Raw genomic sequence first — 72,089 nt, 5'->3', positions numbered from 1 at the left:
TCTCCCTTCAACCTAAATATCCTTTTCCTCTCTCTCTCTCTCTCTCTCTATCCCTTTATTTCTTTCTTAGCACTCATACACAGCACACACGCACATTTCCCTCTATTTCTCGTCATTCTCCGTTAGTTTCTTTGGGATCAAGAATACCCTTCTTCATGATTTCATTCCCTCCTTTTTCTTTCTTCCTTTAATTCTTTTCTGTAATCTATTCTTTTTGCTGAATGCCTAAGTTTGTCTACGATATACATAAACCAGGCGGAGGTTTCAAATATTATAAATAAATAAAGAATAGGGTTACAGAAGGTTATGCACCTCTTTGGAAAGGGGAGACCTTGTAAGATAATCAAGTGTGAGCAAGGCCTTGACAATAATCTTACTTTAAGTCAGAAATTTGCACCTCAGCCTGGAAGCTAAATAACACATTATCATTTCTCTTGGAAATAGCATGGGCATAAATATGTGTAGTTCTACTTTTCAGTTGATATCTCCCATCAGTTCTTTGCTGTAAAAATGAAAAGATAAGAAAAAACCCACTTCTGATGAACCTTACATGCAGACTTAAACAGTAAAATTTAATTAAACGCAAAATAACAACACGAATGTATACGACATTCCAAACCACATTCAGATAGGTAATATATCATTCATTTTCTTGTTATATCCTAGCTCCCGAACTAGATTCTCCCACATGATTTTTTTTCCATATTTATCTTTTGACCATCGAAAATACGGTTTGTTCTTACTGAGGAAGAGCCTTACAAGATAAGGTAAACGCCCATCAGGAATGTCTTCCTTGAATATCAAAATTACCTTTTCTAGCTCGACCTCATTCATTTGGTCAACCGCGAGACGGAGTTTGCTGATGAACGAGTGATTTTCTACGGCTCTATTGCTCACGATCAAGATGCTTTTATAACTTTGCTCGACGACTTCGGTGATGGCCTCAATGTAGTACATTCCAAGCGGAAGGTCGTCATCTCCGCACACGATCCTGTTGAAATCAGGTAGTCGTTCTTCGAGTCCTGGTTTCAATATTCCCCTTACCCACTGTTCATCATCGTCGTCGAAAGCAAGGTTGATGTCGTACTCGTAATCGAGCCTCTCTCGTCCGTCGTGGTCGTCCCGTCTGCCAAGAAATACTAATTTCAGATGGAATAATTTGTAATTGATCAACCATCTCCTTTGATAAGCAACAACACAGACCATGATACAGGTGACAATGACAAAGATCGTGATGATGTAGACCCAGACTTTAGGTCCACAGACCTCGGTGGGATCAAATGCAAGAATGGGCTGATTCTTAAAGGGTGCTAGAGAAACAGATGAACAGTTCGTTTGGTCAGGATGGATGATAGATACTTCGGCTTTGTTAATCCAATTTATAAACCATGTTAACTCACAGTTACAACTGAAAGGATTGTTAGAGACATCCAGTGTTTGTCTAGGTAGAACTGTACCCTCTTTGACAGTGGTCAGATGGTTGTGGGATATATACAAATATGACAGGTGTGGGTTATTTGAGAAAACGTCTGAAGCTAAGCCTTTGATCTCGTTGCTTTTTATATGCACTCCGACTAACGAGCTGAGATCGGTCAGGTGTCGAGATGTCAGTTCTGCGATGTGATTTTCATCAATGAAAAGGTACTCTAACGATGTCAGATTCAGGAAAACGTCCTCATTTAGGGACGTGATATCAGAATTATCCATTTCAAGATTATGTAGGTTTTGGAGACCTTGAAATGTTCCCGGTTTTAGCCTGTCCAGTTTGTTCCCTTTGAGATAGAGACGTTCTAACGTTGGAAGAGCAGACAGCACCGGAAGATCTTCCGTATGGGAGTCCCAGAAGCTGGAAGCTGTTAGCCCTGATCCCCGCATACTCAATCTCCTAAGATTGGACAACCCTGTAAAGAGTTCATACGACAATGCGACTGACGTATAGGACATGTCCAGTATTGTAAGCTCATTCAGATTCGTGAACGGACTATGCAACTGACCCAAATAAGACAAATGTGACAAACTCAGACTCTGAAGACGGCCAATTGATGCAAAAGCTCCATTTTCAATTGTTGTTAATAATCGGTTGTTGGATATATCGAGAGTTGTGAGGTTGGGCATTCCATAAAAGGAGTTCTTGTCAATACGCACAAGTCGGTTATACGATATATCCAGGGATTTTAAATTTCGCAGATTCCATCCCCTGCTCTGTGTTCTGAAATCAGTTATTCCGCACCTTGCTAAATTAAGAGAGGTTAGTGATGCTATATCACCAATCTGCTTTGGACTCAGCTCCGTGAACCAATTACTCGATAGTATCAAGGATTGAAGTCGCGGGCTAAATACAAACATATCTTTGGTGACATAGGAGAGATGGTTTCCCGTCAAGTCAAGAATTTCCAGTGACTCGAGTCCTTGAAATGTATCATTTTGCAAAGTTTTTATGCGACTCTGGTGTATATCAAGTCTGATAAGATTGCCCAAACCCCAGAAAGCACGAGGGGGAATTGAAGGGATACGATTGCCCTGTAAGTCCAGATAGGTCAAGTTAGGCATCACATTTGTCTGATTTAGTAGAGGGGCTAGCGGTTTAATTGCTAATATCACGTTTGTATCCACATATAGAGTTTCTAAAGAGGACATTCCCAGAAATGAATGGAGGCTAAAATTATGGATATGATTGCTCGTTAGGCTCATCTCTCGCACGCCCTCAAGATGTTGGAACAAACCATTCTGTAGTGAGGTGAGGTTGTTCTTGGTGAATGATATCTGGTCAATTCTTGTCTCCTTGAGGGGAAGGAAATCGTCTTCATGAAAGGAAGAGAAACGATTGTCATTTAATACAAACGAAGTCATGTTTCTGCTTCTCCATCCTGTAAAGTTTAGTCTTGACAAAAAGTTCTCATCAAAGCGCAGTTGAGTCAACGAAGACACAGAATCCAATGCGTTTCCAGGGAAACTAACAAATTGATTTGCTGTGAGATCAACAATTTGCAGCTTTTGATTCTTGGAGAAAATATTAGTTGGCAGAGATGTGAAATTGTTATTTAAAAGCGATATCAAATAAAGCTCAGGCAAAGATTGGAACGCACCCGACTCGATGGTACTCATATTGTTCGACTGAAGATATAGGTACCTCAAATGTGGAAGGCTCGTGAAAGATGTGTTGTCCAATTTGTTCAGTTGGTTTTGAGTGAGATCTAACACGGTGATATCATGAGTGAGGTTAGTAGGTACCGCTGTCAGATAGCGGTGTGAACAAGTGGCTTTCAATCCTTCGCTGGTAATATCATAATGACACGGTACCCCTCTTAAATCTGCAGCATCGACTCCAGTGTGTCCAATGGAATCCATCGTTAATGAAGATGCTAGCATACAGCAGATCCACAATATTACAATGCTCTCCATTGCAATCATCCACTGTGTCATCAGATGGGTGAACGCGTCAAAGCTCAGGCTGTTTTTTTTTAAATTGATATTACCTTTCAAAAACTGGTCTTGTTTCAAAATGAATTAAGAGGTGTGTATCATCTAGTTTCGTAATCTTTAGAAATGACAATGGCATCGTTCCTTGTGTCTCAAAAATTGCCAAGCGATCCGTCCCAAAGCAATTGACCAGAAAACTAGACAGTCGTTCCAAGTACAGCTATGATTTCTTTGATCATTAGGGAATGTCAGCTTGTGGCCTTCCACATTGATGGCTGGTGTGGAACGCTGGGATCTTGTCGAAAGGATGTTGTTCGATCGTCCTCAAGTTCATGTGTTCATCTGTGGTTACAATCTGTAGAAACAAGAATATAAGATGCATGTACAAATCATACTAAAAATCACCGACTTACTTTTGTCGATAAACAGTCTCATGAAAATATATGCATGTATCAATATTTCAAGTGGCATCTATTTATACAAAAAAGTACTTTCGCATTTATTCAGCCATCACTCTCTTGTCAGACTACAGTCCAGTTTCGATGTGGTTACAATAATCTGTAGAAACACGAATATCAGAAGAGATCAATACTAAAATACACAGAGGTATTTTTTCCTTTATTAACCCATCACTAATACCATTTGCACAATAGTTTGTCTAAGAGCGCGTTCATGCTTGATTTTGACGGCCAGAATCAGGCATCTGTTACGTGTTTAGTTTAAAACACGATTGCGTTCATGCTCACTTTTGTAGAATCACCGAAAAACGGCGATCACGAACGCCGATCGTAAACTCACAAAAAGATGCGTTTACAATTGTAAACGCGTTTAAATGGGGTCAACGCACTGACCTCTAGTGGGTCTACGTAGCATGCACAGTGAAGGTCACACAAGGCCACACAAGGAGAATTGCCTGGATGAGCCAGAGAAGAAAGCATGAACAGCTACACCGTGGAACTGCGATCACGATGAGCGTTTACGATGAGCGTTTCAGATCGCTCATTCTACCTTCAAAATCAAGCATGAACGCGCCCTAGAACCCTCTAATGCGGATTTACAGGTGGGAGTTATAAAAAGTCGCAATTTTGTGCAATCGCTGTTTGAGAAAGTTGACAGTTTGAAATGTTAGACGATACAAAATTGTGGTAGACTGAAATGTCAGGATTTTATCGATGACTCTGTCAAGTGGTTAGGAATGTCATGATATGTTTTTGTTGCTTTTTAGATAGGCATATCAAACCCTTCAACTATTTATCCCGATAAAGAAAAAGAAACTTCTAATTCATGAGTGTGATCAACAATAGCATGTATTTTTTTAAATGAATGACTTTGTCAATGACACTATGCCAGGATGACATTCAGAATCGCGTGAAATGCATAACCGAAATTCTTACATAAACTCCTTCCCAATACGTTTTTTCAGAGCATTGCCCATACACATTTGTACCGATGATCGTTGTAGTAGGTAGTTGTTTGTCTCCGTGTCATTTTCTTTTATTATTATTTTAATTCCTGGTAATATATCCATCCCTAAAATAATATTTGAATTCGAACAGTCACGTCAACGTATACAACTAGACTGCACCATATTTTCAGTTTTGGTTGGTATTATTTTGGATACGGTTTCTAACGTGATCTTCAGGTAGAGACCACAACGGAGGGCGAGTATATCCGGTTCGGATTATAGACCGACATAGGATGAGCCGGAGAAAGGGATTAAAGAATTAAGGACTTTGAACTATATGCTCCACAAATGTCTTATGTTAAATTAATCATGCTAGAAATGGTTTGTTACTGTTTAATAGATTAAAGATAAAGACCAGATATGGTCATGCGATTGCATTGTGAAAGAAACGTTGTGAAATTGATCAGAAAAGGTTGATCATCTAGCATAGATTTACTGCAAGTTTCTGGAATCATCAAAATGATAAGAAATTTGGCCCAGTTTCATAAAGTTACAAGCACTGTACACAACAAGATGTATATGGGACTACGCACACGTGCGCGACACATGCGTTTTCATCTCTCAATATAGATAACTAATTTACCAATTATATCAATTAGTAGGCGGTTTCTTGGAAAAAATTGTATCATTATGTATTATTCAAAACATATTCTTTCACCGTGATTGGTAATAAGAGCTTCCATTTCATTTTTTGAAATTGGGGCGTTTCCATTACTGGTCTTTACCTTCAAACTACATAACATTATTTGAGCAGCAGCGAACCAATTTGACTGGCCTATCTGAGACTCCCCTGTATAACAGGGACTGAATGCGTCAACAAGTATTATCTGTTAATACCTGAAGTGGCCGTTGTTCGCAACTGCACTATATACACGTAGATATACGTATATATATTTAAATGGAACCGGAGATGACTAGGCTTGTGATGTATGCACAGTGGCGTATCCAGAAAAATAATAAACAAGGGGCGGAATATTTTCCAGAAGAGAGGCGGAACGCCCCTGGCGCTTTTCCAAAAAGTACAAGAACTATGTCCCACATTTAAATCTTTCTTTCGGCCAATTCCCAATCTACCTAATTGGTAATAATTTATTTTTAACCTTGTAGGTAAATTGTTAAAACTGGAACAATTTTTTTCTTTAAATTTGAAAACAAAATCCCATTTAGCTATCAGGGAATGGTCTAGCGAAGCCCTTGACTTTCGACAGCCTATAACGTCACTAATTATCACCCTTAATACTTTCAATCAGCAATAAATATTGCCGGTCTACACAATGTGTCATCTACTAATCCATAATTATATCACAACAAATTCAAGAGACTTTCCACTTATACTGACTTTATCGTAACCGCAGTTCGTTTCGTTGTTGAATAGGCCTACATCTGAATACAAAGATAACAGCGATTATGGCATTGAGGAAGTCAGGTAGAGCCAAAGGAAGTAGTTTATGGAGCAGAACAAATATACTCCGATCTCTCTCTCTCTCTCTCTCTCTCTCTCTCTCTCTCTCTCTTCCTCTGTCCCCTCTCTCCTTATCCTACATCTCTTTCCATGCGTGTGCGTATGCGGGTGTGTGCCTGTATGTGTGTGTGTGTGTGTGTGTGCTTATGATGATTATCATCAATCATACTACTTAACGTGAAGATGAATTCTTCAATAAAAATCAAATTTATAGTATTTAATATTCCTCTCAGCTAGCCCCCCCCCCCCCCCCCCCCGTTGAATTATAACACTTAATTGACGACATTTAACAATGCAACGGTCTTCCGGTCCATATCCGTTTGTACCAATTAAACTATGTTTATTCTCAAATATTGATGGATTATGATTGAGTCATGTTTGTATGTAATCATTCACCCTGCCCGTGTAAACACTCTATATACATTCGCATCATCATTACACCGTTAATTTATCATTACTGCTTTCCAAGACATTTGTTTAGGTTCAAACACTTTACGAAAGTAATCAGATACATTTTTTTCTAAAGTAAATATTATCTCGATTCTAGAACGTACCCAAGGAACTTCCCCATTATGAATCACCGCGTCTCAGAAAAACATGCTCACGTATCAGTTAAGGCCTATTCTTGCAAATCATAATGCAAAATGTAAATGGGAAACTGACACCCTAAATGGATATAGGGAGCAGATGTCGTTATAATTACTGGTGCTTTATAGTTCCAATGTTTGTTATTCTTATTTACCACAAATGAAAAGTGATTTATGTTTTATGTGTTTATAAACATCAGTTCATTCATTTTTTTTTACTATAGACAATGTTGTTCTTATGCGTTTACTCTTGCAAATTATATTTTGCAAGATATTGTTACAGTTGATAGAGCCGACATTGTAGTTTCTTACTTACTGTTTTTTAATGTAATATAATGCTGATGAATATTCTGTGTATACGAAAATAAGTTTATTCAATTTCTTATGACAACGTTTCATTCTAGTGGTTTGAATACTAGACCTAGGGCCGCAATGGCGTATTGAACAAAAAGGTCAGAACTAAAACCGCATCACCACCAAGTAGCATAATGCAGAGGCGGCGGAGCGTCTTTCAAATTAGGAAGCACTACAAAAAAGGGGCACCTACAAAGGGAAACATTAACAAAAACATACACCACTTTTAGACATTGGTATATACCCCTACATCGTGATGATGACATCAATATTTGTTTCCTTCTTTATGTGGTACAAGATACTGCTTTTAAATTAAGCAACATACTTTGCATTTGGGTGTGATGGTCTGTATATTAATTTTCGAGCGAGCGAAGCGACCAAGCACAACTTCTAAGATTTGTGAGTTCCCAGTGCGAGAAATTACATCTTAAAAGAAGACAGAAAACAAATCCTGATTATTATCAAGCACAATCTAATAGAGAAAGACTGAAAATTAACATAATTATAACATCTAATTAATGCGAAAGAGCGAGCTCTATAGGGAAAATTAAAGAAAAACGGGCTTTAAGCCGCCTTGAATTAGGGGTGTATGTTATGGAGAAAGGGAAAGTAAGCACTTATCAAAAGGGAAAAGGACATTAATTGGAAGAGAAAAGGTGCTCGTGTCAAGGTAAAAAGGGCAATTATTAGAGTTGAAAATGGCACTTAAAAAGGTACACTCAACAGAAGTTAAAAAAGGCACTAGTCTTGTGTGAATTGAAATGGGGAATCTGATGAAGAAAAGAGCAAGCGTCAGATTTTAAGAGTGGCATTTTGAAAAGGGCAGAGGCTAATATAAAAAAAGGGAAAATGGGCACTAATCCGACTAGGATATATGGTACTTATTAGAAAGGAAAAGGGGCACGAGTCAAAGTAAACAAGTGGGAAAATGTCAGAGGTGAAAAGGGGAATTTTCTTGCACCTAAAAGACGTACTCAGATCACCAGAGATGAAAATAGAGTAAAAGGATAGTTATTAGTGAAAGGAGCACTTTTCCTCTGTAAAAAGGGGCTTTTAGGGAGTACCTAGAAAAGTGGGAAAACAGTGCCCCCCCCCCCCCCCGGGAGTTCTGCCTCTGGCATAATGGGCAAAAGTGAGAAGAAAACAAAACCGGAAAATCATGTCCTTTCAGCAACAATTGTGAATCACTGGTATCAAATTATAAATAAACCACGTTTGAATTTTATTTCCCAGTCAACTGCCCCCCCCCCCCACATCAGTACGCCAGTGGAGGGACGTATATCAAGGGCAAAAGTCTAATTCTTGAACAATGCACTTTAATCTGTATCACCTAACTCTACCCTCTAGCCAAGTCTGTCGAAGTGGACCATAATCGACCATATGGGCTGCGAATGGACGGCACCATCTTGCATTGCAGTGCAATACTTATAAACATATGACCAATAAATTGTCTGGCTCAATAATAAAGGAAAGAGAAGGCCCAAACCAAGTGATTACGATGAAGATTAAATTTATGTTAATGGTTTGCTAACAAAAGGTTTAAAGTGATTTACATCGGGAGATGTTTATTTCTTCTAGGAGGAAGTTTCAGTCTCATATTGACCTTGTTCAAATTGGTTTCGATTTCATATTGACCGTGGTTCTTTAATTAGATTTCATACTGATCTCAGTCTAAGATTTTAAACGAAACATTCAATGCGTACAATTACATCAATTAAGAGATAAGTAATAAGCTCTACAAATATACTGATTTAAATGTAAATGTCTGAATTAAATTATTGACCTGGGATCTCTCTGAGATAAATTTGTATAAAGGCAGTACTGAAGTAAAAAAAAAATATTTGTTTTTATAGCGCCTATCACATCATAGGACATATCTAAAGTAGATGCTTCTAAAGGCCTATCGGGTCGTTTAATAGTTTACAAAAAATGTTTTTTTATTGGCTCTAAATGTGCTTTCAACTGATTCATCTGAACATGGAGGTGATAGAGAAGGAGTGTAAACTCTTGTAATTTATTCAAACGCATGCGTGAGTTCTAAAGCGTAACAATGGGATGCATAACATTCCACTTGGCTTTGAAGCTCTATACCCCGAGCCGCAAATTTCGGAGGCCAGGCACCAGTTTCACATTTATTAAATTACCGGCAACATTTCAGTGTAAATTATAAACTTTAAATTGGGATTGTATTGGGAATAGTGCATCAAACAATTATTCAAATTGAGTACTTCGCCCTTCCTATAATTTGTGTGCCAGAGTTGGTAAAAGAAAAATTATATCCTGACAAAAACTCAATATTTTTAGGATAATCCGATTATTTTCGCATTGTTAATGTCCCGGTAATAAATCCATGATGTACAATCTTCGATAGCTTTAAGTTTGCTAATGCGTGCGTTTTTTTTTGCAGTTGGAAAAAAAGTATGAAATTACAAAAGTTTGTGTTCGCTTGTTAAACTCATTACACATTCAACAATCGATGATAAATCATTAAAAGGGACAGCGAAGCTTTGCTAAAAACATATTTTCTGGTGTAGGAATTTCTAGATCCTGATATTTCATGCGCTCTTTTATCTCACCGCCTGATCAACAGTAAACTGTTGCAGATTAGCGCATAACTCTTCGGTGACTTGGAGCATGGGAGATGTGTCAAGTGGTTGTATCCGGTATGCGTGTCATCAAATTTTTAATCGTTTTCCGCTTTTTGCAACATGTGAAAGGTGAATTAATTGATGGAAGTTAGATTAGGAAAAGAAAGAGGAACAAGATGAGCTCACATTTTAATTCTGATATAAGGAGATTTTGCACATTGATGGTTCATTTATGTCTTTTGATAAAATCCTAAGTCGCATGAAATTTCTGTCAAGTTCATTTATGTTACACTATTCAGTTCTTTCCGAACTAAATATACGTTTATATAGCCATCAATAAATAATAAAATGCGAAAAATTTGAATTTGAACTTGTTCATAGCAAAATTGCAACACAAAATTTTCTTTATAAATTAGGTAAAAGTCCTTCTTCAATATTTACTTTGTGTGAAAAGGTTCGATCTCTTTGGAGTGATATTTTTGTATGGTGTAAAGAAAAACATTTACGTACTGTTTGTTCACAGATGACGAATATTTTTTATCATTCTTACTACCAATCATGTCTATTTTTTCAATACATTTATTGCAAACTCTTTTATATTTACTTGTGACATGCACAACATGATTCTACTATTCCGTTCTTTTCTACGAGCTCTTAAACATTCAGAAAATATGGAACATACGGCTACACACACTATGCAGTAATATACTGCTATGTTTAGTTTTGTCAATGAGATTTATCTCCTTGGTTTTGTTAATCACTGTAACAATAATACAAATTATGCCACTGAAAAAAGAGTAAAGATTAGGGAACTAACTTAGTTCTAGTATTTGGATAATTATTGCGGAAAATTGCTTAAAATATGTGACCTAAAAAATGAAGAGTGGGGAGATCCTACAACCCTCGAGTTCAGTCCGCTGCCGCTGCTCCATGTACAGTGAGTCGGTCAAAACAAGGACCTAGCACAAACCCATGGTCTTAACAGTAGTAGGTCCATCCATGGTCATAACCACCCTCCCATCTCCAGGGTCAATGATCTGAATGAAGTTACTCACGGTACATATTATGTATTGTAATCCTGTAATGGCACTATTATAGGCCAACATATTGACTGAAACCAACAAGAAATTGATGGAAAACCAATCTCAAAAACTTTCGAGAAATCAACTCTTATTAAGGCAATTTCAATACCACATCACACGGAAATCATGTTCGACCTTGCGTAATCATGGTACCTGTACATGTAATGCGTCATTGCAATGTCCGCATATTTCAACAGGTGATCCACAATTAAGGCTCTTGAATTGCCTCAGGTTGAAAAAAAAGCCATCATGTTTAACTGATTTTCGAGACTTACCACAATTGTGTATTCGAAGTGTAGCCCATGTAGAAGTATCAGCGTGTCATTGTGGATCTTAGACCAGGTAGCAGACATGTATCCTTCATTAGAGAGACTGATATGTATGATGCGATATCAACGAACTATAGGGCAGTATGACCCCCAATTACAGCACTCATAGGTTGATGTATTAGACGATCAGGAAACAGGAACCTTAAAATACCTATAAATAGCAGTCTTGCCAAGACCAATCGATGGTATAAGTCGAAATTATCATTATAATTGTCTGTCGATGCAAGGAGTTTATAGTACGCCTCTATCATGTGTTCAGATATATCACTACAGTAGTTCAGTTGTTTATTGTTCGTACTTCTTCAAAGCTGACGGACAGTGTTTGTTGTGTGAACGGTGGTGTACGGGGGGAATTACAGGCCAATTGTTAAAAGTATTGTGAATTAGATACTGTTAGATACAATCCATAAGTCTCGTTTAGCTTTTGTGATTGACATGTTTACAGTATTTTGTCTGCCCAAAGCAAAGAGGCTTTTAACTGGTATACTTGTACAAAAGGTTAACGTCCCTATAGATGGGTTTCAGCATGATATTGTTCATTTAAACTTGACATTGACAGGAAAGAGAGGCAAATAACACACACAGTTTTACGTAAGAGAGGGAGAGAAAGGCAAAGGGGAGAGAGAGGGGAAAGAAGAGAGATATATATATATAGAGAGGGAAAGAGAGAGGGGAGGAGGGAGAGAGAGAGAGAGAGATAAAGAGAGAAGAGGGAGAGATAAGAGAGAGGGGGAGATGATATAGAGAAGGAGAGAGAGAGTGATTTTTGTTGGGGGAGGGGCGATGAACACGCAACAGATGATACTGTCCCGCATCCACATCCTCTCGTCATTCGCGACAGTCGTATTTCACAAACGTTATCCGGTGCTATAGGCTTCGCCACTGACCAGTCCAGTCTGTGCATGTATATTGTACAGGAGGTACTTTTTGCGAGGAATTCTTTTGTTCAAAGCAAGTGATAGATATTAAAGGCATCGTTTATGTTAAATCTGAGATACATAGCCCTACGTGTTATCAGTGTCTGTGATATGGTGTAATATATTAAAGCCCTAAAACATTGCGCTCCAAAATGATCAAGAATTGCTTTAAAAAACTAAAAATCTTTGAGCGACCGGTTTTACCATACTTGTTTTCCCCAATAGACTATAGTTTTATGAAAACCGTTAGGAAAACGCAAAATTTCGATTTCCAATCATCAATATCTTGATAAGCAGACAGGCGATCAGCTTGTAAAAGTCATGGGGTTTCCTGACTAACCTAAAGGTTTATAAGTACACTGTCGCTCATAAAGGTGGAATATTTTAGTTTTATCCCAATTTATGGAATTATTTAAAAATTATTTAAAAATAATAGATCTAGATAATAGTATACATTCTCAGATTTTATTGAATAATAATTTGCCAATATGTGTTTTGCGGGACTGCTTAAGCATGTGTAGGCTACTATGCTTATTAAATAGGGGACCTACGCCCTCAAGTCATAAATGACAGTAATGAGGATTAATGCCCCACGAAAGGGCACTAATATAGCACATCGACACGGTTTTGATCCTGGGGCCTCACAGTTACAAGGCCATTGCTTTGTCACTGAACCATGACTGTACACAGCGGGGGCTAGGGTAGGGGGCAGTTTCCATAATTTAAAAAAAAAAAAAAAATACAATCAATTTTCAATAATTTATTGCATTTTACCCTGGTCCCGAACATAACAAAATCCTTTGGGCGGCCATGCATATGGCTCAAGGCATGAGCACACAGAAGATTTGTCTATGTTGGGAACCGGTGTAAAATGCAATTAATTATTGAAAATTGATTGCATTTTCTGTGTTTTTTTTATTTATGGAAACTGCCCCCTACCCTAGCCCCCGCTGCGTACAGTCAGGGTTCAGTGACAAAGCAATTGCCTCGTAACTGGGAGGCCCCAGGATCAAAACCGTGTCGATGTGCTATATTAGTGCCCTTTTGTGGGGCATTAATCCTCATTACTGTCATTTATGACTTAAGGGCATAGGTCCCCTAGTTGATAAGCATAGTAGCATACACATGCTTTAGCAGTCACGCAAAACACGTATTGGCAAATTATTATTCAATAAAATCTGAGAATGTATACTATTATCTAGATCTATGATTTTTAAATAATTTTAAAAATAATTCCAAATATTGGGATAAAAACAAATATTCCACATTTATGAGCGACAGTGTATGATCGCAGCATGAGCTGAATCCAGGATTTTGTTTCAGAATTTGAGACAAAATTACCCAATCCATTTAAAACCGCTTTGCCAGAAGGAATTTTATCACATTCAGTGAAATCATGCAAGAAAAGTTTTGCTCATTACATGTAATTAAAAAATGTTGCTTTTGTGTGTGATCTGGAGAAGATCGAGTCGGGGTGCGTTTCTTCCTATGATGCTTTTTGTTAATGTTTCATGAAACACGCCATATGTAATAATATTAATACTACTACTACTACTACTGAATTAGAAGTGCTTAAAGATTAAACAGTAGAGATTGAAATTAAAGCAGAATAAACAAAGTAGTCAGGAAAAATAAATAATTTCTACTTTATTTACCAAAATAAGGAATGAAATGCTTTGTACTGTGGTAAATGAGGATCTTATAATAGTACAGCGGATAAGCTCCCAATATAATGAAAATTGTGCACTTTTTGAGAAAAGCATGAAACTTCTAGCATAGTTAGTTTAGACCATAAGATTTATTTTCAGATGTGAAGGGAAGTCAGAATTGACCTCTGATGACCCTGAGAGGTCAAATCCAAAATGGCCGCTTTTCCTCATGGTCTAATGTACAAACACACTTAACTTTTGAACCAAATAGTCCAGCAAAACGTTTAAGGTGTCATTTCCCACTAACTTTGGGATGCCAATTCATTTTGGTAATAATTTTGAGATCGAGGTCAAGGTCAAGGTCAAAATTGATTAAAACATAGCAAGTTTTGAATGTTTACAAAAAGTTTCCCCATTTTTTTGTCCCCTTATGTCCTCAAATTTCTTTAGTTCCCCTGCATAGTCTCCGTCGTAATCAGTTAGTTTATTTCACTAATTATAGCACCAAACCATTATTTGTCTTGTAACTGACCATTTGCATATAACATGGTCAGTGGGCAGCTAGCAGCGCTCAAAATACACGAGGGCGGTGGGCGATTCGCCCCCGTGAGCTACATAATCGCCCCCGTCAGGTTGCTCACGGGGGCGATTGCAAAATTAAAAATCGCCCCGGTGGAATTATAAAATAAAGATTATCTTTTCTGTTATAACTTTAACGCAATATTGAGTTTCAATTTTCAAACCTTAAACCAATGAAATGGTACTAAGATTAGCGTGCAAGATTTCTCGTTTTATGAGTAGGCCTATTATTACCGATTCAGCTCGCAGTGCAGTGCCGCCGTCAGCAGTGGTTATAGGCCTACTGCACCGTTAGTAGCGGTGCGTGTGCACGCTGCCGCGCCATGTCTGCTGGAGCTGGAGGCGATCGCGCAAGGGCAGAAACATGGTCATGGCCTGGAGAAGTTTTTCGTTGTCAGCAAATAATGAACCTCGACCAGTAAATCAATATTAGGGACTTTAAGATTTGCACGATGAGAACGTGGACTGCAACGTGTGACCTCCTTTTAAGGCACTGCCAGTGCTTAAAAGGACGTCATATGTGACTGCCAGTGCCTCAAAAGGACGTAACACGTCCACGTCCACGCAAATCTAAAAGTCCCTCTTGAGGAGATGAGGAAGACCAAAATGTCGTGGAATGATATGGTAACATGGGCAGATCTACGGGGGGGGGTTAGGGGGTTTAACCCCCTCCTCCCCCCCCCCCGGCCCCCTTGGGCTGCCAAGTGAAAATGTGATATTAAAGCGGTGGGGGGGGGGTGCTGGAGAGAAGGACTACTAATCTATTTCATTTTTTTCAGGGGGCGGGGGTAAGTAAAGCGCCGTTTTAGCATGACTTTCTTTTTATCTCTTACTTTCACCTATCTCAGATAACCCTAAGTTTTTGGTTGCTGCTTTATATGTAGTTGATAATGCATGATTAAAATAAAGAGAGAGAGAGAGAGAGAACCACCATCATTTTGCAATGGTTCAGGCTTCGTGTAATGTACATTTGAAACCATTTCTTAGCGTCTCAACCCTAACAAAAATAGCTTTATATTGGATCATACTAATACTGATACGGGCTAAAGACAATGTGGTATTTGTATAGAGGTATTCCAAAATGACATTCTGATAATCAACATTTGTTCTGGTATCATATGTATATACGCATAATACAACTGATCTTTATGATTTCTTAACGTGACATAGCTTCTTCTCCCTCTGCAAACAAAACAGAAAACAAGGTTATTTAATAATAAAAGGACCATGCGACAAATAATCATTGTGATTCAAATTGATGCAAGGATTTTTTTTTTTTTGAATAAGCAATGCTTTTCACCAGAATCTTCTATGTAAAAACGACTTTTATAAATCTCACACCCCATTCACAGTGGCCTCAAACACCGCGACAGCAGCGGGACTGTCCCGCTGCTGTCGCGGTGTTGTCTTCAGTGTGAAGGCTCGGACCCGTTATAAACTATCGCGGGATAACACCGCCTCGCGATAACGCCGCGACGAACTATCGCTAGGCTCGCCTAGCTACAGCAGCGGGACAGTCCCGCTGCTGTCGCGGTGTTTACTCAGTGTGAAGGCTCTCCGCTATAACACCGCGACAAACACGTGTGATTTGTTTACTTACCTATCACTGACCTCTTTTCTCCAGCAATGGGGAACATAAAGTGAAATAGAAATAAAGTAACCAGTGGATTCAAATTGATTTTATTATTATGTAGATTTATAATTATCCAAATAAAAATATTTCACACTTCAAAAAATTAAAATATTCTGACTGGAAGCAATAAAAATGCTAGTTTTTTAAAAAGTAATATGATCGAGGATACAAAAAGCAACTTGACATGTTTACCCTAAAACCCCGCGCTGAAGTATTTCCGGTCATATCGGGGTCACTCGCGGGTCATGAGCCATGCATACACGTGTTTGTTACGGAGGTAATAAAAATCACCCGCTGCAGCGTGAATGGGTACATGATATTTATCCCGCTGCTGCAGCGGGATAATTTTTCTACTGTGAATGCATTTGTAGCGGTGTTATGGCGGTGTCGCCGCTCCGCTACAACGCCGCTACAAATTTCAAAACCACTGTGAATGGGGTATCAGCCATGCAATTCTGCCACTGTGCTGTAAGATCACTTTGAGAATAGGAGAAGTGTATTATGTAATAGGTATTTTAAATTGAATGGAACGTCTCAACTCAGTAAGCATGGCTGAGATTTGTAAAAGTTGTTTTTACAAAGAAGATTCGGGTGAATAGCAGTGCTTATTCAAACAAATATTCGCATCAATTTCAATCACAATCATTATTTTGTCGCTTAATCCCTTTTAATGACCTTGTTTTCTTTTTCGTTTGCAAGGGGAGAAGAAGATATGTCACGTTAAAGACATCATAAAGATCAGTGTTATATGCGATATATTATATACACAGGCCAGTAACAGCTATGTAGCTTGTAAATCTGTAAGAGGGAAAATGCTGATTGAAATGATAATGAAGAAATAGCAAATAATTGAGGAGTATCATAGGTACCAATTCAATGGATATTTGTATAAAAAAAGAGCCCCCGTCAGTAATAAAAGAGCCCCCGTGAGAAGGCTCACGGGGCTCTTTTTTTTTTGGGGGGGGGAAGAGCCCCCGTGGACAAACAATTAATTTGAGCCCTGGCAGCTAGGCAGTATACGGCAAAAATCTCAATTCAAGGCAGGAAAACTGCTCCTTTCCATTACTGCTCAGTAATACTGGTAAGATGTTCTTTAAGTTACTTTGTGTTTTATTTGGTTCTAAGTAATTTAAAGGATCCCTACAGTTTGAGGAGCAGGCCATAAAGCAAAATAACGGTTCTGCTAACACTAGACAACATCACCATGACCAGCAACCTGGAGTGCAGTTAGCATTCTTGAGGATGGGAACTTCTGACAGTACTGAAAGAGATGGGGAATCCATTTCTAGAACAAAGTCAAGACCTGCTAGTCATTGGCACAAGCGACATATCATGGACACCCAATTGGCTGAAACGGGGAGAAGGATTGAGACCCTAGGTGAGGAGCAGTACACAAAGTTTGTGACAGAAAGGCTAGAGCAGTGTACGACACCTGTCACACAAACACTTCATACGAACAAGTTGCCATTTTTCAGTCGGCAGCCGGCGAAGGTTATGTTAAAACAGAAGGCACAGCTTGCAGCACCTAATATTGACTGTACGTGGTCTCTTTTTGAGGATGTACATCTCGTGTCAGACAAAGGATGGAGATATCTTCTCTCATGAAAACCAGGCAACCCCGCCAGCTTTGCATGTTAACTGGAGTAAAATGCGATTTGGAGTTCAAGCAGATCTACTTCGCTGCCTGGAATCAAATCTGCTCGAAAACAATAGTGCACCTGTGGCCCAAGCAATAATTATTGATGGTGAAGCTGTGGTTCAAATGCTCAATCCTGGAACATCAAGAACACTTCAAGAGTATGGAGAAAGAGTGTTTGTCCCATACATCTTTGCTCAACTCGAGAAAAGCATCCGCATCGACCTTGACTAGGGTGTATACTTACCTGCTAGCCTGAAAGCCTCAATAAGGCAGGAAAGGGGAAAGGGCACCAGGAAAAGGGTGGCTCCTTCTACTTTGCTGCCAAAAAGCTTGAAGGACTTCCTTCGAGTCAATGAGAACAAAACCGAATTGTTTGATTTCATGTCATGCGAAGTCGTTCATCTTCCTCTACCACAGGGCAAGGAACTGTATAATATGCAACAGATGGAAGTGGAGTACTCTGCTCTCCTGCTGAGTCACACTTGGTAGGCCTTGCCCCATGGGTGTAAAAGGGTAACCATAAGTACTGTTGGTACTGATGCGGTTGAACTGGCCGTGGCTTCATTCAGCAAGACAGCTCCTGATGCTGGATCGCTTTTGGTGTCAGATCAAGCTTTCGGTACATAGCTTTTCACAAAATCATGATGGTCGCCACCATGAGTCCGACACGATGTATGCCTCTCCCAATCTTTCATGCGTTCACCGGGTGTCACACTGTTTCTGCATTCAGAGGAAAAACTTAGAAGTCTTTTCCAGGGGTGAATGATTCCTTCAGTGAACTCCTGTACATGCCTAGGGCGGTCAGTGAAGGATCAATGTTACTGCCAGAGCGATTTGTGGTGCTGATACGACCGAACCAGCGAGAGCATACCTAGTGAATGATGCCAGGAAACAGCTCTTTGCACAGAAGTCTAGAAACCTGGAGAACATTCCTCCAACCCAGGCAGCACTCAAGCGGCACTTCAAGCGCACTTGCTACCAGGCCAACTGTTGGAACCAGATATTGGCCAAGAATCCAGAGATGCCAGAGCCATCTGACTTAGGCTGGACAAACGAAACTGGGTGGCAGCCTTTTTGGACCACTCTCCCGGAAGCATCAAAATTGTGCCATGAATAATCCACTGTCGCTGCAAGAAAGGATGCACTGAATATTGTGCTCTTGTTCTGGAGACTGTTAGATTTTGATCGTTACCATTATGATATTCATAAGTTGTGGACAGTGCTAAATACATGTGGATATCTATAGCTGTGGTAATGAACAGGTTTTAGGTCGTATTTGGAATAGCTTTTTTGCAAATTTTCGTGCTATAACTGTAGCAGACAAATTTGGTTAGCAAGAAAACAAGGCGTCCACCTTGTGCGTTCACAATGAATGTGCATTGTTACAAAATTCATTTTCGTCCAGTAAGCAGCGTAAGGTTAATCCACTTTCGTGTGCTTACGGTAAGCAGTGCTATGAAGTAGAAACTCATACGTAAGCACAGAACCAGCCGATAAGCAGCTTTATACAATTTTGCCCTGGATAGTCAAAGTGGTGGTACACGAGTCTGTTTATTAATTTATAAAATAATGACCCCTTAAGTGTCAAAATAGAGGCAAATTTTTTTTTTTTTTTTTAATTAAAAAAAAATCACTTTTTTGACCTAATATGACCTTGAACTTGACCTTATTGCAAATCCCTGAGTTCTGGCGATCTCTTAGTATTACGTAATGAATTGGTATCCCCAAGTTAGTTGGAAATAACACCTTAAACGTTTTTCTAGCCTATTTGGTTCAAGTTCACGTTTGTACATTAGACCATGCGGACTGGTTGCCATTTTGGAATTGACCTCTCAGGGTCATCAGAGGTCACATCAAACTGTGAAATAAAGTAACTGAAGAGGATTAAGGTGGAGGACTCGGCAGGGGAACCATTCCTTAATAAATTTAAGAACATAGGGGAGAACAAATGACATATAATGGGGATTTAACCTTTTGTAACCATTCAAAACTTGCTATTTTTAGTCAATTTTGACCTTGAACTTGACCTAAATGCAACACACTGAGTTCTGGCGATCTCGAAAGTATTACCACATGAATTGGCATCCCCAATTTAGTTGGAAATGACACCTTAAACGTTTTTCTGGACTATTTGGTTCAAAAGTTACCGCGTTTGTACATTAGCCCATGCGGACTGGCGGCCATTTTGGATTTGACCTCTCAGGGTCATCAGAGGTCAAACTAAACTGTGAAATAAACCACCTGAAAAGGATTAAGGTGGCGGACTATGCAGGTGAACCATTCCTAAATAAATTTGAGAACAAATGACAAATAAATGAGATTTAACCTTTTGTAACTATTCAAAACTTGCTATTTTTAGTCAATTTTGACCTTGAACTTGACCTTAATGCAAAACCCTGAGTTCATGTGATCTCAAAAGTATTACCAAATGAATTGGCATCCCCAAGTTAGTTGGAAATGACACCTTAAACGTTTTTCTGGTGTATTTGGTTCAAAAGTTAAGCGTGTTTGTACATTAGACCATGCGGACTAGCGGCCATTTTGGATTTGACCTCTCAGGGTCATCAGAGGTCAAATCTGATTTCCCTCCACATCTGAAAATAAATCTTATGGTGAAAGCAAACTATGCTGGAATTTTCATGCTTTTCTCAAAAAGTGCACAATTTTCTTGCTAAGCCGCTGCACTATAAATCGACTTGCAATGACTATATCTGTCAGTGAACAGTGGTTCATAAAAGGAATATAAAAATAAATTGCAGTTCTGTATACTATTCACTATTGCAAACACATGCTATGACTGAGGGTAAGGGTGCGTGTGCGTTGGTGCGTACGTGCGTGCGTGCGTGTGAGAGTGCGTGTGTGTGTGTGTGTGTAAGGAGGAGTTCAATGAGCTAGCTTCCTTCACTCCCACAATTAGAATACTGTACACATTTTTCTTTAAACAAAATATAGGTACAATTTTATTTTGACTGCCGAACGAGTAGCATTGTCAACAGATTTGTTATAAGTAAACAAAACAAAACGAACGGACGTGACATCAACCAATTAGTAGCGTTTTTTAACAGACATTCCTATATAAGAGGTCTTCGAATACACGTGCTCTGTATAAAAGTTCAAGAATCATCTAACATGTTACCTAAATTCATATTGGAATTATGTATTTAAAAAATCTCCAATTATATCTACAATCTATTACAAACGTTGAAAAAATGAGAAATTTACCCTATTTATTTTTTACATTGGAAGTTAATCAAGTCATTATCAACATGTTTGGCGTATCTTATAACAATACAATACATACCAATATAATGCAATGTAATATAACAACTTCGGTTTGTTTAAAATGTAAGTACACTGAACCAAAGAGGAATTATGGGCCATCAAAAGAGATACTTTGTAAATTTATATGCAACTGTTTGTATATCTTTGAGAAAGTGTAAAATCTCATACTCTACACAAACGAATAAAATATATATTTTTAAATATACAAGCAGTTACTTTAACATTTCTGGAATATAGGCCTATACATTTTCAAAAGTACCATAAAACAAAGTCTTGGTAATCACAAATCAATATATCCAGTACATTCAAAGGCAATATGCTATCAGAAAGAGTATGTTTGTCACATTATAAACCTTGCTGATACAAATGTTTTAGTTACTAAATAAGAATAAGGTAATTAGAGATTCCGAAATCAACAGAGAGATATTGTCATATAAAAAACTAGATAGACATATGTTACAGCCTCTTAACAAATGGAAAAGTACATACAAAACTATTTGCAGTGTGTACATTTTGAAACAATATAAATAAATATGAGAATATTCAAAAACTCTTAGATCAAACCGAACCATGGAAGTAAAGCATATATTTTATATCATACATAATACAATTCTGATATATTATGTTATTCATTATTTATCTGAAAGTGTTGTACTGTTTCATAATAGGGTATGGTAAGTTTTACATCAAACATAGGTACTTTCAACCGACATATAAGCGAACTCTATCAGAAGTTTATTACATGTAATGCATACAAGAACAGGTGGATAGCAGGCTCTGAGTAATATAAAAATTACTTGATTCTAGCAATATTAGAATGGAAATACCATGTTATAAACAAATGGGTGAACTGGAAATTGACAGTAATTAACTTTAGTAACATGTAAAACATCATGCAATTAATAGATGTGGTCTAGTTCAGTGCCTAAAAAAAAAAACTAATCTCGGACCAATCACAAGAGTTCATATTTTCAGACATGATATCATACAACTCTAACGCCAATGCACCTATTGATCGAGGACAATTAATAATGCTGCTTTTTATAATGATTGTCAAATTACTGTCTCTGTTTTTAAGTTTGAAACGTGGTGATATTTTGTGTATAATGTTGAATTGATGACATCAAAAGGAAGGAATGAAAGCTATGAGTTGTTTACCGAGTAGGTATAAAAATACTTAAAATTCTATAATAAAAACCATACAGAAACTTTAATGGCTAAAGGCAAAGCTATCGAATCACTCTTGACAATACAAATCTCATGGCACAGCGTCCATCACGAATTGTGAAATAGGAGGCACCCGCTCATCTGTCCATTACCTTTGTTTAAGTTTATTTCGAATCTATTTCAAAACCCGTGGTGAAAAGCTGTGAGAAATACTAACACAATGGAGCGATCTTTACTGGTAGTACTTGATTAATATTTCACGTATGCAGAAAAATTATCCACAGAAGTCTCGGTTGGTAATAGGTAGTACTTTGTTGACTAGAATCAAATGAAATTCTAATGGTTAATTCTCACAACTCTGGAAAAAGGGAGTACTATCAATTGCGTGGCCGATATAATTCTTGTTTATGATAACAAAAATATATATATATTGTGGAGAATTATTAATTTCACAATGCAACTAAAGTGATCAAGTATGCATTCTATGTATGGTAGTAAATTGACGAAATAATATAAGCCTCGATCGGTTATGACTCCGCAAAACTGCTGTATTTCTTCTTTATGGAAACGTAAAGTGCAATGATATGCTTCACATTTCTGTATCTTATTACACATAGTTCAGTAAGAACGCACAGGTAAATTGATGGCGCAGTTGTCACTCATTTACAAGTGAATACCACGGCAGTTTAAAAGGGACATATCTGAACGAGCCTTACGGGTAAAAGTTGTTCACATCAGCCCACTGAACTGCTGCATCATCGATTCCGCTGACGGACGTTTAGATGGCTCTTTCTGAAAGCATGGCTTCACGATCTTCTTAATGTTTGGTTTGAGTTTCTCCACACTGGCTGGCACGACATCAGCGCCCATGAACTTACGGAGTAGAGCCATTTGAGTGATGGTCCTGGGCCAGATGTGTTTTCCCGAGAAAAACTCAAGGAACGTACAGGCTAAGGCCCAGACATCGAATGCCGATGTGGCGGACATGTTACCATCTACAGATATGCAGCATTCAGGTGGCATGTACATGAATGTACCTCTGGCAGGCACGTTGGTTGCAAGTGACATAGTTGACCTCGTCTTGATGTGCGCAAGACCAAGGTCACACAAATATGGCTTCTTCGTCTTTGATTCAACCTGAGCGTACAGGACGGGGGACAAACAGATCAATTTGGTGATGCTTGTAAAAAGAATATTCACATAGATGAATATGCCGCAATGTTGTATCCATCACCGAAACAACTTTTTATGATGTTGGTATTTACAATTTGTGTCTAAAAAATGCCAGCTTTCAAATATATTTTTATTCACATCCTCCATGAATCAAACAAAATTTGACATAACGTTTTAGAATAAAAATGGTAACATATTAAAATGAAATGGGTGATAATAATGCCCTCCTGGCTCTCAACAATTTACGTTCTTGCCCAGACGGGATGTATCATGGGATAAAAGACAGAGTAAGGGAGACTAGACGGAGAGAGATAAAATGATAGAGGCTTACATTAAGAGAGAGAGGGAGAGAGAGAGAGAAATGGAGGCAAGGGTCTAAGGAAGTGAGGAAGACAATGTGACCTAGAGATAGAGAGGTGATGAAAATATGAAACTTACGATTATATTCTGTGGTTTGATGTCGAGATGGAGTATCTTACAGTGGTGGAGAAAGGTGACAGCTGACAGAAGATCCCTAGATAATTGTACCTTCTGCATGAATTCATAAGGATTACCATCCTGCAACAAGATTTCATAGAAGGGTTGGAGGGTAATTAAAGATTATAGAATTATATAAATGTGCAAAGGGATAACTTTCCAGAGAAAATCATTTAAGGGCAAGTACCCATAAGACAATAATACCTCTGAATTACTCTATCCCTAGTCAACTACCTCTACGGAAAATTTTCCATATTACCCTCATACATCGTCAATCATCATTAATATCATCATCCTGTGATCCCCTCTATGGGGGGGGGGTAGGTCTCCTTATTGGCGCTATCCATCTCGTCCTGTCTGTAGCCATGTCCTAGTCAATTTTCTTTCAAGCTTCCTTAATACAATCTTTCCACCACTTCCTGGTTCTTCTTGTCTTTTTCCTTTCTCTCGCTGCCCATCTAATCAGTTCATCTTCATCTTTCCTCTTCAGACACGTATCCAGTCGGCTCCCACTAATCTTGTTCCTCAGACAAGTAGGGGGGTAATTAACAGGTGCTTGTCCAGGATAATTGTCCTAGTAGGGCGATTGACTGAGGGTTTGGTGGGTAGCTGTCCATGGGTAAATGTCCTTGGAATGAGTTCTTGTAGAATTGATTCATAATATTTCCGTCATAAAAATTGGTATTTGTATGACTGAAAGAAAACATCATATTGCTAAATAAATCTGCCTATGTAGAGATTGTTTGACACTACAGAATTGATAATGTCATGCAGTAACACTCATCGGTATGGTCATCATTTTAATGTGGTCTAATATATTTTGTTCATACCTGAAAGATGACTGTACTGAGATTACTCCCATCGATGAGCTGCATGACGATCATAGCATTTCCAGGGGAACGTTGGTGGCCAACCGCCATCAGCTGAACAATGTTTGGATGGAGGGCACGCCTGCATAGACAAAATAAGAGTCCCCAAAATGCTTTTGAAATTCTCCTTTTCACTTTTTCCAACCCCTTAACACTTAAAAATTAACAGTACCTCTTTAGGAAAACAATTCACATCAAGACAACTAAAGAACGATTCCATGTGCGATTCCATTTGCCATGAAAATACTAACAAAATTGTATTTGCTGGTAACGTTATAAATATGCATTACTTTTGAAGTGAAACCCTACAAATTGTTATCATTTAGTTTGTTGAAATCTTAGTCTAAGTTTGTACAGATTATTCAAACTAAAGTGATATAATCTATTTCCACCTCTTCAAAAGGTATGTCAATAATGGGTCTATTTCTAATGACATGCTCTATTTGCCAAGATTCATGGTTATTATAATTTATCTTTCCTTTTGGGTCGAGGTCTGAGGGAAAGGGAATGAAATTCTCTCTCTTTTCATCTGTGTTATCAAGGGAATTCATGTTTCATGATTGGGAAGTGATATAATATGAGGTTGGTAAAGAAGATGGAATAGCGTACTTGTGGACTGCAACCTCCTGCTCAACTTCAGAATCTTGACTACCCTCCCTGATAAGGAGCTTGACGGCAACAGGTGTACCTCTCCATTGGCCCTTCCAAACCTCACCAAAGCCACCTCTTCCGATAATTTCTTTCAACTTCACCTCATTCTTAGGATCCTTTATGATGTGGACTCCACAGAAAGAATCATCTAAGACAAAAATACAATCAAAAGATGCATCAGAATTAGCAAAGCTTACATACACTAATACCATTGGTTTTAGTATAACTAAATGCTTTTGAGCTCACCTTCAAAATATATTGTGTGGTAATATTTCGAACTTTTAACATTATCTTTAACAAATGTTAAACAATATTTATTTGCAGGTAGCAGAAACGCAATCTTGATCTAACAGTGTTTAGAATGAAAAAAAGGTACTTAAATGAACTAATAATTGACCAAGCTAATTTCTCATGCGCATAAAGATAGGGGAATTGTAGTCATTGAAGTAATTTTCACTAAGAGCTTCCTCTACGAGTGATCATATACGCTATGAAAGATTGTCCACACATGTCCATTCTATATCAATAGTAAGTCACTCCATTTATACAAGGGTAAGGTGCACATGACTCCTTTACAGACTTTCAATACATAAGTTACTCCATAATGACGGGGGCACGTTGCCTAATCTGCAATGGGATAGACTTTAAACAAATGCCCATGCTATACATGTATATGAGTACATTGTAAGTCAATCCATTGCAAAACAGGGATAACTTCATTGATCTCCATGAGAGATTTTACACACATGTCGATACTACATGTACATAAGAGCAAGTAATTTCTCCATGAAAAGGATAAGGTACAGTGTTAAGGGGGACATTTCGCACACTCTAACACAAGTAGTTTCATCATTTAGATACATTACGCACAATGTCCATACTACATAGGAAGGAATAAGTCACTCCATTTCGACGAGGGTAATTAGCTGTGTAATTCCATTGAAGAGACTTTGCACACATTTCCATTCGGTATAAGAGAAAGTCCCTTCATTATGACAGGTACATGGTAACGTGCAGAGGGCATGTAATCCCACCGCTGCCACCATGCCGTGACTAAATAACAACGAAACGACTGATGACACGAAGTTTGGGTTAACAGTGACTTTCAACTAAAATGGTACGGTAACAATCCACTTGACATTCACAAGACACCTCTATTTAATGGTTTACTCCATCAAGAGGCTTTACAAACGCATTCATTCTGAGAGGATTGAAGGTGTTTGTATGATCATTTAATGATTATTTAATGATATATTGTGTGAAGGGCTTAAAATCACTGCTATAATTGTGCAACAAGGTGCGTCGTATTAAATTTTGTTCTGTTTGTTGTTATTTAATTTCCTCTTTCATTAATCAACATGAAGCTTCCTTTTAAATTGACGCCAGGCCAAATTTTCATGAGATAAAGCAGCAAAGATGAAAATAAAGACCATATTTCTACATTCAATGAACCTGAAAGTGAGCCCCTTGGTGATTCCGAAGGATCATTACGATCATGTTGGTCTGCATTACTCCCTCGACCTCCGTCATTAGCTTGTACGTGAACTAAGCTGCTGTCATCAAGCTCCTCTCTGAAACGAAACAACATACACCAATTGAAAAGTCATTGTGAATTCTGGTAATGGTAGCAAAGGAACTTTCACAAAATCATACAAAACCTTGACTGGATCTTAACAAAAAGGGAAATTAAGGAAATCTGTGAGACTATTATGAATAATGGGCAACAAAGAATAGGGAAATAGAGCAAGTAGTGGTGTTTTCCAATAAGTTTTTTTTTCTAACGTCGTTTATGTTTTGCTTGTCGATCAATATATAACATAACCGGAAGGCAAAATCAACCTCAAATTTTTATTAGGATTTTATAAATGTACACTCTCATAACAAACATCACTGACCGTTGTCATCTTACTTGTAATAACTTTTTTTTTAAATAGAAGGCACGCAAGAGGAACCAAGAGAAGAAAGAACAAAAACGAGACATATTGAGAGAAAATGGGGAGGGTAGAGCCTGCTCTGTTTATATCGAAGTTTAATTATAAAGTCAGCTTAATAGTCGTAGAGGGGTTGTCCAATTGAGAGTGTTGTCTTCCATGAATATTCCAAAAGATTCTCCCATTTTTCTTACTAGTCTTTTTCACCTTTCGTCTGATAAACTTTGCCGTAACTTCGGAAGCAAAAGTCTCACAAAGTAAATGACTTTGATCATTCTGATTACGTAAAGCAGACAAATTTATTCTCCTATGCAAGTAGTGGCCTACTTAAAGCTGGTTTATTGCTTCTGTACCTCTTCAGCTTGCGAGCGATGTGCTCCAGGACTTTACGAACGGCAGCCTCTTTCAGATAGTTGAATGGTGTGTGTTTCTTGAGATTAGTCTGACTGATGTCTGCACCCTCTTGTACAAGATAACACATTAGAGCAGTAAGAGGCTTGGTAATTCCATTGTCACGATACTTCTTTCGGAACTGGAAGACACCATAAAAGAAAAGAATAAAATATTTAAAACAGATTCTACGATTTATGTATTCTTTAGCATACAAACTGAAGATTTCTGGATTTTTTTAACATACAAACTGAATAATCAGAAGGGAATTAAAAAAACCAACCATATTATATTAAAACCACAATGAGGTAATCTCTGAATGCATTGAAACGAATGATATTTTAAAAAAATGAAAAGGCCATATTTCTTCATTGTAAATTTGTAAAAATTATAAGGATATTTTCACATCACCAAACATGAACATGATACCAGATTTCCTGGACCACATGTCGCAAACATTACAATATTACAACATTACATATTACATAATCCTAACATGATATATAAAGTCAAAACCAAAGTCTTTTAAATGGCCCTTTAGCTAATTTCTTGCTAATCCATGCGATCATATTCAAAATGATTTGATGGAAAATGAAAAATTCAAGAGGTTGAGAATATTTACTGTTCTCAGATTATCAGTATCAGGAATATCCTGCCCCTGTCGATATTTCATCACCGCGATGTGAAGGCAACTGTCCCCATCACCATCCGATGAGTTGATATCAGCTCCGTGCTTGATCAGGTCTTCGATGATGGCAGTATGACCTTGAGAGACAGCCAGAACCAGCGGCGTTTGATGCTGCTCGTTGTACATGTCAATAGCACAATGCCCCTATGAAGAGTGAGAGAGAGAGAGAAAGAGAGAAGATTAAAAACTACTGGCAGAGGTCAATAATGGAAAAAATATATACACATACATACATGAGGGAAATAGAGATGCAACGATCGGAAGAACAGACGAGACGTACTTAAATCAGAGATCCAGTGGGAGAGCTACAAAGCAACAGGGCCAGTTTGTTGTTTCCAAACTCTGTACAGTATCTTTGAAGCCATGGCTATTCCTTTTCTACAGCACAATTGTGTGAAAATAATAATTTACCACAAATAATTGAATTTCGCTCTAAGACATATTACTTTAATTTATGGCTTTTCGGATAACACATTTCACCACTTCGAGCACAAACATTCAACACAACTTATGATAATGGGTGTATCAATTGAGATTCTCATATTAAAGAGAAATGCAAATCAAATAAGAATCTGCTTGAGTGCATCAACTACAAAAAAGTGAAGGTTTAAAAGGATGGGAATTACCTCAGTGATAAGTATTTCTGAGATATTACGATGGTTATTAAGAACTGCCAGGTGAAGAGCCGCGTAGCCATCATTCTTCCGGATGTCAACTAGAGATTGTTGTTTCTTGATTAAAAGACGAGTAGCACTAAACAAACAAATAAAACAGATTTAAGGTTCTAAATTACAATACAAAAAGTCTTAGTATATCTGAAATTAGTGTTTCTGGATACGAGATCCATTATATAAAAATATATGTAATGTACAACATATGGGGAAAGAAAATCATATTTATAACCCTATCGCAAGGTAGTCCAACATACATACACAATCTTTTGAACGTACCACTGACAAAAATCTTGAAGCATTTGGATCAGATTAGTCGAATGTCGAAATGTCGAAAATATTATTAAATTCTGCAATTTGTAATTACTCGAAAGTTAAGAAAAATCCACATAAATGAAGATATTAAATGAATTAGCTCAAACAATGTCAATTTTAATATCCTTCATATATATCATTCGTAGAATCTAAATCTTTGTTGTGTTACACTGTGAAGCATAGTTAGAGTCTTAATCTATAAAACTCACTGGGGATTGTCTGTCAGGGCAGCGTGATGTAGCGGATTGTATCCTCTTTTATTTTTCAACTCCAAGACGATGTTTCTAGCATTTATGAGGAGCTCAGTTATCTCCTTCTGTGTTCTCCGGATGGCGTCATGCAAAGGGGTGTCTCCAACATTGTCCTGAAATTATATATGTTTCGTATTTCTTCCAACAATTGGAATTCTAATGCCAGAATGTAATGTACCACTCTAATGTCAAGTAAATAATTAGAGTCCTGCATAACACAAATTCACAGCAAGTATGCGTCTATAAGCATGCATAGATACAGCACAGAGCTTTAGTATCCAACCAACTCAAATTCATTGGGCAGTTTCTTTCCGAAATAACATGAACTCAATATAAATGTGTGGACTTACATCAGACTTCTTCATTCAGAGAGTTGTCTAATTCTTGTTCATAACAAATTTGTTTTGGGATTCTCAATGTGATTTTACATACCTATAACCTTGATAAATCTTTATTTGTTTCTCCAATGTAATCAAAACTGATAAATACACATATGGATTCAGTAGTGTAATACAATTTGGTTGAAATGTTTTGTAGCATTAACAAAAATCCTTATGTTGTCGTGCAGCATCGCGACATAAGTTGAGACAATGAAATATATCTTACTTGTGCATTTGGATTTCCACCTTTTCCAAGGATGAGTCTCACACACTGAGTATGGTTCTTCGACACCCCGATATGAAGAGGACTTCTTCCTCCCTCGACATCCTTAGTGTTGGGGTCGGCCCCGTGGTCTAACAGGTACTTCACAATTCGTTGATTATCTCTACCAAATAAATTCAAATATACAGTAAGACTCAGTAAAAGGACAAACCTGTATTTAAGCCCTTATATCTTGAAAACAAAGTCAAATTGCTGAAATACATAATGGTATGATGATCGATAATATATTCTTTAATTTGATATGGTATTAATTCTAATGCCCTCACTCAACATTAAAAAAGGTGCCCAAATTGTCTTTCCATAATTTTGGAACGAATGACGCTTAGGATTTTCTTTCATCGTGTGTAAGTGCATCCATTTAGGAAACCGTGTGTTGACTAACACTTTCATTAAAAACTTGGACAGAGGCAGACTGAACATGAAGCAGATGGCTCCCCAATACGGCCATAGAAGCCTCTATAATATCTCTCTTGAGATGGACGTGTTTTTCGCGAGCTCCTGAAAAATGCACTTTTCTGCAGCCAAATAATGGACTCAAGGAAACTTTTTATACCAAACTGACGACGAAAGGACAGTGGTGAGATTTGTGTAATTCATTTTTCACAAATTTTTAGACTTTTAAAGATTTTGGCCATTTTATACTGTTATTTTGGTCAATTTTTTAAATATTTATTTTCTTGATTTTTGAACATTAAGCGCAATATAAACACTTTACGCAGAATTCATCTTGGATACAGCGCAAGTGAGCGCAAAGATACAACGCAAGTGTGCGCTAGTGAGTTATCTCAGTATATTACGCACTGATGTTAACGCGGTACTTTTCAGCAAACAGGTGAACAATTATTTTAAATGACGTCACAATGACCATCGTTAACGTAAGAAGTCTCCGTGTGAAGGAACTCAAAGCTGAACTGCAGAAACGTGGTCTAAATAAAAATGGTGTAAAAGAAACTTTGGTTAATAGGCTGCAAAGTGCAATCAATGACAATATCCATCAAGCGAGTAATGACAAAAGAAATCAGGAGACGAATACTGAGCAAGCTGATCTCTATGACCTATTCAATCTAGTTTTGTCGTCAGTTAATGAACTAGCCGACAGGCTTATCCATCTTGAAGCTAAGTTCGATAGTGCTGATCTGGTAAAGGAGAAAACAGATCTCAATGAGATAGTGGGAACTATCTCAAGAGTTGTTTATACCGTCCCGACGAAGAATAAGTTCGATGTCCTTGCGGATAATCATGTCACTGACGCTGAGCCTGCTACTTCGATGTCGACTAGTGACCAGATGAAAGAGTACCGAGATGGGCATCGCCAGCGCCGCTTATCTGAGCTACATGAATCTGTCCTTGAAGGCACAGACGTCGAGCCTCCTACTCCGATGTCGTGGAGCGACCAGATGAAACAGTACCGAGATGGGCACCGCCAGCGCCGCCTGTTGGAGGTACCTGCTGCTGTTTTCGAAGGCACTGACGCAAAGCCTTCGACTTCGATGTCGACGAGCGACCAAACCAAAGAGTTCCGACAAGGGCATCGCCAACGCCGCTTGTCTGAGCTACCAGATGTTGTCATCGAAGGCGACTCGATGATCAAGCACATCGAGGGCCGACTCCTGAGCCGAAAACATAGAGTAGTCTGCCATCCGAACCCAGGGGCAACGGTGGCTGATATCTCCTCTAAGAAGGCTACTGAGGGTGTAAAGGCGAAAGGAGACGTCATTCTACATGTCGGGTCAAATGACTTGTCGAAAGGTAATGGTAGTACATCAACCGCCAATGACATCATAGCATTAGCAGACGTGATTGCAGCGAAAGGCTGTGATGTATGCTTGTCTGGTGTTATACACCGCAGATGGGAATCGGTTCACCAGAGGCGCAGTGTCGATGGGGTTAATGGGCGATTGAGAAGAGCTGCCCGTGAAAGGAGATGGGGTTTCGTTGACAACGACAACATTGGTGACAGGCACCTTGGCAGAGATGGGGTCCACATCAATAAGGCAGGACAAGCTGTTCTTGCCTCTAATCTACGCCACTTTATTGAGCGACCTCGAGGGCCACCTACACCTACTCAGCAAACGTCCTACGCTGAAGTTGTTGGATCTTCAACGCAGGATTTCGAGATGATTGCTCCGAGAGGGAGGCTAAAGTCTGCACCTGCTCTTCCAATGTTTCCACTGACAAAAGCTCAACAGGGGTGGAACGAGCATCTACGTCTCGTCATGGCAACATGCAGTTAAACTCTGTCTCTGGTACTGGCATACTACATCATAATCTTCAGGATCAATCTCATGAACTGAATAAGAGTAACATTAAACAGTTGGAAGGTGGTTCAGTTCCTCCGTTTAGAAACAGGGGCTTAAAATTTGCCCATTTGAATATTCATAGCTTAGTTGCTAAGATTGACGAACTTAGATTACTTCTGAGAAATGCATCATTTGATGTTATTGGTTTAAATGAAACATTTTGCGACTCCATGATTGATGATTCTGAATTGTATATAGATGATTATATTTTATTACGTAGAGACCGTACGAGACATGGTGGTGGTGTGGCTGTATATATATCCAAGAGGTTCAATTATAAAAGAAGGGATGATTTGATTTCTTCTACTTTAGAATGCCTTTGGTTTGAATTGCATTATCCAAATAAGTCTCCCATCCTGGTTGGAGAGTTTTACAGACCTCCAAATTCTCACGTTGATTTCTTTGAAGAATTAGACGGAAATTTGGACTCTGCTCTCTCGGAAGATATGAGCTGTATTATTTTAGGTGATTTCAATTGTGATTGTATGCCACACCAACTTGATCTGAATGCTGAAAAGTTAATGTTTTATACAAATATGTACGGGTTAAGTCAGCTAATTGATACTGCCACAAGAGTTACAAATACCTCTTCTACTTTAATTGATTTGATATTTGTATCAGACAAGGAACTTTACAATGAATGGGGAATATTTGAAACTAGCATAAGTGATCATTATTTGGTGTATACGGTTCGCGATTTTAGTGCAAAGATCCATAACAAATCCGAATACGCAGAATTTCGCTCGTTTAAAAATCTTGACGAGGAGAAATTTTACAGTGAATTGAGAAGTACTCCTTGGCAGGTCATAAAAGATATAGATAATGTTGATGTTGCGTGGGATATGTGGTTGACTCTATTCAATAATATAATCAACAAGCACATACCAGTATGTAAAAAGCGGATAAGAAAAAAGGCATGTCCATGGATATCTGACGAGATTGTTAAGCTTATGACGGAACGTGATAAAGTTCTCAAAGCTGCTAAAGCTAACAAAAGTGATGATCTTTGGGACACCTACAAATATCTAAAGAATACAGTTATTCATCTCATGAGGAAAAGAAAAAGAGAATATAATGCAGACCAGATCTCGCAAAATCATAACAATAGTAAGCAAATGTGGAGATGTTTGAGAAACCTTGTGCCTAAGTCATTACCTATATCTCCCAATAGCATAAATGTTGATGGTGCTAATGTGTCAGACAATGCAAATATTGCTGAAGCTTTTAATGACTTTTTCATTTCTAATGCTACTAAGATTACAAAGGACCTGCGAAGGAATAAGTCTCAACTGAGAGTAGACGAGGACAATAATATTGGTCCAACTCATTCGCAATTTAATTTGAATTTGATTACTGAGGATTTTGTATTGAAACAGATTGATAATCTGAGTATAGATAAAGCAACTGGTGAAGATCACATCAGCTGTAAACTTTTAAAGATGACGAAGAATGTTATCGCAGAGTCTCTTTGTGATATCATTAACAAATCCCTGTCTACAGGAGTTGTTCCACGTGAATGGAAAAAGGCTCGGGTAGTACCAATATTCAAATCTGGAGATATTTCTTCTTTGAATAATTACCGTCCCATTTCGATATTACCTATCGTGAGTAAAATTATAGAAAGGGCCGTCCACCAACAACTCAGTGAATTCTTGGACGTGAATAAATTATTACACCCTAATCAGTCTGGTTTTAGACCTAAACATTCAACAGCTACTGCCCTTGCAAAACTTGTAAATCAATGGTCGTTGAATATTGATAACAAAGAAATTTCTGGAGTTGCCTTCATAGATCTTCGTAAGGCTTTTGATACTGTTGACCATGAGCTACTTCTACATAAACTAGCTTGTATAGGTTGTAGTAGTAGGACTATTTATTGGTTCAAATCATATTTAGGGGATCGACAACAAGTGACCCAATTCAAAGGAGCCAAGTCGCATCCATCAACCATCAAATTAGGTGTGCCACAAGGTTCAATTCTTGGTCCCCTTTTATTTTCAATATATGTTAATAGTCTACCTGAATGTACTCCTGAAGGTATCATAGATATGTATGCTGACGATACGACACTTACCGTCAGTGCAAATGATGCAACTGTGGTGGAAGAAAAATTAACTGTTGCGTTAAACAGAGTCATGGCTTGGATTAAGGAAAATCGTCTTGTTCTTAACACTGAAAAAACTTGTGTCATGTTAATAGGCTCTCCTGCTAATCTCAAGAAAATTGAATCTTTCACCATTTCATTAAACGGCAATTTGATCAAAAGAGTTCAATTCACCAAATGCCTAGGACTTTTGATAGATGAAGAATTGAAATGGTCTAAACAAATCGAAAACGTAAGTAAACTTACCCAGAAAAACATTAGCATGATAAAGAGAGCAAAGAGTTTTTTGCCTCAAAAATCCTTAAAGTTACTTTATAACAGTCTAGTGTTGCCACGATTAGATTACTGCTCTGTTGTATGGTCGAACCGATTTCATTCTCATACAACTAAGCTGCAAAAAATTCAAAAGAGGGCCGCAAGAATAATATTGAACAAGACATATGACACACCGTCGGCTGATTTGTTCACAAGTCTTAAATGGATGACACTAGACAAGCGGTTTGAGTTAAGTCGCGTTATGATGATATATAAATGCGTTCATAACTTAGCACCCTCTTACCTTCAGGTAGGCTTAATCAATCCTAATGATGTACATGAGCATCATACAAGGCAAATAGACAGTGGATGTTTACGTGTGCCTAGATTTCACACTGATTGTTATAAGTGTAGCCCAATTGTTTCTTCCATATTTGAATGGAATAAGCTAGATAATTCGTTGAGAACGGCTTCCTCTGTCAATTCATTTAAGAGATTGTTTAAACAAAGTTGTAATTTGTGAATGGCTCAGCCGTACATACACTACGTGCATGTTCTGTAATATTTACATGTCTTATTCACATAATTGCGACTTAATTAATATTTTCCTATTGACATTACTGCTTACTAGGTTAATGATATATGTTAATTTTGCAAACGAGTATTATTTTTGTAACTGTTCTGTATAAATGTTATAAACGATGTAAATATGTTCATTCAGGGCCCCATGGAAGACCACTACTTGCTGGTGAATGGGCTACCCTGTCAAAAGATCAGAAATAAATAAATAAATAAATAAATAAAAAATTTACCTAGCACACAGGACATCACATGGATCGTTAAAGAGAAATAATATGAAATATTATATAGATTTCATCTTCTTCAAGTAGTGATTATTAATTTAAATGATGACCTATTTGAATGGTAATAACAATATGTTGCTGTATCATTTGCCCGGCGTAGACGTATTGGCATTAATACCGTTCTGTCTGCTGCAATCATATTTGTTTAGTATGATTTCATTTGATTAGATTTGATTTATTCATACATGTATCATTACTTCGTCTCTACCCGACCAACAATGATATGGCGCTCAAGCATTACATGAATCTTTTCCTACCGGCTAACTGTTTATTTCACCTGGATGAAGAGTGGCAAACATATATTAGTGTTTTGTCGAAGGACATTAGTGCTGTGACAGGGAAGATGATGATGATACAAAATTGACTGGTGAACTCACTGAAGGACAGCATTTGCTAGGGCAGTGTCACCCTCGTCATCTCTGACATTGAGTTTGGCTCCATTCTTGATAAGTAACTCGACTATCTGAAGATGACCTTGATAAGCAGCTAGATGAAGGGGTGTGTTTTCCTTGACATCCACATTTACCTATGCAAAGAGTGGAATCAAACATATGACAGTGGATAGAAATAAAGAGAAGGAAAGGGGTGATTTAGGGGGGATCTGTAGAAGAACCAAACTATCCATGTACGGTAGTCCTACAACAATGATAATCAGTAAGAAATAATCTGCCTTTCGATGTAAATTCAATGTATACTTTGATATGACGTTGCACATTGCGAATGATAAATCATATACCATGAAGTACTTTTTACGATACAAAATATAAAATTATTTACAAATCCTTTGTTCTTTTTGAGGGCTTCAGCGACATGTTTCACATCGCCTTCCATAACAGCCTTGAAGAACTCATTGGCACTCTGAGCTGTTACTTCTTCATCCTTAGCTGCTCCTTCGGTTGCAGCAGCAGTTACTATCTCTCGAATATCATCTGAGTCAAGGAGCCCAAGCGGATCGAGCAGCCGCGTCAGCAAATGCGCCATCACTTCTGCAAGACAATTACAACAGAAATTTCATCGGTCATTAGATGATGCCCTATTTTGACTCTCGAACTTTGCTCTATTTCTAAACCTGCAACATGCTATAGACCTACCTACGAAGTATCAACGACAGCATAGCATAGACCTTCAAGAAGACAGCCTAAAGATAAGTTTTGTGTACGTCACCCATTGAGTTGTTCCGAACGTCAAAATGACACACTAATTCGAACATGATTTTTATCTAGGCAATTAACCGGGCTAATGAAATTGCCCGTAAATTGATTTTTTTTTTTAAAGGTTTTTGATATTATGTTCAACAAAAACTATTTCTGATTCAGCATACATGACATACCTGTAGGTTGAATACCAGACAAAAGGCTCTTTTCATCTCTATCCTGCCAATTTCATCCCTACTTATCCATTTTTTATTATTTGTAGTACGCCATTTTCTATATCAAATGTAACATATAACATATAAATTCAGATAAATACTCTTGAGGAGATAAAGACAACGAACAGGCCTACTGAAATGGATGGTGAAAACTTATAATCATCATCTTTTTAGGAATGCTACGCCCATAAGTATTTTGATTTTAATGGACATTCTAAAATATATGTGAATTATAAAACACATTTACAAACAATTTTTTAAGCTGGAGTTAAAATAAAACAAAATAAACACATAATTTGCTACAAATTGATCTAGGCAGGAAATATTACTTTATAATAAAGTGATACATGAAGGTAAACATATACGTTTAGAGCAAAAATAACTTGTATTACCACTAAATTACATTTTACTTTACTGTTAGTACCTGCTCTGATGTCCTGCTCAAAGATGCCCTCTGACCCCGTCCCCTGTTCTACCAGGCTTAGTGCTTCCGGGTTAAAGGTCCAGAATGCTCCACCCACATTGACCTTGACATCACCATCTGCATCGATGTTAAGGACACGCCCTTCCTCACCAAGAGCCTGGATACGAGTCAATTAAAATTTAATTGTGCTTGCTTTTATCAGTTCTATTTAAAAAAATAAAAATTCATAGGCAGCATACGAGTACCAAGTCAAAGAATTTATTCCCAAAATATGATGAACATATGCAAAATTCGAAAACACCAGTGCAATGTTTCTTTAAAAAAAAAATGATGAGATAATAAAACAATGTCGCTTATAAATAAAGGAAAACCCCCATATGTATTAAATTTAAGTGACTCAGAATGGTCGGATGTGCTAAAAACCGGATTATAAATAGTAATTTACCTATAATTATGTATTCCATACAAGATAAAGATCAATATGATAAACGTCATTTTAAAAAAGAATGCTTCCGGAAACTACATAGTAATGCACATACTTGATTTACATATGATTACGTAATCAAAGACATAAAGGATTTTTCAGGACTTCATCTTTATATCTCTAGCTCTTGTTCAGTATGAAATAGGTATAGTCCAGTAGACGGTACCATAGACCATGTACATGTCCTGGAAAAGTTGATAAGTACAAGGTTTTTTTGTTGATTCGTGTTCTAGATGGGTATTGAAGTAATTTCAGCTTGGTTGCCAGCTTGGCAACCTTCGGCAACTTTTTTAATAGCCATAATTAGCATAATCATCTAATTAGCATGTGTGCAATATGTAATAATGTTGCTAATCTCAATCCAGGAAGCCTGAAAACATGGATAATACGGATTTTCAAGAGTTCTGTATGATGACAAGGAATTCATTTATGACACCAATTTTTATTTTTATGTAAATAGTCTTAAATATCATAATGAGCATATTATGTACACGGACTCCATTGTCATTGTTTATCTATAAAGCCTAAAAATGGTGCAATGCAACATTGTTAATCACTTTTGAAACACTAATTATTAATTCATGAGAAGATATTTCATGTATAGATGTAGTATAATTAGCCCAATTAGCAAATATGCGCAATATGTAATAATGTTGCTAAATAACTCTCAATCCAGGAAGTCTGAAAACATGGATAATATGACTTTTCCGGGAATTCTGCCACCAGCTTGAGCAACGTCGGGCTTGTCCTCTCAATGGTTCTGGCTTTGGTAAACATAGACAGATCATAGTTCGCACTGTTGTATTCAACATCCCTGGCCTATGTACGTACCTGTCTCACCACAACATCAATTTCATCATTATCATCTGCTTTAACCATCTTCAGTGTTTTTTCGACAGTCTCTCTAAATCCAATGATTGAAGCCCAACCATCAATGCGTATGGTGACCCCGTCATTTCCTAGACATTTCAAGAGGTTCAACAACATTGCCTTAAGACCAAGATAACCACCACATTGGACATACAATTTGTGAAGCTAAGTAGAGTCCCAAATAATTGATATTCTACATATATGCTAATTAGGCATTAGTACAATAATTACATATTAAGCCAATTGCATTACTTAAAAATAAAAACTGGTGTCACAACTGAATCCCTCGTCATGGAAAACCCCGGAAAAGTCATATCATCCATGTTTTTAGTCTTCCTGTATTAAGATTAGCAACATTATGGCACATACAGTGTATATGCTAATTAGGCTAATTATACGACATCTACATGGAATATCTTCTAATGAATTAATGTGTAGTCTTTCAAAAGTGATTTACAATGTTGCATTGCACCATTTTTGGGCTTTATAGATAAACAATGACAATAAAATCCATACATGTATATCGTACATAATGCTAATTAGCTCATCATGCTATTTAAGACAATTGCATTACTCCAAATTAAATATTGGTGTCATAAATGAATTCCTTGTCATGGAAAATCCTTGACAAATCACACTGTCTATGTTTCCAGGCTTCCTGGATTAAGATTAACAACATTATTACATACTGCATATTATATGCTAATTATGCTAATTATAATACATATACATGGAATATCTCCTCATGAATAATGATTAATCTTTTAAAAGTGATTTACAATGTTACATTGTACCATTTTTAGGCTTTATAGATAAACAATGACAATGAAGTCCATATCTTGTACATATGCTAATTATGCTATTTAAGACTATTGTATTACTTAGAAATAAAAATTGGTGTCATAAATGAATTCCTTGTCACAGAGAACTCTTAAAAAGTCGTAATATCCATGTTTTCAGGCTTCCTGGATTGAGATTAGCAACATTATTACATATTGCACATATGGTAATTAGATGATTATGCTAATTAGGCTATAAAAAAGTTCCTCAAGGTTGCCAAGCTGGCAACCAAGCTGAATTTACTTCAATACCCATCTAGAACATGAATCAACAAAAAACCTTGTACTTATCAACTTTTCCAGGTCTGAACAATTTCTACAGGACTAGTACTTCCAATGTTAGGCACAGGGTTTTAAAGTAACAGCAAACCATCTGAAGCTTAGTGGTTTCTTAAAGCTACCTGAGTACAAATTAGAGACATTTACCAAGGAAGTTCTTTTTTTTTTTATTTACTGTGCACATTACAATTGTTCATTACTTAATAATGAACAATTATTTATTTGTACAGTAATATCTGACCTTTGACATTTTACTGTTCCATCCCCCATGTCCTTTCTGCAGCTCTTTCACGACAGCCTGGTCAGACATTACACGCACTCTGGCCCCGGTGTTGAACGATGGCAGCTTCAAGAAGAACATATTGATTTTTTTTTTAAAACTAAATTAAAATGACAATAATACTTCTACTGCTGCTGATGCTACTACTATTATTAAGGTAGTGTATACTAATAATAATACTATACCAACTTCTACTACTACTTCAATGACTAAGCTACAGTATACTACGACTACTACTATACTGCTGCGACTAAGCTACTGTATACTACTACTACTACGATGACGACGACGAAGCTACTGTATACTACTACTACTACTTCTTCTACTACTACTTTTATGTTTGCGCCTACAGAGTTTGTCTGGTATGTAGCTTACTTGTACCTCCTGATGTGGATGTATGAAAAATCTTGTGTAGCTTCTAATCAACAAGTTATAACTTTTGTGACCCTATTAGTATAGTTCATGGTAAAAATTAATTCATACTCTGTCTAATGATACCGCATTCATAACTCTTCTTTCACGGATGACTGATCAGTAGTCTTTAAACAAAAGTACATGTGGTGTGTATTGTCAAAATCCTCTTGTACTAAGTGTGACCAATGAGGCAATGAAAGTGGGTCAAAAGCCTTATTAAACGCGCGTGTTCTTTTAGTATGAAAACAATTGCTTACTTATTGACATTATCATTTTCTAATTAGGAGTAACAAAGTTGGGTATACTTTTTTTTGATACGCACGGTTTAGTCTTATTTTTGAAAGACACACTTTCTGGCAGTTGGTGCAAAAAAGTTTTGATTGCCGTGATGGTGCTGACCTAAGCATTTCATGTCTGCCTTTTTCTTCCTTCCATTTTTCCACTCTCTTCCTCTCGTTCCTTTGTACACCCATCTTTAAAAGGCAAGTCCACTCCAAAAATAACTTACTTACAATAGAAGCAGAAAAAAGGTTTGAGCAAAATCGGATAACCAATAAGAAATTTTTGAAAAAGTGCGTAAAACCATGGAAAAATGGAAATCCCTACACCAATTGCCAATTCAATTTGTGACGTCATGTCCTCGGTATTTATCAATTGCTTTATATATTTCAATCCCATTAATTTCCCTTTTTATCCCCAAGAACTTGATTTCCCCATGCCTTTGCCCAGGCTATTGCATCATATTGCGTGCATGACATTTCACAAAATCTTTTATGAACTTTTGTTCGTTCGTTCGTACAAAGAATATCAGGGAGTACATCATCTAGATAGGGAGATCCTTATTTAGCAAACTGATTGACTCATCATCGAGCTTTCGAAATTCAGAAGCACCATGAGGGGATTTGTAGATAGGACAATTATCGATGACATGATCCATAGTTTGGATATCTCCACAGGCACAGTTTGGTGATGATTCAGCTCCAATTTTATGCAGGAAATATTGTGAACGGCCAACTCCAGTACTGATGCGGTTGAGGTTGACCAGGCTTTTCTTGATAGGTCGCTGCCAGTTGGTTTTGCACAGGACTTTGGGATGAACTCCTTCAAGTTGGTATCCAAGTGGGTAAGGTGGAGGGTGTCAACTCAAGCAGCGGCTCAGCAGCCTGTGTTACAAAGTGTCCCCTAGTGAGACGCTGTCCTTCAAATGCAGATGGCGCAGGAACAAGGCACTTATCTCTGTCATGCTTTTGGGCAAGCTTAGTGTATCGCGCATCTCGTCTGAACTGAGCTGGTGGTATGCCAGCCCGTATTGAAGAATTGATACTATTTGAATTGAACTCATAATTATTGATTTTAGATATAGTTTATCAAAATTCACATTTATTCATGATTTAACTGAAAAAAATCAATATCTATATTAGTGCATCCGCACAAAAACATATTACTATCAATCTAACTTGGATGCTGGTGTGAAGAAAAAAGATTCTTAGAGGGAAAATAGGAACTTTATATTATCATTATAAGAAAACAATTAGTGGATAGTGAGACAATGACATCACAAACTCATGAGTTGCCAATTTGTCTTGTGAATTTTAAAGTTGTTCATGTCATGAAAAATTCATAACTTTCTTATTAGTTATCAGATTTCGCTCAAACTTTTGTTGATTGGTTTGTCTGATTTTCCTGCTTCTTTTGAAAGTAAGTTATTTTTGGAATGTATTTGCCCTTTGATAAGTACATGTCATCATTTTTTCCGATTTCTGTCAGGGCATTCCAGATATCGCTTTTGCTGGTATACTTGAACCATAAGAATGATCACCCAACATGCCTGGTGTCTCTAGCTAGCACCCCATTGAGAATATTTGGGGGGATTGAGCCATCTTCATACGGCTAACATGTCCGAGCCATCTAAGGCAAGGATGGAAACAAACTTGGAATACCTGCTTGCTAGAAGACATCTTTGTTTGGGACATGGTCCTGCCATTTGATGCACAGCTCTCGTCAAAGGCAGCGTACATGTCCATGACGGACTGCCAAACAGTACTGAACATACAGGCCTGGGATATTTTCATCTCTGTGTTTATGGTCAGCATAATGTTCTCACACGCCTTTTTTGAGAGTTAGCCATCACTCCAGTTGCCTTACCAAGGCGTACATTAAGTTCGCCATCGAGGGACAGGTTTTGAGTGATGGTGGAGCCAAGACAGGTGAATTTCTCCATCACTCCTAGATTGCAGTCTACTACTGCTACTAGTACTACTACTATTATTACTACTACTACTACTATTACTACTTCTAGTAGTAGTATTGTATGTATAATAACGCAATCAAATATTTCCTATTAACGGGAATGAACTATTTTCAGGTTTTCAGGTACCAGGGCTAAAGAACACATGTGTTAATACCTTAGTGACCGCAACAGGGTTAAAAATCAGTGTTTTTCCATCTGGGTACTTGATCCTGACGTCACCGTTTCCCGTGAGACTCGCCATCCGGCCAACTTTTCCTATGAACTAGGAAAACAAGGAGAGAATGAGAGGGAGAGCGAGAGCACATAATGGCCTGATTTGTAAGTGTAGACTCGCGTGATAAAGGTACGGTGTCAAAGAAAATCAATTGTATAAAGAACATTATTTGTTTAATTGTAGCCAGAAAGGCATTTACTTCAACATAATAGTCAACACCCAATTATGGCTCTGAATCCACGATATCCTTGTTCTAATTAAAGTCAAATGTTGGTTTTCAGTTGTCATCAATATATTTTTATTTACCATGGTTATGGTCATAAACAAATGTATTACGTTAACTGATACGACCTACAGACTCGACACTTCCACGAAGGAGTAAAAATTCCTAAAGAATTATTCTACTTAATTACTTTTTTTCTATTTAATTTAAAAACTTTACAAAACAAAGCAATCATGAATATAATGACGAAAATATCAGGGAACATTTTTTTTAAAGATCCCTGATAATCATCGTTTAGAAAAACTACAATCTGAGAAAGAATGAATGATTGCACTGGTGCAATCAAACTGCACGATGACATTAGAATTTCAAAGCAGCACAAAGGTAAAAAAGAAAGAAGAAGGAGTGGCGGGCCAGGATGAACGAAACAGGGTATAATATAAGTACAAGAGGGAAGAGAGAACTGGATAATTAAAGCAAGAGGATCTAACGATAGAAGCCATAGTAATAATTAAAGGAGCATTGTAAACTTCTTTCCTTTTGTCATTTGCACCGAGGCGCCATAGGCCGATGCAGGACTGCGTAAGGGACTTGCCTGATCTCGGACGGAATTTCGTGAAAACTGATTGCGAAATGGCCAGTTCAAATACTGCGTTACATTACTGGCTAGTGAATTCATTGCCTTCATGGGCATGACTAGAGCAATGAATTACGCAATCGAAAGTGACGCCTCGATCGTGTGCAACCGGCATTAATCTCCTTTTTCAAATGAAATAGCACGTGATATATTATGTTTGTATATAAGAGCAATCATACCTTTTCCATTCCCGACACCCAGCCTCCATGGTTTTTTTGGAGCGGTTGGAGAACATCCTTATCTAACTTCACAACCACTCGGTCACCAATTTCTAATGCGGTAAGTTCACCTGTAACAAAGAAATTATTCTTTAGAAGCCCTCATAATGCTAATCTTGTTTAGTGAAATCCCTGTTATCTTTTATGTTAGTATAAACAATGTTTATTGTCATAATTTAAAAAATCTCCTGTTTTTCAGCTTTATAAATTGCTGAAGTCAATATGTCACAAAAATATCCGTCATCAGTCGAAAAATAAAGTTACGTTTCTAATGCTACTTCATTAAATAATCATTTCCACATACTGTACAACTTTGATCCAGTGCCATACGTCGAATCTTCTTCTGTTTTTGTCATGCAAACAGCCAAACAATGCCAATCATTGCGGTCTGACTTTCCTACGAGCGCGATGGTTTCGTGTGCAGTACCATTACTATAGTAACAGAAAATCGAGAAACTCCTTGTTTCGAGGCTTTTAATGTTTTTCCTGAGCGCGCGTGGATAAACTGGCCGTGTGCACGGAAAGGAAATTACTTGTTAACTCATGGCACTAATGCAAGCACCAATGAGAAATGTTTAAACCGCAAAACTTAATTTGTGGAGACTAGTAACACAATTTTAAAAAGATAACATATTTTTCTGGCTATCTGTTTTTTTTTTTAGACACTAACGACGGTGAATATTTAACTTTAACAATAAAGATTCCCAGGCACTCACAAACTTATGTAATTTTCACAGATAACTTACCAAATTTTGGGAGATGGTCCTTGTAGTAAGCGAGCCCGGATGTTGCCTTGAGGCACTTGATGTCGACTTTCCCATCATGACCCACGCGGTATTCATAGGCGCCCCCAGCATCCCAACGAACTGCTATGGCACTGCGCTGGATGTTGGCCCAATTGGCCTCTCGAATTACGACGCCAGTATGACCTGACCCACCTGTTGCAAGTATTATTTAATCTAACATCAATACAATGCATGTGATGAAGAAGGTATGCTTCGATTACTTGTATACATAAAGCTACGGTCATAAATGTTCGTACGAATCTACCTGTTTTTCCATTGTCTTTCCGAATTTTCATTGTCTGACAATCGTTCGTACGGCGTTATTAGCAGTTCGTAATGGCATTTGTGACCGTGGCTTTAAGTCATTTTAAAAATATGTGCAGACTATTATAGGACTACGTATTACTACTTTTACTCACATATCACTGGTTGTACAGAACGTTTTCAACATGTATTCACTTCATTCAATTCATTATTTCAATAATCTAAAACTGGCAAAAAATTCCAGCATGTGATCCTGTATACGCAACTTTAAAAATCAAAGCATCAGTTAAAGAAGATTAGAGACGATAGCAATGTGATATTGCATGAAAAAAGATTTGCACTCGATCAAACAAGAGCTCTTCGGAAGATGCATACTGTGAGCTTTTGGAATGAGCAAACTGAAAAGAAACTTACCCAATCTTGCTGATAATCACATTAACTGCAGGCTGAAATGGGTTTATAATAATGGGACAATATATGGGAATGTAAAGGGAAGTCCAGATATGAAGCGGTAAACCGCGGCGCTAGTTTTATGATGTTTAAATGAATTGCAACTGGGCGCAACAAAGTTCCTATGCATCTGCAGTGAGCTCTGTGTTATAAGATATAGAAATATGAAGCTCATTACATCTACGTCATCTTAAAACAAAAAACCGCGGTTTACAGCGTCATAACCTGCGGCTAAAGATGCACGAGCTTACCGTCCTGCTGCTGCCACTGCCAGTCTCTTCCTCTGCAAACCTTGGCTCCAGGAAACAATCCCTTTGCTTCAGTCTTCCGACAAGATGCTCTAGGTGGCATCAGCTTTCTATACCAATCAAGCAACCAATCAAAATATAATCTTATACACTTTGAAAAGAATGGAGCATCATACTACTGACAGCATTGGAAGTGTTCGTGTTGTTTCTATATTTTCACAACTTTATTCCATTTCTCAACATTTCAACAAAGAATCATGTTTCACAAATAAAATCATAATTTTGAACATTCTGTTGTTAACGTCATAGATTGTGTACTCCTTCTACGGTTTGAATAACTGTGTCACTATTCATCGAAGTCATTGGATAAGTGTCATCCAATTCTTTTTAGCAACATTACTAAAATATAAAATAGCATGTAATCAGGATTTTTTTTGCAGCTGAATCAAGTTTTTAATTTAAAAAGAAAAGCAAACAAGACCATGCTTTGAGACCCAAGAATATACCCAGGTCAGTCTGACAGGAACGTCACCAGACCGACGACATACCGACCAGAACATTACACTACCCTTTAAACCTGAGTCGTACTAATGAACCGAGTCCAAACCGACCGATTTTTTGCCAGTGTGGGTAACATCTCGGTCAGACCAAAAAGACTGGTCAAAACCAAACAGACTATGGGCCGACTACAAACCGATAAAACAAAATTAACGCTGCCACCGAAATGTCGAGTCGGTCAGGTGGTTTGACTGAGGTATTGTAGAAGAATGATCCTACCCTGCAGACTTGGGGATGATGATTCGGAGAAAAGAGTGCTTCAGGTCGTGCTTGGATGTCATGTAGCATTTGTTACAAAGGTCATAGTCATAGCATGAGCTGCACTTCCATCTCATACCGGCAATATCATCCTCCTTGCATTCATCGCACATTACACCATTATGCTTCACACCTGCGGATAAAGAGGACATTAAAAGGCTTGGTCATAATTATATGGTCTAACTCCCCCCCTCCCCTCCCAGGTGGTGAAAATAGCGAGGAAAAAGCAAGGGAGAAGAGGGAAAGGACAATACAAGGAAGACACGTAGACATCCTCTTGCACTCGTCTGTAGCCTTGTAATTAAGCCTTTCTATAAAGAAAGTAAAAGTCATATTCCAATCACTCAAAGAATGCATGTGCTCCAACTGTAATTTCTGTAATAATCAATGTTTATGTTGTATCCCATATAAATTATCGTCGTGCTATGTAATATGTAATTGATTTTGTTCGCAAATTTTCAATAGGTTATGAATAATTTTAACATTGAAATGGCCTTAGGCTGATTTCTTTTTTTATCCTTTGCGATTGAGTCATAACCGTCTCACCTGCGGCAGCAGTGTCGTAGATGAGCAGATCGTAGTTCTCATCAAAGCCGGCCCGGTAGTTAGCAGACTTGCCCATGTCCCAGCAGACCACCACGATCTTCTGATGTGCTGGGTTCAAGATCTCCTTTCCTATGGTAACCACGGTGCCGAGGTGTCCTTCGCCATTATCCTGGTCTGACCATTTCCAGTCAGGACCTCGAACCACCCTCGTTCCCACTTTCATCGCCATCGTGAGGTTACCTGGAGTGGGATTCAATTGTAAAGCACGGGGGTGAAGATAACCAGTGTCAGGGAGCTTAAAACTGTTGGAAACCCCAGATTCGCTAAAAAAAGATTGATAGCAAAATGTCACTTACATTGTATCAATACGTGAAAGAGGATCTCATTTAAGAGACACTTTTCCAAAGATCACCCCCCCCCCCCCCAAAAAAAAAAAAAAAAAAACAACAACAACAACAACAACAACAAACAAACACCATCATCATCATCATCATTTCAAGAAGATATTTTCGAAGCTAATGGGATGATATTTTAAATATAAGAAAATATTGTTCCCACTTTAAGTTAACACGAACAGGAGTGTTGTTCGGGTGCCTTCTGAAGAGCGCAGTGATGAAGACAATCGGTGTCAGGGAAAATAACAAGAAGTCTGCTGACTTAACGTTCACCTGAGCCGATGGAAGTACCGCCCTCGCAATAGGGGACCTAGCTCTCAACCCCTATGCACCAGGAACAAGGGATTCACACACAAGTTAGGGGTATCCCATTCAAACAAATATTCTCAAATTGTCTGGATTTGTAGAGAATATCATTATGAAACAAAATGAGTCGATAACAATGGTTTAGTTAAAGTAAATAAAACTGCGGATATAAAGCGTGGCAAAAAAAACGGACTAGCATACATTCAATAATGACGAGCGAATTTCGCAAATACCAGTAGATGAGGAATCATTTTAGATTATAGCACCTCACGCACATTCAAAGCAATCATGACCTCGCCTGAGGATCTTACTGACAAACACGTTCCAATTATAACAATATTGATTTTAATAAATTAGAATGATAATACCCTTTACCTCTAACTTTAAAGGCACACTGTCCTACTTGTAGCTACTTGCTCCCTCTATATAGAAATCTTCCCAAATTGGAGCCTGTTGGTCCCCCATGATCCTCTTTTTCTTATGTTAAATGAGAGCTGAGTTAATGAGATAGCCATCTGTCACAGTGACCTCGTTGGCTCGCTGTGTGGTCTAATCCCTTCTAGCTGCAGTAGTAACGCCTACCTTTAAATATTCTGACAGATTAAAAAACCTGCCCCCCCCCCACTCCGAGAACGGAGGGACTGCATGCGTGTTCCCAAAATCTCCGGCTCGTAACAAAGAAAAAGGTCTGCCCGTATTGAATTTACACACCGGACTTTTGCTGAAAGGGGGGGGGTTGCTGGGAACACGCATATGCGTACCTTTAATAACACTGAGTGGGGGGGCGGGATAAAAACACTGGTATTTAAAAGAAATCATGCCAGGTAATTTACAGTTACTACCGAAAGTATCGGATAGTCAAGAGTCATTTGCAAGCAGGAGCAAACCTAATGCTTCGAAGGGCTAACGGTAACCCTAATGATTCAAAGGGCTAACCTTTACCAATTTTTCCAATAGCCATATGACATAATTCAAATAAATTGCTGATAATCACACAGCAATAATATTTGTTCACGTTTGGATTTCAATTTAATTTCGGTCATAATATCTTCTTTTTGGGGGGGTGGAGCGGGTAACAATAATTGATAAAGAAGAGGGGGGAATATGACCAGAACGCAAGAGCGAAAAGGTTTATGGATCATGTACTATCCCCTCCCCTTCATGTATGTATCCTAATTCCTAATCACAAGAAGAAAAAAAAATGGATTACAGCCCTTCCCTTATGCCATGAGCCAACGCAAATGAATTCAAATAAAGTGTTATCTACTAATATTTAACTCCCTAATTTTGACTCAAGACTTCCGTTTCTGCGGGTACGGTGAAAAACCAAATGTCTTAGTTACAATGCATTAGGCTAGCGCTCCTAAAAATAGAACTGGTTTTAAAGTGCTTTTATCACTGAAGTCGTCAAAAGAATGATATCTGATATCAAATAAACATGGTTGTAGATTCTACAACAATGTTCGTTTCATACACGCTCCGGACCAAAGTCCAATAGAATATGAAATGCACGAAACTGTGTTGTTATCGTGATTTTTGTATCAGTACGATTCATACATCCTCCTGATCAAAGTCCAATATAATGTGGAATGCACCAAATGTTGGTGTTTTTATGATTGGTAAATTAGTATAATGCATGTAAACAAGAAGAGAACTCTTTGCCTTGGAAAAAGATAGAGATATATCGGATCTCGGGGGATCAGTATTCGATTGATAGTATACTTCAAGGGAAATGCTACCCTGCTAATAATGTCATCTTCTATGAAAGCAGAAACATAAGAAAAACAGAATGGCGAAAGTTTAAATAAATCGGACCAATGATAACACGTATATTTCAACATGTATAACTTCCTTACTATTGCTTTGATTAATTTCAAACATTTTCCAATCTGTTTCTGTTTAGGCATTATACATGAATATTACTCCACAGCTTACTCTTTCATTTCTTCGTGTCCAGTTTGTTTCCTATTTCCATAACAATTTTTGGGTGATAATGTACGAAGTAGATAATGTAATCATGTAAACAGTTGGCTTACTTGAATCGATGTGTCATGCTTGTCTGGTTCCCTTAAAGGGCAAGTCCACTCTAAAATAACTTACTTTCAATAGAAGCAAAAAAAATCAGACAAACCCATCAAACAAGTAATGAGCAAAATCGAATAACTAATAAGAAAGTTACATTTTAATGACATGAACAAATTTTAAAATCACACAAAAATAGCAACTAACTCATGAGTCTGTGACGTTATTGCCTCACTTTCCACTAATTGTTTTCTTTATATTGATAATATAAATTTCCCATTTTCCTCCTCAGAATGTTATTTCCTCACACAGCATCCACGTTTTATTGATAGTAATATGTTTTTGTGTGGATGCACTTATACAGAGTAATTATTTGCATAAAAGCCCAACTTCACCGACGATTGCCATAATCAGTGACAAAAGAATTCAAACTTTATATTTGGTATTACAACAGGGCCTCATAGCCAGAAGCTCGGGCTATGAGATTCATGAACTTTGGACTCCCTCCGGAAGAAATTAAGTCATATAATTGCTGTTGCAATGTTGGATACTTAGTTTAAGTTCTGAAATTAAGCATAGTAGCTTAGCAATTAAGCTTCTGAATTTGAACAAATCTTAACTAGTCGCCAATATTCAGATTGTTTTAAAGTCCACACCAAAAATAATTTACTTTAATAGATGCAGAAAAACAAGAGAAAAAATCGAGTAAAATTGGATAACTAATCAGGAAGTTATTAATTTTGTTTAAGTATGAAAAACTATGGAACTTAGAAAATCACTTCGCAAATTGCCAATTCGGTTAAAGGTTTGTGACGTCATTGCCTCGCTATTTACCATCTGCTTTATATATTTTTATCCCATCAATTTTCCTTTTTATCCCCCAGAACTTGATTTCGCCATGGTTTTGCCCATTATATTGCGTGCATCACATTTCAACAACAAAATTGAACTTTGAAGAATTGATACTATTTTTTAAATATTGTACATTCATAATCATTGATTTTTGCATAAATAGTTCATGAAATTTCACTTTTTTCATGATTTAACTGAAAAACCTCCATACTTGTGCATCCACACTAAAAGAATATTATTATCATTATAACTTGGAAGCTGGTGTGAGGAAATTAGATTTTTAGGAGGAAAATTGGAAATTTAATTTATCAAGATAAAGAAAACAATTAGTGGATAGTGAGGCAATGACGTCACAGACTTATGAGTGAGTTGCCAATATGTACTGTAGTTTTCAAAGTGTTTCTTGTCATTACAAATTCATAAGTTTCTTTAATATTAGTATCCGATTTTGCTCAAACTTTCTTTGATTGGTTTGTCTGATTTTTCTGCTTCTATTTGAAAGTTAGTTATTTTTGGACTGGACTTTCCTTAAGTACCACCCCATTAGGTCCACTACCATCATATCTAGCATCACAACTATACTTCCACTAACCCATCACCTGTCCAATACTACTACCCCCACTACCACCATCATTAGCATAGATATATACCACAATCACTACCACCATCATGGTATTTCCACTCCCATCATCACCAGCGCCGGGAGTGTCAAGTCTGACAGACATGAGCGCTATACAAGAACCCACTATTATCATTATTATTATTATTATCACCACTAATATCACCCCCATTAGGGGTACAGTACAGCTATCATCAAACTATATTACCGCCATAGGCATAGATATACTACCATGCGCCACCACCATCATGGTATACCACTCCCATCATCTCCACCACCCCATCAGGTGTACAGTACTGCGGTATAGATATCACCACTATACCACCAACATAAACGGATATACTTGGTATACCACCACCACCATGTACCACCACCACTATCATATTCAGGGGCGTACGCAGGATTTTTTCAAGGGTTTTTTTTTTAAATATTTTGCTCACGAAAATTTGAAAATCGTGCCGGCCGAAAAGTCGCTCAGTGGGGGGGGGGGGGGGGGGGGGGTCTGGGGGGTAAGCGGACACTTTTTTTTTTTTTTTTTGGAGGTCAAAAAAAATCGCAACGGCTCAGCCGTAGTCGTCTCGAAATTTGAAATTTGAAAATTTGACATTTTTTTTCGTTGGGGGGGGGGGGTAAGGTCACCTTTTTTAGGTTAGCCGTGGCCATTTTTTTTTTTTTAATAATAAAAAAAAAAAAAAAAAAAAAAAAAAAAAGGGGGGGGGGGGGTTTAGGATTTTTTAGGGGGGTTTACATACATAAAAATACCAAAGGGGGGGTTTGAACCCCCAAACCCCCCCCCCCCCCCTGCGTACGCCCCTGATCATATTACTACCACTCCCATCAGGTGCACAGTAAAGCTATCACCACTCCCATCACCACGGCCACCACCATTTTTAGGTACATTAATACCACTATCAGGCCTGAGCTATAAGCATCATGCACCACGATTACCGCCACTGACAACGTCGGATCTTCACCAGCCACTACGGCCACCATCAGCACCACCATAACCAGTCCCGATCCCATACCCCTCATTGACTGATTAACATGATTTCATGTTCAACCGAAAGGCAACAGGCGAGGGAGAGGATTAGTCGAGAAACCAGACTAACATCGTTGCTCCGAGTTTTCATATGAATTCACTCACCTTTATTCGTAGTGGTGCTGGTGTCCTTGTGGAACCCTCAAGATCCAATTGCGTATATCTTAAATAAATGAGCTGCTTCCATTAACGCTGGTTGAAAGACTAAAAGGGAACATTGTAGAAACTTTACACGTACATACACAGTCCTGTACATACAGTGTACTTACAACACCTTAAAAAGGAGTGGGGGGTTCCCAGCATGTTGCTCAAAGCGCATGCGTGGTGTGTTAGTTTGTAAACAATCGTAGTCTAAAGACGGGAACCCTAGACAAATGTTTTGGTAGATTGGCTGAACCGTGCACAAATATTGCATTGTGGCTGGTCCCATCCACCATGATTTATTGATGCCTTGCCCAACATCATTTGTAAATGTTATACCATGAGTTGTGTGCCCAGTACAGTAATGTTTCAAATTTATTCAGGTTTTAATGACGAAATGTTGAATTGATGTATTTGCAAGCAAGACTGCATTTTGCTGTTTCCCTGATTGGCAATTAGTTTGAACGAAATGGAAAAGCTAGAGCAAGATCAATATTTGCTGTTGTCTTATGATTTGACAAAATAAGGGAATATATTAGATAAGAAAATCTGATTTGTTGATCTTTCCTAAATCTAAGTTTCCCCCTACCTAGTAATTGAACATCAACGCCAACACCAATATATGCTATCTAATGAGTATACAAAAAGATACTCAGCCGATTTAACCCATTTTATCATGTTTAGAGTAGAAGGAAATCAGATTATATTCAATAACAGGGAATTATCTGTTATGTGTTTTAAATATCTGATTTATAAACATTAAAAATGCACATATATTGTTAAAGGGAAATCCAACCCAAATAGACAACTACTCTAAACGAAAGCAGAACAATCTGAGAAGCAAACTGATGAAAGTTTCAATTACAAAATTGACTAAATATAACAGAGATATGGATTTGTGAAAACTGTAGTCACTATACGTATGGGAAATTAAAATTGGCTAAAGCGGTAGTGTTAATGTAATGTAGTGCTGGACTACTTTCTCATTTGTTTCAACATATAAAATGACTAAATTTAAACAATTTAAAAGTTTACGGCTCAGGAGGGTCTATCCTTTTAGAGGACCTATATTAATATGCTATCTACAATATCCTTTGAGTTTCTGTAGTTCCCCGAGAGAGAAGGCACCTACGAGAAAAGCAGAAATTAGTGATAATTTTGTACACGGCAAATGGGAGAGTTATCCAAGTACTACGTCAAAATCCACTTTCCATATTTAATACCAATTTCAGATTTGCATAGACTTAGTGATCCCATATTTTTCAACATTCATAACTTCCTTACTATTGCTTCGATTAATTACAAATATTTCCCAATCTGTTTCTGTTGTTTCTGCTTTCATACCAATCAACTCATTACAAGGGTTGGATTGCCTTTTAATGGGGGACTTGCACAGGCACAAGAACAAGGACCTGCCCTGAAAGGGAAGGATTGACGGAACACCCCCCCCCCCCCCGACCCCACCATATAGCTCCGTTTAGTCTCATTTGAGAACGCCCCCTATCGGCAGAGTCCAGCTGCCTAACGTGTACGATAGGCATATGGACTTTTACACACAAAAAAAAATCGTTAAAAAAAAAAATTGTTTAAACGAAAAGCACATCCACCCGGACGTACGTTATCACTAGCTCTTTCATTGGAACCCTCATTTCCCATTGACTTTTGAAAGTTCACCCACCGTAATTTGATCAAAATAGGTTGCAAGCTCGTCATTACCTACATAACCGTTTCAGGACAATTACCCCCTGGGCAATCACCCCCCGGAAAATTCCCCCGAAAAACTACCCCCGTAGGACGATTACCACCTGGAAAATTACCCCCCGGAGAATTACCCCCCGAGGACAATTACCCCCCCCCCCCAAGGACAATTACCCCTTGGGAAATTACCCCCCCCCCCCCCCCGGATAATTACCCCCCGAGAACAATATAGGATCTTAAAAAATGATTGTCTCTTTGAAAGGTATTTAGTTTTGCTCAGTAAAATAAATAGAATAACATTGAGCCGTTTTAGATGTTAGTCACACTGTTTACCAATTAATAATAACAGATTCATAGAAACTTTTAATGCAATTAGTGTAGAATGCCCATGTTGTGATATGCATGAGTCTGGTGATGAATTCCATTATGTTTTTGTTTGCCCTTTTTTCAGAAAGGAAATAGAGTTATATTTAGGTCGTAAAGTAATAGTTAAACGCCCTTGCACATTACACATGTTGAATTAATTTTTATATTTATTCCGGTATACAGGCTTCTATTGGTAAATCAATAATGATATTCCGGTATACAGGACAGTTGAAGAAATTAGTACTCTTCTTAAGGATAATAATGTCACATTTTTCTGGTCTAAATAAATCTGAACAATCCAATCATATTATGTCACCCATAAAAAAAATAATGTTACAATTCAAAGTGGTAGGTTAAGTATTAAAGCAACCAACATTTTTTTATCTGTAGTACAGTCTTGCTGTAGGGCAAGTATAGTTTTGTTTGATCGTTTGTTAGTTATGTTCTTATTACATTATATTCCATTATGTGGGTTTTTTGTCCTTTGGAAAGCAAAGAGTGATTTCGGTTTATCTTTCTAGGGACAATTATGCCGTATTGCTGTAAACATGTTAATCAAAAAGACAAAATAGCTAAACGACACTTGTATTACGGATTGTATTTAGCAGTCACTTTGGACAAAGGTCAATTATTTAACAATACTTTTAACAATTGGCCTGTAATTCCCCCCGCACACTGCGGTTGATCGAACAAATAGGCCTAGTGTCCGTCAGCTTTGAAGAAATACGAAAAATAAACAACTTAACTACTGGGGTGATATATCTGAACACAGAGACGTGATCACTTAGAGTGTACATGTACTTCGAACTCCTTGCATCGACAGACCATTATAATGATAATTTCGACATAAACAATCGATTGGTCTTGGCAAGATTGTTATTAGGTATTTGAAGGCGTATGTTCCGTTTCCTTATCTACTAATATATCGACCGGTGAGTGATGTAATTGGGATCATACTGCCCTTTAGCTCGTTGCTATCGCATCATACCTATCAGTCTCTCTGGTGAAGGAGATACATGTCTGCTACCTGGTCTAAGATCCACAATGACATCCGGATACTTTTATATGGGCGACGCGGCGAATATGCAATTGTGGTAAGTCTCGAAAAGTAGTTGAACATGAAGGCAAGCCTTGTGAATCATCTGAAGAAATATGCGGACATTAGAATGACGCATGACATGTACAGGTACCATGATTACGCAAGGTCGAACATGATTTCTGTGGATGTGGTATTGAAATTGCCTTAAGAGTTGGTTTCTCAGAATTTTTTGAGATTGTCTTTCCATCAATTTTGTTGGTTTCAGCCAATAGATAGACCTATATAGTGCAATTACAAGCTTTCCCACTGCTATGTTTTCAATAGATAAATGTGGATCAATGGATCTTAGGTGGAGCTATAAGTAACTTGTAGATGACGGATCATTTCGCTTGGTCGGTTTTTGATCTCCACCGGATCTCCATCATTCTTTTTTATTCAGTGCTGAAAGAGGACTTTGGAATATCGATCAATGCACCAGTATCAATCTTATCGTCACGTCTCCTCAGTTTGAAGGGAAAAAAAGAAGAAGAAAAGGGTTTGCTTGTGAGCTTTTGAGAATGTTCAGAGGATGAAACATATGACAATCAGGCAAACCAATGGCAATGGAAATCTGTACTAAATATAAACAATATAAACTTGAAATCTTGAATTCTTATAATCGTTGGTAATAATAGGCGTGTATACAGTGATTAACAAAGCCACGGAGACAAATCTCATTGACTAAACTAAACATGGCAGTCTATTACTGCATAGAGCGTGAAGCCCGCTATGTTGTAAAACAAAAGAAAAACAAACAGACAAACAAACTATATAGGAAAATGCATGTATTGGCGATTTCGAAATTCATTTATAACTCATCATGTATTAGCGATGGCGTATTGATATGACAACATCGCACAACATTGTATGAATTATATTCGTATACACAGAATTTTTAGCAGCATAGTATTATTTAAAAAAAATAAGAAGTAAGAAACTACAATGTAAGCTCTATCAACTGTAACAATATCTTGATTCTGAATACTTCTTATATTTCATATTTGATTTGATTTTGATTTGATTTATTTATTTCTGTTTGATTTTCTTTTTCTTTTGCATTTTTACAAATATATAACTAACAAATATTGCAAATTTACACATGACAAAAGAATATATGTAGAATAAAGTAAAGCTGGGTGTAACTAATCGAGAACATCAAACAGGAGGGTTGACAAAATAAGCAAAGCTTGATAGTATGACTACCCTCAAAGGATACATAATAATACAAATATGGAGGAACAAAATATTGGTAAAAGGGGGAAAAGACAGAAAAAAGAAGAGAAAAGAAAGAGGGGATGCACATCAATATTCACAGACTTATGTAATAGTTGGATTTCAAATTGATATATAAAGATTTTAAAAAAGAAAAGAAAATGCAAATTCTAATCATGTTTGTAATATCATTTTTAAGAGTAAACGCTTTTGCACAATATTGCATGTATATGGGTTAAACTTGAATGAACTGCTGTTTATATACACATCAAACTAAATCGCTTTTCTATCATGGTAAATAAAAGTACATATGTACAGTAGAACTTCAAAGCACAAATAATTATAACAATATCTGCTCCTTATATTTATTTATGGTGTCATTTTCCTATTCACGTTTGCATTATGATTTACAAGAATAAACTTAAATACGTGAGCATGTTTTTCTTAAGATGCGGTTATTCATGCTGTGGATGTTTCCTCTGGTACGTTCTAGAATCGACATAATATTTACTTTAGAAAACAAAATATGTGATTACTTTCGTAATTTTTTTTTCCAGCCTTTGAATCTAGACAAATGTCTTGGAGAGCAGTAATGATACATTTAAGGTGTAATGACGATGCCAAGGTATAAATAGAGTGTTTACATGGGCGGAGTGAATGATTGATTACACACAAGCATGACTCAAACATTATCCATCAATATTTGAGAATAAACATTGTTTAAAGGTACTATGTCCCTTTTGCAACCAACCTCAAATTCGGTAGAACTTTGCAGGAATTATGAATATGTCATGTATGTCCTATCTGTGAAATTTAAACGTTAGCAGTGTACTCATATTCAAATTATGCAAGGAAACCCGTTTACTTGCTAGAATTCACTGTCAGACACTATTGAGTGACTGACTGGCTTTATACCGTCTTTAGTAATAACATACATGAAAAGAGTTGTAAAGGATACATGAGCATTTGTCTACATCAATAACCCACTTCTTGTGATGGCCAAGATTAAACTGATTGAATCTTTGCGCAGCATAAAACGTATGACCACTCGGTACAATTGTCTGAAAATCAAGACTATTACTTTTGGGCTCTATAGCCCTAAAGTCGATTTGACAACTAATAGTCGTTATTTTCCCACTTGAAGACATTTTCAAGCCCCACCTTTTTTAGAGAATGTTCTATTAAAATTAGTATTATCTTTCAAATGCAGTTGGAATTTAACTTTTTCATTTTTTTGGCCTGCAAATGGGACATAGTACCTTTAAAGGTACTATGTCCCTTTTGCAGCCATCATCAAATTCTGTATAACTTTGCAGGAATTACGAATTTGTCACTTTATATGTCCTACCTGTGAAATTTAAACGTTAGCAGTGTCACAGTATTCAAATCATGCAAAGAAACCCGTTTATTTGTTAGTCTTCACTATCAGACACTATTCAGTGACTGACTCCCTTCTCTTTTTCTTTGGTAATAACATACATAACATGAGCTGTAAAGGGTACATGAGCTGTAAACGGTATATAAGCTGTAAGGGGTACATGAGCATTTGTCTACATCAATAATCCACTTCTTGTAATGGCCAAAATTAAACTGATTGAATTTTTGCGCAGCACAAAACGTACGACCATTCGGTACAAGGCTCTGACGATCAGACTATTTAATAAAAGGACTGCTATCTCTAAAGTCGATTCACCAACTAACGGTCGTTATATTCCCACAAAAAAGACATTTACAAGCCCTTCCATTTTGAGGCAAGTTCTAAATAAGCATTATTTTACAAATGCCGTTGGAATTTAAACTTTTCATTTGTTGGGCATGTTATTTACTCTATATATTAAAAAAAAATAACACACAAACATACATATATACAACCACACATACCCGCATAAGCGCACACTGTGAAGGAGATGTAGGATAGGGAGAAAGAAGGGGAAAGAGGAAGAGAGAGATATATTGGAGTCTATTTGTTCTCCTCCATAAACTACATGTTCTTCATTCGGCTCTACGTAACATTATTGGGACATCGTGGGGTATATTATGACATAAATTATCAAAATATTAGTTATTAAAGAACAATGTCACCCATGATCGCTGCAGGACGAAGGGAAGTAACCTTTTTTTATTCAGATATATTCATTAACTACGAAACAAGTGCGGTTACGATAAGGTCAGCATAACTGGAGAGTCTCTGGAACTTTGTGTGATATAATTATTGATTAGAAAATGGCACAATGTGTCGACCGGCAATATTTATTGCTTATTAAAAGTATTTATAGTGAGAATTAGTGTCGTTAAAGGCTGCCCATGGTCAAAGGCTTCGATAAACCCTTCCTTAATAGCTGAATAGTTTGTTTGTTTGTTTTGTTATTGTTTTGTTTTTTTTTGTTTTTTTGGGGGGGTAATAAAAGGAAAAAAATTCAGATGTTCACAATTTACAATAGGCAGATTTGATGGCTACTTCTGGTATTAACAGTCAATCCCTGTATTACAGGAGAGTCCCAAATAGGCTAATAAAATTGGTTTGCTGCTGCTCAGATTATGTTATGTAGTTTTATCTATCAAAGAGTAACGAACCATTTCTAGCACAATTAATTTAATATAAGAATTTTTTGAGCAAATAGTTCAGAGTCCTTGATTCTCTTTCTCCGGCTAATCCTATTTCGGTCTATAAACCGAACCGGATATACTCGCCCTCCGTTGTGGTCTCTACCTGAAGATCACGTTAGAAACCGTAACCAAAATATATCAAGCAATACTGAAAATAGGTTGCAATCTATATGTCTACGTTCATGTGCTTGTTGTATTTAAATATTATCTTAGGGATGGATTTACTACCAGGGCATAAACGAATAGTGACAGGAAATAAAATGGAGAAAAACATCTACCTACTACAACAATCATCTTTACAAAGATGGTTGGACAATGCTTTGAAAATCGTATTACACTCTAAAAAAAAGATACCCAATATTGGGTAAAATTTTACACTTTACGAGGGTAAAAAGGGAACATGCATGTTTGTTGGGTAAAATTTGACACAGGGGTGGTTGGGTAGAAGTTTACCCAGCAAATTTTTAATGTTTTACCCAACTGATGTGCAATATATTTGACCCATTTGTTCTTGTGTAATTTTTTACCCAAAAGTTGGGTAAAATTTTAACCCAACCTCATTGTATGATTTTTTATTTTTTCACAGATTTGGGTAGAAAAGAAAATTTGTCCGAGGAGTTGGCTGGAAAAGTACATGCTATATGTAGTGTAGTGTATAAGTAGCAGACCTCTCTCTCTCTCTTGGCTAGACAGTCTTTCGCTTGGCGTGCTCGCAGTAGGTGACTGCATCGCGGATGACATTCTCCATACGAATAATGTGTTGTCCAGAATTATGAGGAATTTCATGTCCATATTGAGAAGATTTACACGCATTCATGCAAATAAATGCTGCGGAAAGACACAAGTGCATGATCGTAGTCTATTTCGAACAAAGTCGTCCATCCTCTGTCGATCTTGAACATCGATTAATTCGATGAACAGCTAATTCTGAACGACCGACCACGCTAGCGCTTCAATCATAGTTTTTAACATCAGTTGTGTCATAGCACCAACGTTTAGGTGTCAAAACTTGTGTTTACCCAACGCGTGGTTCAAATATTAATCTGCATCGTTACTTTCTTACCCCTGAAATGCGCACAGTCAAATTTTGATATGACACTATGGCAAGTGTAATAAAATTTTGAAGGGACATGGTGTTTGGCACAAGGTTGGGTAATACTTTACCCAACTTTTTTAAACAGCGATTTTGCACAGCAAAATTTTGCACTCTATTTTTAGAGTGTAGAAAGCAATTTATATGAGGATTTCGATTATGCTTTTTATGCGATTCTGAAACTCATCATGGCATAGTGTCATTGACAAAGTCTTTCATTAAAAAAAAAATTCTACTGTTGATCAAATTCATGAATTAGAAGTTTCTTTTCTTTATCGGGATAAATAATAGATGTTTATCTACAAATTATTTGTTTTTAAATATTTTGACATTCCTAACTACTTGACAGAATCATCGATGAAATACTGACATTTCAGTTTACCACAATGTTTTATCGTCAAGCATTTCAAACTGTCAACTTTCTCAAGCAGCGGTTGCAAAAACAGCGACATGTCATAACTGCTCCTTTTAAAATTAGTTTTAAAGTGGTCTGTTAGACATAATATTGTGCAAATAGTATTAGGTGATGGGTGAATAAGGCGAAAGTACTATTCTTTATGAATAGGTGCTTCTTGAAGTATTGATACATGCAAATATTTTCATGAGACAATGATTTATTTATGTATCTTTCTCTCACATTTTTGTTTCTACAGATCGTGACCATAGATAAGCACACAATCTTAAGAACGATCTTACAACATCCTTTCGACCAGAATTCAGAGTTCTTTTCGGCCATCACGGTGGAAGGCCACAAGCTGACAATCCCTTATGATCAAACAAATCAAAGCTATACTTGACACGACTGTCTAGTTTCCTGGTCAATTACTTTGGGACGGATCGCTTAGCAATGTTTGAGACACAAGGAACAATTACATTGTCATTTCTAGAGATTGCGAAACTAGATGATACACCCTCCTTTGTTTCACTTTGATTTAGTGGAAACAAGACAAGTTTTGGAAAGGTAATATCAATTTAAAAAGAAACAGCCTGAGCTTTGACGCGTTCACCCATCTGATGACACAGTGGGTGATTGCAATGGAGAGCATTGGACTATTGTGGATCTGCTGTATGCTAGCATCTTCATTAATGATGGATTTCATTGGACACACTGGAGCCGATGCTAAAGATTTAAGAGGGGTACCGTGTCATTATGATATTACCAGCGAAGGATTGAAAGCCACTTGTTCACACCGCTATCTGACAGCGGTACCTACTAACCTCACTCATGATATCACCGTATTAGATCTCACTCAAAACCAACTGACCAAATTGGACAACACATCTTTCACGAGCCTTCCGCATTTGAGGTACCTATATCTTCAGTCGAACAATATGAGTACCATCGAGTCGGGTGCCTTTCAAGCATTGCCTGAGCTTTGTTCAATCTCGCTCACAAATAACAATTTCACATCTCTACCGACTAATATTTTCTCAAGGAATCAAAATCTGCAAATTGTTGATCTCTCGGCAAATCGATTTGTTAGTTTCCCTGGAAACGCATTGAATTCTGTGCCTTCGTTGACTCGACTGAGTTTGGAAAAGAATTTGTTGTCAAGCCTAAACTTTACAGGATGGAGAAGCAGAAACATGACTTCACTTGTATTGTCATCAAATAATTTCTCGTCCTTACACGAAGACGATTTTCTTTCCCTCAAGGAGGCAAGAATCGACCTGATATCATTCGCCAAGAACAACCTCACCTCACTGGAGAATGGCTTGTTCCAAAATCTTGATGGCGTGCGAGAGATGAGCCTGACAGACAATCAGATCAGCAAATTAAGCTTCCATTTATTTCTTGGAATGTCCTCTTTGGAAACTCTTCATATGGCATCAAACTTGATTTCAGCGATCGAACCGCTAGCCCCTCTACCAAATCAGACAAATGTGATTCCTAACTTGACCTACCTGGACTTACAAAGCAACCGGATCCCTTCCATTCCCCCACGTGCTTTCTGGGGTTTGGGAAATCTTATCCAACTTGACATCCACCAGAGTCGCATAGACACGTTGCAAAATGATTCATTTAAAGGACTCGAGTCACTGGAAATTCTCGACTTAACGGGAAACCATCTTTCCTATGTAACCAAAGATATGTTATTATTTAGCTCGCGACTTCAATCCGTGGTGCTATCGAGTAATTGGTTCACGGAGCTGAGTCCAAAGCAGTTTGGTGATATAGCATCACTAACCTCTCTTAATTTAGCAAGGTGCAGAATAACTGATCTCAGACCACAGAGCGGGGGATGGAATCTGCGAAATTTAAAAGTCCTGGACATATCGTATAACCGACTTGTGCGTATTGACAAGAACTCCTTTTATGGAATGGCAAACCTCACAACTCTCGATATATCCAACAACCGATTATTAACAACAATTGAAAATGGAGCTTTTGCATCCATTGGCCGTCTTCAGAGTCTGAGTTTGTCACATTTGTCTTATTTGGGTCAGTTGCATAGTCCGTTCACGAATCTGATTGAGCTTACAATACTGGACATGTCTTATACGTCAGTCGCATTATCGTATGAACTCTTTACAGGGTTGTCCAATCTTAGGAGATTGAGTATGCGGGGATCAGGGCTATCCGCTTCCAGCTTCTGGGACTCCCATACTGAAGATCTTCCGGTGCTGTCCGCTCTGTCAACGTTAGAACGTCTCTACATCAAAGGGAACAAACTGGACCTTCTAAAACCGGGAGCATTTCAAGGTCTCCAAAACCTACAAAAGCTTGAAATGGATAATTCTGACATCACGTCCCTGAATGACGATATTTTCATGAATCTGACAACGTTGCAGTCCCTGTCCATTAATGAAAATCACATCGCAGAACTGACATCTCGACACCTGGCTGATCTTAGCTCGTTAGTTGGTGTGTCCATAAAAAGCAACGAGATCAAAGGCTTAGCTTCAGATGTCTTCGCAAATAACCCACACCTGTCATATCTATATATATCGCACAACCATCTAACCACTGTCAAAGAGGGTACAGTTCTACCTAGACGAACACTGGATGTCTCCAACAATCCTTTCAGTTGTAACTGTGAGTTTACATGGTTTTTAAATTGGATTAACAAAGCCGAAGTATCTATCATCCATCCTGACCAAACAAACTGTTCATCTGTTTCTCTAGCACCCTTTAAGAATCAGCCCATTCTTGCATTTGATCCCACCGAGGTATGTGGACCTAAAGTCTGGGTCTACATCATCACGATCTTTGTCATTGTCACCTGTATCATGATCTGTGTTGTGGCTTATCAAAGAAGATGGTTGATCAATTACAAATTATTCCATCTGAAAATACTATTACTTGGCAGACGGGACGACCACGACGGACGAGAGAGACTTGATTACGAGTACGACATCAACCTCGCGTTCGACGACGATGACGAACAGTGGGTGAGGGGAATATTGAAACCAGGACTCGAAGAACGACTAACTGATTTCGACAGGATCGTGTGCGGGGATGACGACCTTCCGCTTGGAATGTACTACATTGAGGCCATCACCGAAGTCTTCGAACAAAGTTATAAAAGCATCCTGATCGTGAGCAATAGAGCCGTAGACAATCACTCGTTCATCAGCAAACTCCGTCTCGCGGTTGACCAAATGAATGAGGTCGAGCTAGAAAAGGTAATTTTGATATTCAAGGAAGACATTCCTGATGGGCGTTTACCATATCTTGTAAGGTTGTTCCTTAGTAAGAACAAACCGTATTTTCGATGGTCAGAGGATAAATATGGACAAAAGATAATGTGGGAGAAACTAGTAAGGGAACTTGGATATAACAAGAAAATGAATGATATCTTACCTATCTGAATGTGGTTTGGAATGTACATATAAATTCGTGATGTTATATTTCGTTTAAATCAATTTCACCTTTTAAGTCTGAATGTAAGGCTCATCATAATTGATTTTGTTTTTACATCCAATTTTAATTCAAAGAGTTCACGGATTTAAAAAAAATATCACCTTTTTCGTTTTTGCAGCAAAGAATAATTAATTGTAGTACAAATACAGGCCAAAATATGCCTAGGCCTTTTCCAAAAAAAAAAAACGATTATTCAGCCTCCAGGCTGAGGTGCAAATTTCTGATCAAAAGTAATATTATTTTCAAGCCTTTGTTCACACTCGTATTTTTTACAAGGTATATTCTTTCCGAAGAGGTGCTATGCATTCTGTAACCCTGTTATTTATTTATTTATTTTAAAACTACGTCTGTTTTTTAAATCTCATAGACAAATTTAGGCATTCAGCAAAAAGAATGGATTACAGGAAAAATAGAGAAAAGGAGTAATGGAAGAGGGGGAAAAGAGGGAATAAAATCATAAAGAAGGGTGACATTAATACAAGAAACTAACGGAGAATGACTAGAAAGAGAGAGAAATGTGTGTTGTGTGTGTGTGAAAAAAAAAGAAAACAAGAGAGAGACGGACAGACAGACAGAGAGGAGAGGGGATATTTAGGGTGAACAGAGAATAGCAATAGACGTACTAACAACAAAAAAGGTTTTTAAAAAAATAAAGGGAGAGAAAGAGAAGTTTGAGCATGTTGAGAGAAAGAGATAGTGATACAGAGCTATTAATGGCTCAATTATTTACTTAAGAAAATTGAACATTGTCGATTATGAATATTATAAGTATATAATCAAACACGATGGCAGAGTTTGTAATCAAATCACCTAGAAGACAAATACAATACGCGAAGACTTGCAAGAAATCATCTCGGGGGCAAATTTAATGCATTATTACACTGCCCCTACAATTCATGTTCGGAATATTCAATAATATTGTTATTTTCGCAAGGTTTAAATGGTGACGCTTAAGAATATTGGAGTTCCCTTATATTTTTTGCAAAAGTCTTTTCGATCATGATATAATGATGTACTTACGATTCATACACTACTGCAAAAAATTTAATTAATAAAACTGATGTTGACAAATATTATGTTTTCTGACTATTTGACCCAACAATGTATAAGTATACTAAAAAATCTTTCAATAATGATTGCGCTTTGTAATTCTCAATACCTGTGGTTCCCTTAAAAGAGAGAGAGAGAGAGAGAGTGTGTGTGTGTGTGTGTGTGTGTGTGTGTATGGGGGGTCGGTGTTGTGGATGTACCTCTGCCTGTTTCTGTCTATGAACCAATCAGACATTATATACGGTTCTAGGACAACTAACCCCTGAACAATAACCCCTGGTCGATTAACAGCGAGACAATTACCCCCCAAAGGACAATCATCCCCGAGAAGATTATCCCCCCGAAAATTAGTCATGCAATTACCCCCGGAGGACAATAAACTTCCGGAAATTACCCTCTTAGACAATCAAACCCTATGTGTGTGTGGGGGGGGGGGTCACACATGATGATATGTCGTCTTTTTGCAATTGTCGTAATGGAAATTGTCCACGAGGGGTAATCGTCTTCGGCGGGTTTTTGTCGTAAGGGGTAATTTTATGGGGGGTAATTATCCTCGAAGATGGTTGTCCTTGGCGTGAACTTTTCCGCGGGGTAATTGTCCATGGGGGTGGGGGAGGGAAATTTTCCCGGGGGTGATTGTAAAGGGGGTAATTGTCCTGATACGATCAGATACGTATACGGGGACCGACCTTAACTGTTACAACAAATCATTTTCACACTGAGTCAGTTTGTAGGCGAAGACAGAGCTGATGGTACCATTAGACCTACTTACATTTCGCTCTACTGTTCCGTGTTTCATCTTCCTCTCTCTCTCTCTCTCTCTCTCTCTCTCTCGTTGATAAAGGGGCGCTAGAATAAAAAACATGCTGGATGCGAGGTACAGACAGATGACAGCCCAGATGGCGCTGTTGTATGAACATGTCAAAGAGATTCGATCATACACAGTAGGTCCTCACAACTTTGGCGCAAGTCGATTTTTGCACACTCGCAAACAATGCCTCCTGTTCATCTATACATGAACACATACCACACAAAAGTGATACCAAATGATTTGGGATAAAACACTCTTTCATAAGATGTATAATACTAACTGAGCTATCGCGCCTCCTTTAGTGATTATGAAATTTTATATATAACTTGGGTGTTTTATGTAAACTCAAACGTCGATGCTTAGGCAAGGGACTAAGTCCCTAGTTCAGTGTCGCGTGTCAACACTAAGGACTTGGTATTGGTATACATGATGTACATTCGTCCGGGCCTTGAATTTGGTGTACCTGTTTGGTCATCGAGTATAACTGTTGTCCTAGTAAACAGCTTTGAGCGGCTACAGAGGAGAGCATTAGGTATTATCACTGGTACATTTCCCGACACAATGTCTTATGCTCAACTTCTGTAGTCGCTGGGCGTTGTCAGACTGTCTCAATGACGCTATGTTTTTTGTGAACAGTTTGCTAAATCCTTGCTGATCTTAGACCGCCACCGCCATATCTTGCCTGAAACGAAACAAACCATCTCACGACGCACTCTCCGCAACTCTCTTCAGCTCAATAGGGACTTTTAGATTTTCACGACGAGAAGGTGGACTGCCACGTGTGACATCCTTTTTAGGCAATGTGACGTTCTTTTAAGGCACTGGCAGTGCCCGGCATGTCCGTAAAAGGAGGTCACATGTGGCAGTCCACGTTCTCGTCGTGCAAATCTAAAAGTCCCTAATACCCTCAAAATGAATACAGAGCGTTACAGGCAGTCTCCGATTCTCCACTTCACACGAATCTTGAATTCAAATCTGTAGATATTTTCACCCCATATTATGACCATATGTGACCAAGATGTGATTAATTTCTTGTCATGCCAGTTAACCAGATTTCATAGTATAATGATAGGACTATACTCTGTAAGTAATCATAATTTGTATATTTTGTATTATCATATCTCTTGTGATAATCAAATATATAGAAATATGTTTCTAAAAAAAATGTTGACTAGGTTTAAAGAGATTAGTTAATAATTTGAAGGTGTGTGAAAGAAAAATGAAGATGACATGGTGATATGAAACTGGTGACAAAATATACTATTTAAATGTTATAACTGAATAATTACAACATGTATTATTTTACGATTATTTGATATTAATTGTGTAGTTAATTAGAATTAGTAATTAATATGAAGATTGCTAAAAGTATTGATTTCGCATCATGTATGTATTTATAATTTGTAAACTAAATTGTATGAGTCTCTGGACTTTTAATCCGTATGTTTTTTTTTAACAATAAACCCTAATTGAATTATCCATGTTTCACAATGAATACTCTTTAACGTGAGTAACTTTGAAAATCACTAGACAAATTGGCAACCCACTCATGATTGTGTGACATCGTTGCCTCACTATCCACTAATTGCTTTCTTTATATTATTAATATAAATGTCCAATCTCCCCCTAAAAATCTTATTTCCTCACACCAGCATCAAAGTTATATTGATAGTAATATGTTTTTGTGTGGATGCACTTATATAGAGTAATGTTTTCAGTTAAATAATGAAAAATGTAAATGATGATAAACTATTTATATAAAAATCAATGATTTAGATTATAAAATATTCAGATAATGGTATCAATTCTTCAAAGTTCATAAACGATTTTGTGAAATGTCATGCACGCAATATGATACAAATCATATAACCCGGGCAAAGGCTTGGGGAAACCAAGTTTTGGGGATAAAAAGGGAAATAAATTGGATAAAACTATACAAAGCAATTGATAAATAAAGAGGCAATAACTTCACAAACTGATAACAAAATTGGCAATTTCCCAATTCCATAGTTTTACATATTTAAAAAAAATCATAACTTCCTTATTAGTTATCCGATTTTACTCAATTTTTGTTTGGCTCTGTTTTGTTTCTCTTGTTTTTCTGTATCTATTAAAACAAGTTATTTTTGGAGTGGACTTGGCCTTTTATGATAACTAACACACACACACACACGTACACACGCACACAGGGGCGTCGCCCAAAGGGGGTGTGGGGGTGCGACACCCCCCCCCCCCCCACCTGTCAGGATGTTGTCGGTAAAATTGAGCTGCCGTCCGGAAAAAAGAAAAGGGTAGGGGGAAAAAAGAGAGAAAAAAAAGAGAGGGGAAAAAAGAGAGGGAAAAAGAGAGGAAAAGGGGAAAAAAGAAAAAAAGAAAAGTAAAAAAAAAAGAAAGAAAGGAAAAGAAAGGAAAGAAAGGAAAAAAAGGAAAGAAAAGAGAAGAAAGAAAGAGAAAAAAGAAAAAGAGGGAGGAGAGGAAGAAAGAAAAGAAAGAAAAAAAAGAGAAAAAAAGAGTGAAAGGGAAACAATAGAAACGGGGATAAAAGAGAGGAGAGAGAGGGGAGGTAAGAGTTTGAGAGAGGAGGAGTGGGAGTAAAATAAAGAAGGTGGTTGTTGGGTGGAGTCGTCTCGTCGAGGGAGCAAGAAAGACATGGGTAAATATGTTGCTGTGTCGGGTCAGCTTTGTCGGTATTCTTGCTCGATCCTCGTGTAATATATCAATGCAGAAGTTTGAAGTCGGTGAGATGTATATTGTCGGTCGACCGAAGGGGAAAACTTCATTTAGACGAGTCAAGAACGGTACAACGAATCGTTTTCTTTCTCTAAAAATTTGGGGAAACGTCAAAGCTTCCGCGCTTTGCGCGAGAGGGGAAAACTGCATTCAGACAAAATTATTAGGGCTTATTAAGAGTCGAAAACGCTACAACGAATCGTGTTCTTTCTCTAATAATTTGAGGAAACGTCAAAGCTTTCGCGCTTCGCGCGAGAGGGGGAAACTGAATTCAGATGAATAGGGCTTAATAAGAGTCGAAAACGGTACGATGAATCGTCTTCCTTTTTCTATATTGTGATGAAACGCCAAAAATCCCGCCCTCTTTTAGACGAGTCGAGAACGGTACAACGAATCGTCTTCTTTCTCTAATAAGGTAAGGAAACGTAAAAAGCTTCCGCGCTTCGCGCGAGAGGAGAACGCTTCATTCAGATATGGGTTAAGAATCGAGAACAGTACACCGAATCGTCTGCTTTTTCTCATAATTTAATGAAACGTCAAAACTTCCCCGCTTCGCGCGGTAGGGGAAGCTTCATTTAGATAAGGATTAAGAGTCGAGAACAGTTCACCGAATCGTCTGCTTTTTCTCATAATTTAATGAAACGTCAAAGCTTCCGCGCTTTGAGCGGGAGGGGGGGGGACTGAATTCAGACAAAGATAAACAGTCGAAAACAGTACAATTAATCGTCTTCTTTTCCTAATAATTTAAGGAAATGTCTAAGGGAGGCCCATCACCCACACCCCCCTAATGAGCGCGCTTTTAAGTGATTCTCTTGCTCACTACCGCCCCTCCGCACCTGCCTTAAAATATAGAGCTATGAAGCTGACTAAATTGAAGAAATAATTCGTATATTTATGTCGTCGAGGAAAAAGACCATTTGCACATATGCAAGTACTATAGATAGTCCATAGGAAAAACAATTCAGCATTCGGCCCCAGGTTTATAGGGTTGAATTTTTAGATATTGGACATTTGATTTTGTCGGTAATTTGTGGATAGTTTTGTCTGTAATCGTTGGCCTCTACATCCCTCCCCCCCCCCCCCACTGAAAAAGGTCTAGCGACGCCCCTGCACGCACACAAATGCGCCAGCATACGCACACGCATGGAAGGAGGTGTAGGATAGGGATAGAGAGAGGAGGGCAGAGGAAGTGAGAGAGAGAGAGAGAGACATTTTGATTTCTTTTTAAGTTTATGGAAATCTTTAAATAAAGTATCAACGCAATTTAGCGAAGAATCTTCTGTTTCAAAGTTCCCATGTTTCAGAACCTTTTCCAACTTCTAGGTAACGCGGAAAAATTTGAACAGTATAACATAAATGAACCTGGCTGAAAGTTCATTCGATGAAACATCAAGGTACAAAATATTCTTAACGTATATGATATCAGAATTAAAATGCTCACCTTGTTCCTCTTCTTTTTGCAAATCTAACTTCCATGAATGTTTTTACCTTCCACTTGTTGCTTAAAGCGGAAAATGATTCAAAATTTGATAACTCTCATACCGGATACAACCACTTGACATATCTCCCGGTTTTGACATATCGATATCTACATGAAGGAAGAAGTCAGACGGGTATACGAATGTGTGATAATGAGAAAACCAATAACTGAACCAAAACTATATTTTGATTTAAATGTTAAAATGCATTAAAAAGGCAAACCATTAATAGAATTAAAATATATTTCAGGCATATCAGAAGCCGACATTTTCATCCAGATGTAGACATTTACAATAATTTCTTCACAAAGCCTCTCAATTCATGTAATGAAACGGAAATTTGTTAAAACCAAATGTTAATCATCAGACAAAACATATATCAGACATAAATCGGATCCCCAGTATCATTCACGTGTTAACATTTATATCAATATTAAGTAATTAATGAAACTGACGGGATACAAAAATTATTCGCAAATTATTAAACTATATCTCAGACAGATAACCGGGTTCATATTCATAAAACTCGTCCTAACTATGCAGTCCAGGAAATCAGTTTATAAGTAGCTTAACGGTTTTATTACCATGGGCTCTGGGGTGTTTCACAAAGATCCTAAGTTATACTTATCTCTAAGTTTGACTTAACAATTATGGAAAGCCGTTAGCATCTTTGAAAATATTTTGTAAAAGTTATTCCTAAAGGCATAAAATGATGATTCAAATCATTTATATTTTCTATTATCAAGGAGATTTCATATTCTTGATGTGGAATTAAAAAAAATTCTAAAGTACTTGATTTTTCGCTTTAATATTTAATTTGAAAGGATAGTTGAGTTCTGTTTTCAGACTGCAAATGCCTTCAAAGTCAAGGGTTATTGCTCTTATTCTTATCTTTGACATTTATAGTGCCCTTTTAGAACCTAAAATTTCTATGAAGGTAATTTTAGACCGCAAAATGTGTAAAATTTAGCCAATACGAGTATACCAATTCAGCTCCACTTTTTAAAAAAACACGGTGACCGTTAATTAATAATTTAATTAAAAATAACAATACATGGGCCGGCTGGTTGTGCATAATGTAAGCAACACGAAAATGCCAACCCCCAAAACCAAATCGGCATTGGCTGAAATACGACGTAAAAGGCGTTATTTTGTTTTTTTCAACGGTTTTTTCAACTCTTTCAAAATACCTAATATTTGTGGTGGTACACAAGTATTAGAAATCGTTATATTTCAGCCGTCTCTGAACCAATTTCGATCAAACAAAGATAATTTTGTCATTTAAATATTATGTTCTTTCAAATTTGACACTCAGTCTTTCATTATCTCACAAGAAAGTTATTTTGTGTAGCGCCCTCTGCA

At 37.6% G+C, this 72,089-nt stretch overlaps 5 protein-coding genes across 5 annotated transcripts in view; 1 reads left to right on the top strand and 4 right to left on the bottom strand.

Moving 5' to 3' along the window:
* Positions 1 to 11,569, bottom strand: part of LOC105440430 (insulin-like growth factor-binding protein complex acid labile subunit) — an 11,591-nt gene extending 22 nt beyond the window's left edge. Inside the window, exons 1-2 of the mRNA XM_011670540.2 lie at positions 11,234 to 11,569; positions 1 to 3,775 (exon numbers count right to left, since the gene is read on the bottom strand). The exon at positions 1 to 3,775 is cut by the window's left edge and continues 22 nt beyond it. Of these exons, the coding sequence (XP_011668842.2) occupies positions 625 to 3,423 (2,799 nt within the window). The 5' untranslated portion in view covers positions 3,424 to 3,775; positions 11,234 to 11,569 and the 3' untranslated portion in view covers positions 1 to 624. The remainder of the gene's footprint in view (positions 3,776 to 11,233) is intronic.
* Positions 11,570 to 22,667: 11,098 nt separating this feature from the next.
* LOC579155 (E3 ubiquitin-protein ligase mind-bomb) lies at positions 22,668 to 36,738 on the bottom strand. The gene is made up of 12 exons (XM_030987263.1): positions 36,532 to 36,738; positions 36,132 to 36,280; positions 30,176 to 30,335; positions 29,528 to 29,682; positions 28,959 to 29,085; positions 28,267 to 28,476; positions 27,608 to 27,786; positions 26,776 to 26,894; positions 25,282 to 25,471; positions 24,634 to 24,754; positions 23,765 to 23,884; positions 22,668 to 23,290 (listed from the first exon to the last, which is right to left on the bottom strand). The coding sequence occupies exons 1-12, from the start codon at positions 36,733 to 36,735 to the stop codon at positions 22,883 to 22,885; spliced, it is 2,142 nt and encodes a 713-aa protein (XP_030843123.1). The 5' UTR covers positions 36,736 to 36,738; the 3' UTR covers positions 22,668 to 22,882.
* LOC115924738 (E3 ubiquitin-protein ligase MIB2-like) lies at positions 36,735 to 44,321 on the bottom strand. The gene is made up of 5 exons (XM_030987521.1): positions 44,218 to 44,321; positions 43,119 to 43,226; positions 40,261 to 40,365; positions 37,552 to 37,704; positions 36,735 to 36,740 (listed from the first exon to the last, which is right to left on the bottom strand). Exons 1-5 carry the CDS (start codon positions 44,224 to 44,226, stop codon positions 36,735 to 36,737), a joined length of 381 nt encoding a protein of 126 aa, XP_030843381.1. The 5' UTR covers positions 44,227 to 44,321.
* A 2,455-nt stretch (positions 44,322 to 46,776) lies between these two features.
* Positions 46,777 to 52,824, bottom strand: LOC115924737 (E3 ubiquitin-protein ligase MIB2-like). The gene is made up of 3 exons (XM_030987520.1): positions 52,704 to 52,824; positions 47,366 to 47,605; positions 46,777 to 46,952 (listed from the first exon to the last, which is right to left on the bottom strand). Exons 2-3 carry the CDS (start codon positions 47,592 to 47,594, stop codon positions 46,777 to 46,779), a joined length of 405 nt encoding a protein of 134 aa, XP_030843380.1. The 5' UTR covers positions 47,595 to 47,605; positions 52,704 to 52,824.
* A 2,799-nt stretch (positions 52,825 to 55,623) lies between these two features.
* LOC105444116 (insulin-like growth factor-binding protein complex acid labile subunit) lies at positions 55,624 to 65,092 on the top strand. Its single transcript, XM_030987262.1, has 2 exons — positions 55,624 to 55,897; positions 61,447 to 65,092. Exon 2 carries the CDS (start codon positions 61,808 to 61,810, stop codon positions 64,604 to 64,606), a length of 2,799 nt encoding a protein of 932 aa, XP_030843122.1. The 5' UTR covers positions 55,624 to 55,897; positions 61,447 to 61,807; the 3' UTR covers positions 64,607 to 65,092.
* Positions 65,093 to 72,089: the final 6,997 nt, after the last annotated feature.

The sequence above is a fragment of the Strongylocentrotus purpuratus genome, unplaced genomic scaffold (genome assembly GCF_000002235.5).
Source record: "Strongylocentrotus purpuratus isolate Spur 01 unplaced genomic scaffold, Spur_5.0 spur5_scaffold_16, whole genome shotgun sequence".
Taxonomy (NCBI): domain Eukaryota; kingdom Metazoa; phylum Echinodermata; class Echinoidea; order Camarodonta; family Strongylocentrotidae; genus Strongylocentrotus; species Strongylocentrotus purpuratus.
This window is presented reverse-complemented; position numbering and strand designations above follow the sequence as displayed.

Bases quoted from the DNA above. Each gene is read 5' to 3' on its own strand.
- LOC115924738 (XM_030987521.1), bottom strand. The intron at 40,366-43,118 runs GTATTAACACAT...TTCTTCTTGAAG, and splicing joins ACCCTGTTGCGGTCACTAAG to CTGCCATCGTTCAACACCGG. The intron at 37,705-40,260 runs GTCAGATATTAC...ACTCGTATCCAG, and splicing joins GGAACAGTAAAATGTCAAAG to GCTCTTGGTGAGGAAGGGCG.
- LOC105444116 (XM_030987262.1), top strand. From the start codon at position 61,808: ATGACACAGTGGGTGATTGCAATGGAGAGCATTGGACTATTGTGGATC.
- LOC115924737 (XM_030987520.1), bottom strand. From the start codon at position 47,594: ATGGCGATGAAAGTGGGAACGAGGGTGGTTCGAGGTCCTGACTGGAAA. The intron at 46,953-47,365 runs GTGAGACGGTTA...CTTTATCCGCAG, and splicing joins CTACGACACTGCTGCCGCAG to GTGTGAAGCATAATGGTGTA.
- LOC579155 (XM_030987263.1), bottom strand. From the start codon at position 36,735: ATGGCGCATTTGCTGACGCGGCTGCTCGATCCGCTTGGGCTCCTTGAC. The intron at 29,683-30,175 runs GTAAGATATATT...ATATAATTTCAG, and splicing joins GTGGAAATCCAAATGCACAA to GACAATGTTGGAGACACCCC. The intron at 27,787-28,266 runs GTAAATATTCTC...GGTGTCTTCCAG, and splicing joins ATACTGATAATCTGAGAACA to TTCCGAAAGAAGTATCGTGA.